Here is a 72089-nt window from a genome sequence, read left to right as displayed (position 1 = left end):
AAAAATTATTTTTGATATCAGCACATCAAAACGATTTGAAAATATAAAAAAAATTTATTTTAAACAAAAATTTATTTTAAAATTTTTTAGAACGTGGTTTATACCGCGTTCCCAAATACACCCTTAATATATAGATTTAAGCTCATGGACGTGCCGGAGTGGTTATCAAGTGTGACCAGAAACCACGTGGGTTCTGCCCGCGCAAGTTCAAATATCTATAGTTACAAGATGTAATTGATATAGACAACATTTAACTTTTTTTAATAAAAAAAATCCTTAGAGAAAATTTTTTTTTTTATCAATAAAAAAATTGGGTATTTTCATCAACCCCACCTTGGTCAAGGCCTCAAATGGAATCAAATTCTAAATTCAGTTATAATGTTAAAGTGTAAATCGCATTAGATTCAATATTTTTAAGGCAACATTCTCTCACTCACAACCACACAATTCACGACACTATAGCAGAATAGTATTGTGTCCAAATTGTCTTTTAGTATTGTGTCCAAATTGTTCTTTAGTCTTTGTATCTTGATTTTTCATTTTCTTTTAAATAATTTTCAAGAATTTATAGTTTTCTATACTAATCCTCAAACTTTATTTTCTTTATTTTTTTAGCCTTTTAGTTTTAAGAGATAAAAGATAAGTTCGTTGAAAATTTGAGAAGAGAGAGAAAGAAAAGGTCCTACCACTAAAAAAAACAAATCTTGATGTCAATAAATTCTCATAAAGATGAGAGTTCAATGGTAGTTAGGGATGAACAAAAAACCTGAAAAATTAATTAAACTGAGGAAAAAAAAATAATCGAGAAAAAAAAAATGAGAAAAAAATTAAATTAACTGATTAGAAAACCTAAAAAAAAATTGGTTCGGTTTCGGTTTTAAATGTCTAAAATGGATTGAACCGAACCGAATTGGTTCAACCATCACTTTGAAAAGATAAAAGAGACTATAAATAATCTAACATTAACCTAAACCAACATACCCTCCCCTTTCTTTCGGCCTCTCATCTCTCCAAGTCCATCCCTACATCTTATCTTCTCCATCACACTCTCTTCTCTCTCCCGCAACAAATTCATGAACTCCGTCATTCACTTCAATCAAACTACATCCAAACTCTTTGTCCATCGGCTTCTATTTTAAAGAGAGCCTTTGCTCAATTCTTCTTCAAAATGATTGCGGGCAACAGAAACATTTGACAAAAGTACACAACTTGAGCTCTCATTTAAATCTAACTCATTCACGCGTTTCGCTGCTCATTTTGTCATCTCAATGTTTTCGTACTCTCTGTAAAAAGAGAGTAAAAACCCTCATATAATGGCATATGGGTTTACTGGCATGCTTCTTATTAGCTCTTCTACCTCTTCAAGGAGTCCTGTTTTACCAAGCACATCAACCATGCAGATTTGTTTTCCTTCCCGTCTTGATTCATCTCCAGCTTCTATTTTTCTTGATACCTTGTGGGGTATTTTTGGGGTTTTTGCCTTTTATATTATGTTGTAATTTGCAACTCTGGTTTTGCTTGTATTTTAAATAGAATTCAATCATGTCTTGATCATATAATTTGGAACAAGTTCCTGAATAATAGAAACTGGTTTTACTTCTTGGTTTTATCAGTTTTTCAACAACAGAAACCAAACTGAACCGAACCAAAACCAATCAGTTTAAACAGGTTTCGGTTTTAAATTTTAAAAAATAATAATTTCGGTTTGGTTAATTTTTTCATGTGAAAACCAAACCGAAAATAATCACATCTAGAGTCTTTTTAATTTAGCTTGTTCTTCAATTGATTTTGAGGTGTTTTATACTTATAAATAGGTTAATTTGCGTTTAAATAATGTTTTTCTGGTCGAAACAGATTGAAAATTAAGCGGGGCAAAAAAACTTCGAGCTCAATTTTTCGATGGCTGAAAAATTCTTGAAGTAGACGATGTGTCTTATTCTTTTATGGTGAGCGAACGATACTTCGTTCGCTTAGTATAAAAAAATTGCTAAAGGAGTTGGCTTAGATAAGCTAGGATAGGCACGTGCATACATGGGCTTTCCTCTTTAGAGCCCAGCTGTGGAAGCCTGGCCTTGAGGCCTATAATTATTTTTTTAATTTAATAAATACTTTTTAAATTAGTAATTACAATGCTATTTAAACAATTATTTGATTAGTCCATACTTTTTAAATGAGGCTAGAGCTTTCTATGTGATATTAATAATAGCTTTTTTTAATAATTATATATAAGCCTAACATATAATAAATTGTAAGCAAATTGCACATGGATATGAGAATAATTAAGTATTTTTTTATTTTGTTATATATTTTTAATGAATAATTACTCTTTTATTTTTTTCATATTGCCACATAAAAATTATAATCATATTTTTTTTCTTAAAAATTCCCTTTTAGTTGAATATAAGTTTTTGTTTAAATTAGGAACAAGCTACAAATTAAATTAAAATATTTTTCTCTTCCGAAGAAAATAAATTAATAAGAAAATGGATTTTTTACTTTCAAAAACAAATTTTCTCACTCCTTAATTTAAATTACTGATATTCTTGCAAATAGTTTTTTAATTAACTTAGATTCTTGTTTAAAAAAATGATGTTATTAATATAAAAGGTATTTTTTGAAATAAAAAGATGCAGATATAGAGAATGAAGGCTTTGATTTAAGAAATAAATTTTCTATGTTATAATTTAAATCCTCTAAACTCTTTTAAATATTTATTTTAATTATTATATAATTAAATTAATTAAAAATAGCTTTAAAATTACCGTGCGTGGAAGTAAAATCTAGATAGTAAGTAACTATTTTGACACTCTTTTAATCAACTCATTCAACCAAATAAACTTGATGATGATCGAGGAGAGATATCATAATTAAATAATTAACGCTAAGTATGGAGTTCATATACAGAGCGTTTAGGTTCATGAGGCATTCACATAAAAGTACTTATTCTGAGTGCCATATCAACATTTTGGGAGAAATAAAAACAAACAGGGCCTTAATTTTACATGCTTTTGTTATGTTATTCCTCTGTTTTTTATTAAGCTGTGTTTTATTATTTATTTTTAAATATGCTATCCAAACCAAAATAACAAAAAATTAATGCTGGATGGTTTTTATATAATTTGCTAAGATTCAAGTTTTTATATCTGTAAATTATATATATATATATATATATATATATATATATTCTCACTAATTATTTATATCATTTTATTACCAACATCAATTTTAATTTTAACCAAATATTTTTAATGTATTTTTTATTAAATAATAACTTTAACTATTATTTTAACCAAATAAATATATTTATACACTGAGCTTCTATCCTCTATATATTGCAGATTTTGTATTATGGTTAAAATATTTTGTTGTAGCTGGGTCTGTAGACTCTGTACTCACTCGCAGGCCGCAGCCACTCACTGACCACATATATATACAGCAGTGACCACAATGTGTCTGCCAAGGAGGAAGGAAGGCTAGCTTTTTTATAGCTTGCTTTTTATCTATCTTTTTCACGTTTTTCAAAGCAGACCCTAAAAGTTGCTTGACTCCCATAAACAGTAATGCAGAGATGCCCTCCTTGTGTTTCAGCACATAAAAGATGTAACCTATGTTTAGAAGAGAAATCTCTCACCTATCTTCTAGCATAAACATTAAAGAGAAGTGAGAGAGAGAGAGAGAGAGATATGCTACTTGCTAGGGTTTTGAGCCTCATTGAGAAGTCATTTTAGCAGGTTATACGTACAGAAGTGTAATATTTATCTTCATACAATATTGAAGTGCAACAAATCAAATATAAAACAAGATTTGTAATTAAATGTTTTCTATGTGACAATTGTAAACATTAATTGTAGAAATCGTTAGAAGTTAAGCAGATCAAAATATACACAGATCATGGTCTGTCCCACCTTATTACATAGCTAGAACAAGCCAGCACAGTGTGACAACTGCATAATTGTATGATAGTATTGTAATGACCAAATGCCTCGAAATGCAAAATAGATCATAAGCAATTCGTTTGTGGCTATGTTTCTCAATTCTTGATAAGGAACAAGATAGATCATAAGCAAAAGTCATGAAAAACAATGTCGAGATCATAAAAGCAGAGAAATAATGTTAAAAGCACTGACACTGATCAGAGATAGATTAAATAAAGCATGAGTATGTACTGCACTGTTTTCGCATTGCTATTAATTAATTAGTTTAAGAACAAAAGGGAAATTATAAGAAGCTGTGTTTAGGTTCAGGCAATCACACATATATCAAGAAAAGACATCAAAACCAAAACTAGACATGTTTCTTGGTTCTAACATGAAAGCTTCAGAGACAAATCAATAGAATTAGAAGCATCAGATGCACTGTAATCAGAATAAGTTGTGACACAAGAAGCTTCACCAGTACCCACTGCAACTGAAGCTTCTGCAGTAGGAAATTCCATATCCTTGAAACAGGTGCTTTTACCATTTTTTCCAGGGAAAAGTTCATATTCCATGATAACTTTACTACCCATTGCGTTATTACCCTTCCTGTGTGCTTCCATCGCCTCTACACCCTACAAAATCCACATGAATTACCGACCAATCAAGACTCAAACAAATTAAAACACAATTATTAGATATAGTATTTATAAGAAGCATGGTTCCAAAATATTATACATACCACTTGAAAGAAAGATGGAGATTTACCTCGTTGTTGTTGTGGTTGTGATATTTGGCATAGAAAGCACTCGTTGCAGCTCTGGCACTGAATCCTCCCATCTGTCCATAGAAAGTAAAATAGTAAAAATTTAAGATTTTAATCACAATGAGTTTAAAAGGATTGAAATTCCAGACTGCTAAAATATCTTGTTAGCCTATAATTTATTTCCTTCTTATATAATTCCTCAAGAAACGAACAGGGAAAAAAAAGGCAAGCGTGCATATAGCATCAAGAAAATGAAGAACCCTAGAAAACACAAACCTTAAAGCAAAGATCACAACGAGTAGGCTCATATTGCTTCTGCTGCTGCATTACTTTTGGGATTGAAGAGAGCTCTTTCGAAGCCTCAAGCAGTACTGCAGCAGCAGGAGCTGGAGCTGGAGCCCCAGCCTGATGAACCGGAGCTGATCCAACCATGTACGGGTTAACCAAAACCTGGCACCCAAACCCACCATTATTATTTGCATTAAACTCATCAACCCTCTTAACCACCACACCTCCCTGGTGATCCCAACCCAAGAACCCATTAAAAACAACACCATTATTTCTCATTGGCACACCATGGTTAACTGTAGTACCATACTGCGCCATTTGATTATCATCATTATTATTATTAAACGGGTCAAAAACGTGCAGCTGCTTGGTGGGTTGGAGATTGAGAGACCCAATTTGCTTAGTCTCAGTAATTGCCTTCCATCTTTCTTGAATCCTTAGATTCTCAAGTTGAGCTACTCCCATACCTCTTCGAGGTTGTTTCTTGCGAGTTTGACATTTGTTGGCAGCAGGCTTTCTGGTCCGAGTAGTAGTAGTAGTTCTTGTGGGTTCAGCTGGTTCGGTACTTATGGCCAGGGTGGACTCTTGTTTTCTATCATCGCTAGGCATGAGAAAAAGTGAAAGTGAAGTAGCCATTGAGGGGTTTTTTTGTTCGAGAAAGATCAAAGAAAAATGAGTTTGAAGGGGAGTTATGAAAGAATGGTGGGTCTTAAAAGAGAAAAGGTAACTGATGATAATATATAGAGAGAAAAGGCACTGCTACATTGGAAGCTTAGACCTATATATAAAAGAAGAATTAGATGGTTTTATAAAGAGTGGTGAGAGCTAGGCAGCTAGCTAGATAGCTTCTTGTGGAGATTATGAACAGAGGATTTGGGGTTTGAGATTGAAAAGGAATGTTGGATACGAGTTTTGTTGTGTTCTTACGAGAAGAGAGAGTGAGAGAGGGAGAGGACAGAAGTAGCAGTGTGAACTGTGAAGCAGAGTGAAATGCCAAAAGGACATGGCCATGTCTATGCAATTGTATGGATGTTTGTTGGGTTTGTCATTTGTCTTGTCTGTGGGGTGATTTCTTTGATAGCTAAATTATTATTTTTTTTTACTTTATTTACACCTTTTCTAGTCTATAATATGGACAGAATAAATAATCATATGGAAGGAGATCATTGCTCAAACTGATCCAACACAAGCCACCCAAGTCGATCCATAGTCCCTGGAGCTAGTCAAGCATGGGTGTGGAAAATGAAAATAGCTTTCCCTTTGCTTTTCCTTGGAACTCTCTGCTTTAACTTTTACCTTCTCCACACCAATAGTTGATTTAGGGTTTTGATTAACCTGCAGGGTGTTGCCATGTGACACTGCAAATTAAGGAATTTTAATTAAAAATCAACAAGCATCATGGATTTCAAAGATAAGATGCAAGAGCGGTGAGTGTGCATGTATGATAGAAAGAGAAACTCGAGGAAAAATGAAAGCATATTTTCCTTCTTTCTTCTTGGATTTTAGCTCCATCGTAGTTTGATAATCAACCTGAAAAATCCTCACTCTTTCATCACTGTGTAAACACAGAAGGAGATGCGTGGAGTGGAAAAGGCAGATAAAAGAGCTCTCCGAATCATACACATGGTCCCACGAACACGTATCAAGATCTGAGAAAACTTAGCCGATTGCATCAGGCATGGTCGGAGCTAAAAGGTATTGTCCTGTAGAGAAGATGTTAAGAGGAGCAAAACAGGTGGACGCAGCCCTATGTCAGTTTTGTCAAAAATAGCAAAAAATCATTACTGTCATTAATTTAAATCTCTTATAAAAAGAACAAAAAACATTGCTTTTGTAAAAAAGAATTAAAAATATACATACCAGTTCGCTGTGTTTCTTCCACATTTAATTCTTGCCTGCTATACTTCAATGGCTATGATCTTCTGATCATGGTGTAGCTAGCTAGGGTTCGGACTCACCAGGTGATGGTGGTGTGACCTTCAACAATTCTAATTGGTCCACCCGATCAAGAACATTAAAAGAGCAGTCTTTGGGCAATCATGCAGAGTATATGTATATGTGTATGTATATGTATATGCATGTGTCAACCCATGTCCAAAAACATTATCCAATTATATGATGACATGTGTCAACCCATGTCTAAAAATATAATTTTAATTATATATTCAGTTTACAAAAATATTGGTAATTTCTAACAGAATAAAAATTTCATCGGCAATATAACACGTTGGTACATTCTGACTGAATTGCTAATAGAAAGTTTTAGCCAGCAAATTTAAAAGAGCTATAATCAACAGTTTGCCCCCCTCCACTATCGTTTCTTCTTTTCCTTATTCTTTCAGCCAAAAACATAGTAGCCCAACCTGCCCCCATCCTCACAAATTCAACTCGTCAACGTTCATCTATATCTACCAGTAATCTTAGCATCTCTCTCTTTTGGTTTGATTTTTTTATGAAGTTTCACTACATTAAATAAGTAAATTTGTCCCTTTTTTTTTAACCCATTAATGGTTTAAATTGATTTATTGAAATTTTTATATAGTATTTGTAGTTTGCTTTATATTTAAATATTTTCAACTTTTTTCTAGATAATTTTACTGTATAATGTATAATTTTTATATTAGGGTTTGTTTGATATTTAGAGGAAATTGAATTTCTTTATCTTGCGACGAAATTGAATTTGATATTATAATTTAGGTGTGTTATAATTGAAGAAGTGATGAGTAATTTAATGAGTATCAATTATATTTTGTCAATTTTATTATTAAGTTGAAAATTAAAAAAAAATTGAGAAAATTAATTTTTAATAGAATTGATAATAATTAAAGAGTATTAATTTGAGTTGAATAATTAGTTTGAATTGAATAGATAATGAATAATTAGTTGGGTACAAATTATTTATTGTTAATTTGATTTTTTTAGTTCATATTTTGACGTTACATTGTATTTGTGTAGAAATGATAATTGATTATTTGATTGTGAATTTGTTTGTAATAGAAATTTAAATTTTTAATTGATAGTTACATTATTAATAAATGTTGTCATCAATATTCTATATAAGTCTATAAGTAATTCATGGCCGTTTTTGAATATATATATAAAGGGTTGTATAGGCAAAATTATCTAATTCAAGAGGTTGAGAGTTTTATAAATTTTATATTTTCTAATTTAAAAAAAAAACAAAACAAAATTAAATGTCTATGTGTGAAGTATATATAAAAAAAGTTCCATCATAAAGATGTTATAATGAGGAATCTATTTAAAAAAGGTTCGTCAAGCATATAATTATGTGTTATTTATCTACAATGAATTAAGAATTTTTTATCTAGTAAGTCATATTTTTCATTGTATAGTTTTAAATCATTTTCTCTTATATTCTCATGTAGACTCAATTTAGTAATTTGATTTATAGACAACATCATCAATTATTGTTATTTTAAAATTCAAATACCACTAAAGCTTAATATTTTCAATTACAAGATGAAAAATTTACCATATGATTTAAAACACATGTAAGTATTTAATGGAAAAACTGGAAAATAAATTAATGTCCTAATTATTGTTTTGATTTTTTTCTTTATTTTCTTTACATGGTGTCATATAGTGTGAATTACTTCTTTATGAAGAAACATTTGTTGAAGTTAAACACTTTTTTTTCCAATATCCTATTTTCAATTATAAATTTCATAGGTTAGTGAATTATCTAATTGTTAATAATAGTTAAAAAAAAAACAACGTATATTTTGTGTGTGTTTATATATATCCATTTAATTACCACATTTTCTTTCCTACCAAATTCATGAAGAAATGTTTGAGAGCATTTAAGAAAATCCATTAAGATCCAAATCAAAATCATTATTATATATGAAAAATATAAAATTTTATTCTAACTAGATTACCTAGCTTGCTAGATGAGAATATATCACTACTACTATTACTATTATTATAATTATCAAAATCGGTTTAAAATTTCATTCAATTAGTTAATTTGTTGAGTTAATTTAAATCAACTCAAAATAATATTTTTATTATTTTTTTAAATAAAATGAACTTGTTTTGGATAAAAAATAAAAAAATATATCTTTGAAATTAACCAAGCTAAATCTAATTCTAGTTTGACCAAATCAATTTAGTTAGTTAAATTTGATTAAATTAATCTTCAAGTTTACTCAAAATAAAATTATTTTAAAATACTAAAAATTTATTAATTTAAATAAAAATAAAAATATTTTAATTTTTTTAAATTACTTTTAAAACATAAAAATAAACATTACCGTAGCTTTTAGCTCGTAAAGAGAAGTTGATGGTGAGTATTCTTTCAAGATTACTAGCAAAACATCTCCTACAATGCAGGTGCATGTCAATATCGTGGAACTCCCTTATGGTCATTCGTTCCGAGTATTACAAGCGCTTATCTTTCACTGTATCCAACAACAACCAATGGAATTCGACGAGAAACGGATCGAACTAATAGTATACCGAGTCTTAATGTCATTAATTGTCTCTTGTAATGGAATCATATGTCTATCTTTTATAACTCATTGGTTAATTTCGTCAATCATTAATCCGAAAAACATGTTTTGTGTTAAATAATTTGTTTTAGTTTTAATTCATTAATTTAATTATCTTGAATAGTTCATAAATAAATGAAAAATCCTAACAAAATGTTAAATGAAATAAAAAAAAAATTGGTTTCATAATAGTATCAAATTTAATATTTATATGATCTAGCACCATGAGTGAAGATAGTAAAAATCACGTTACATAATTCTAAGGGGTGTAACTCAATGGTCAGACCTTAAATTTGTTCCCTAGAAGTTATCAGTTCGAGTTTCACAAACTTCAGAGTCACTGGAGGCTTACATGATCGTTAACTTTATGGCCCGTGAGATTAGTCAAGCTACATGCAAGCTAACTCAAACATCCACGTTAAAAAAATAAAAAACCACGTTACATTCATGTTTCATTTTCAAACATTATATTCATACTCAAACTCAAGACTATGTGTCATCTTTATCATATAAATATTTAGTTATCATTTAAATGATTATTTCTCTTTAGTTTTTTTTATAAGAAAAAAAATTGATTATGCATAATAGGCTCCAATATTTTGCAAGTGTGAAGCGATTGAGTAGCTAGCTTTACTATTCTTTTAGTTTTTTAATTAGAAGAAAAACAACACAATCTACACAAATTAAACAAGTTTGAGAAAAAAAGGATATTGAGGATTTAATATTTGGAACGAACAAAGTAAAGATTTTTAGATTTATTGGGTTTTCTTTACTAATATTATTTAAGCAATGACGTAATTTGGAGAGATAAGTTTCTCACTAAGCATTAAGGAAGGATGGCACTTTCGATATCAGATAACTCATTTACTATGTATTGCTCTCCCGGGCAAGAGTTTTGAGATATTACAGGGTATAGGGTTGGCAATGGTTATAAGAAAGAATAGGATTATCATCCTTTTCTCCAACATATTTTCAAAAAATAAAATAAATAAGAAAAATAAAAATTAGAAAGTGAAATGAGAATTGAAGAATAAAGACCAAAATAAATATAAACAAATGTCAAATAAAAAGAGAAAAGATAAAAAGATAATGGATAGAAAGATGTGGAAAATATAAGCACAACATGAGCTACAAATAGATCAAACATATATATAGAGAAATTCGAATGAGAGTTGCCTTATAGAACCTGAAGAATGATAACATGCAAGACATTATTCTTCATCTAGGCTCTATCAAAAAACAACTTTGTCTATCTTATAACGAAGTGAATGCCTTGAAAAGAAGAACTTTTTTAGGTGAAAGCCACCCAAGATGGTTTGAAGGGTGAGCTCCTTGCTGCTAGGGAAGAAGCTTAGAGTTCTAGTGTGCAGTTGAAGGCTATAAGAAACTATTCTGAGGAGTTTTATAAGTTTTTTTTTGAAGGATTTATAGCCTTGATTAAGACGATTGAGAATAAAATTTCTTGTTATGTCCAATTTGTACCTTTTCAATCCATAAAGAGAAATGTAAATAGATTTTAGTGTTGTTTTCTATTCATGTGCCTGACTTTATAGATGAATTCTTTATTAGTGTTGCTCAATGTAAAGAATATTTTGCTGAGAAGCCTGGCTTGTATATCTAAGCCGTAGCTTCCCAATCTCCCCTTAGCAATATTGTAATCAATCTTGGACCTTGATGTTTATCATTTTATAATATATTTTATATTTTATAAAATTATTCATTTCCGTGTGGTAAGTGAGAAACATTTGGTTTGCAAAAGAACAAAAACTTGGATAATTAAAGAATAATATACACCACGAGCACGACATTAATTATGTTTTGAAGAACAAATTCAACTCTTAAGTTGAGATTAACATTAACATTCATATAACTTGAATGAAGGTATGCATCTTGGGACTTCAAAAATCCAAACCGCATGACCGAACCAACAAGCTAAAGGTTGATAGGGCTCTGGTGAAGATCAAAATGCAATCCGAAATTGAAAAATGAATGTGATAGGGTGTACGGAACGCCGCCCTAACAAGTCAGAAGAACCAACCATATTTAGCCATGTAACCATGTGGGCTCTGCTCCTTCTCTATTTATGGAGTGGAACCTTGTGCTCCCTCCACACTTTGAGGCCATCAAGCCCATGATATCACATGGACATGAATATGTATCATATCATCAAGACCATCAAATTCATTTTGAAGGAAGAAGAATCGTGGAAGATCGCTCGGCTTGTGGTCCCCTTCCAGGTGGAAAGTGGGCCCCACATTTCTGGTACTTTGTACGTACGTAGCTAGCTAGCTAGGTATGCTGCAAAGGTAGAGAAAGTTAGCGTTGTACTAAGGAAATACTGCTGGTTAGACGGCTAGGATAAGGACTGAGAGAGATAGAGAGAGAGAGAGCTGGGATGTGTGAGGGGACACGTGTAATGGATTTGGGATTAGCTGGGTTTGGGCAGACATGGTGGATTCTTGGGTTCTGAGAAGCAGATTGTTCCCTGCATGGAATGATTAGGGATTTGGGCATTATATGTAGGTGTACGTATAAAATAATGAATCATATGTCTATATACAACCTCTGCGTGTATATATACACACATGTAGGAAGGGTGGCGGCTTAGGGTTTTGTTTTCATTATTTTTTTATATTTTTAAATTATTTTGATGGGTTAGTATTAAAAAATATTTTTTAATAAAAAAATCATTTAAAAAATAATCTTTACTATATCCTCAAAGTAACCATATAAAACTTATTATATACTTTATATAATTAATATGTCTAATATGTTTGCTGATTTTTATGGTCTGGGGTGAGAAAGATGTTGAAGATTTTGATTAGACCATGTTCAAATAAGGCACAAATTTGGAGAGCAAGATCGTCATCCTCCATGAGTAGTTTTGACAATTGGTATAAGAATTTCCCTATCACCACAAATAATATTCTTCACTTTTCATGTGTCTCTCTTTTATAATTTACTTCCTATATTTGTATCTCGGAGGCTCGAACCTTTAGGGCAGCTAGCATCACAATATCGGGACCAGGCCTCTCAAAACGTAGGGAAAATTTGCTTTGCAGTCACCATAGCCAGCACTTAATGTTGAGCACTTATGGTATCATATTCTTGATTTTTTCCTGTATAGGAACCATACTAATTCAAGATTCATCCAAATTGAATTGCATAGTTAATTACCTTGACCATGACCATGACGTGGAAATTAACACTTTCAAGAAAGTGTAGATCATCATGCCCGAAATCACTCTCTTAACTGTAGATAAGATTCGGCAAGAAAACCAGGCAGATTCAGAGAAGAAAACCAAACAAGAACCCCAAAAGAAGAGAACTTAAATTGAATTGTACTGAGAGATTACGTGACAGTACACTAATTTAAAACAAGTTGTTCCTAGTAATGATTCAAAATTTGAGTGTAAATTAATCCTAGTTTCAAGGAGACAGCAGGAGGTTAAGAAATCTCTTATGGGTTCTGTGCTTCCATGCCATAATTGTATGTCTTAAAGAGATTTATGTTGGCATTGGCTGCTCGAGGAGAGCATTGTTGTTTCCTAGAGATTGTTACAAGGAAACCTGAAGTTAGAGTAACTGTTAGTTTCGGCTTTATGCAAGTTGTGAAAGATCTAACCATTTCAGGACAAAATGGCCCCAAAAGATCCCTTCCCCTCTTCACATTTTCTATACCCTAAACGAAGTACTGAACAAGGACCACAAGGACTGATGTAATTATTTAGATCTCAATCTGAACTGGGATTTCCTTTCACTTTCCTCTGTGAGTTTCCCCTCCCATTATGACCATTTTGCCCTCGCTCATCTGCCCCACAAAGACCCTTTTGTCCCAAGAGATGAACAGGATCAGTATGAGGTCAGCTCAGGTCAGGGCTGTCCTGACAGTATATGGTTACATGGTACACTGCATGTCTTGCAACATTTGAGATTACAGGGGAGGGACAAAAATAAGTGATTTTTTTTCAAAAAAAAATAGCAAAATAATTTAAAAGTTGTCGCATAATAATATCATTTGAATTTTATTTTTAAATATTATATTTTTATCTTATTGTGTTTTAAAAACATAATTTTTATTAAATATTATTATTTTTAAAAACAATGAGATAGTTATCACTCTTTAGAAACATAACATTTAAATATGTTGCATTTTAGAAGAAGCAACACCTCATTAAATTTAAATGGTTTTTTAAATTAATTAAATGAATATCACGATTCAGAATCATAATATCTAATTAATGTCGCTAATCAAAAACACAATATTATTATTCTAAATAGTAAAATTAATATCTAAAAATATATTATTTCATTAAAAAAAAAACTATTAATTCACATTTTCTTTTCATATAGTATGCTAACTGCACAATTTGTCCGAAATAAGTGGGCAAAGCATACAAATGTTAGGGAGGTGAAATCTGGTCCGTCCAAGGAGGACAAATCTGAGCATCAGATACTGGGTGTTCTCTAGCATTTAGGTTCATCTGTTAGTTGTGTTGGTACTGCCCAAAAAAAAAAGGACAGAGACATAAAAGCAACATATGAATTGAAAGAGGTCTGGACTCTGGTGGTGGTGTAGAACAAATTAAGGACCTTACAGCTTTATATTTCAAATTTTCAATCTATCTCAAAAACTTAAGAGGCAAGGCACTTCCACAGCAAAAATGCATTCCTTCGAGATTTTAAGCTTCAACGATCATGCAGAATTAACTTAAAAGTTAGTATAATAGCACTCATGATGAGAGAATCTTGAATGTTTTTCATTTAAGTGCTTAGTAAATGGGTTTGTCTGGAGAAAATCATTAAAGAAAAGAAAAGGAATAACTTTTTTGTTTTTCATGAATAGCTGGAGACATTTTTTCTTTCTTTTTTTTCTGGGTTTTTTACCCTTTATTCATGTTATGTAGAGAATTTGTTTCTGGGTTTTTTACCCTTTAAGTGCACTGTATAATATGCCTGGGAAGAACTCTTCCTGCCTGAATGATTTAGATGATCAGCACTGAAAGGATAGGGTTCTCCTCATGAAACATTGTATAGATGCACATATGGAAAAACTAGATCATAAGGCTAAGGCTTGGGTTCTTAGGCTTTGCTGCAAACAGTCATTCTGCCCAATTAATTTATCATTGACGACACAATTCTGAAGAAAATAAATCCTTTATATGAAACGGTATTTATGATTTTTTTTTTTGTTAAAAAAGAGAGTTAAATGTTGAGAAATTTGACATTTCCTGGACATCACATTCCCTCAAAGGTAGAGAATGTGATTCCCGTATAAAATGAGATGAATCTAACATTCCATAGTGAATATTTTTTTTACTTGATTGCCTCTCTTTATTGTTTTAAACGGATTAACATACCCTTGTTTTTATCAATAATATATTTTAATGATTTTATTATATTAGCATAACTATTAACAATTAATAAGTTTTATATATATATATATATATAAAAAGTTAAATTTTTTAACCTAATATTAAAAGATAAAATTAAAAAAAAATCAAATTAAAAAAAAATAATCCGAGTTAACCCGGGTGATCTCGTCAAACTTATAACATTAATTATGAGATTAAGATATTCTTATAAAAAACAAATCAAACAAACATCGATTTAAAAAAAATCAAAAGAAAAAAAACTAGTGAAAAAAAATATTATTGTAATAAATAGTTTTTTAACATTTTTACAAGATATACAGAAATAATATTTTTATAAGAAAAACTAGTAAGATATTTTGTGTAGCACTCCCTTTTCAGCATGTAAAATAAGCATTGCGTAACCAAAATAATATTTATTTATTTTTTATTTTTCATTTAGCATTTTGCTTGGAGTTGTTATTGGGAGGTATTTGGGAGCACGGTTCAGCCGTGCTTTTCAAAACTTTTGAATTTTTTTTTGAATTAATTTTTTTATATATTTTTAAATTATTTTAATATATTTTTTAAATAAAAAACACTTTGAATACAAACACTAACCATTATCCCAAACACCATAACACAACACCAATTTCAGAACCCAGGCCCAAAAAACCCTGGCCCATTATTTATAGGGCTCTATTACATATATTGAGCCTGAAAACCAAACAGGGCAAGAATAGCAGAAATCTAAGCTATCCTTGCCCTTTCACCAGGCTATTTCATTGGCTTGAAAGGTCAAGTTAAATGAAAGAATTGAATTCTTGAAAGGTGACCTATTGCATTATAGATATGAATTTGAAAGAACTATATGTCATATATTTGAAAATAAAAATGGATACACAAATTTAAATTTGATCCACTTGCATATGCTGCACTCATAGGAAAGTCTAAATGATGCACACAACATCCATTTTCCAGATCCAGACGCATTTCTACATCAACTTCCGCCTCTTGCAATGCAATCCTTATCCGCTGCATTTACAGTGTTCAGGAAATGTGTAAAAATCAGTAATTGAAGGAAAATATTAATCAGACAACAGGCATGCCCACGCCGAGTCCAGCGTCCAATCATCAAAGGTAAAGAAAAGGCGAAATCCCTTGGTAGATTTTAGCAACAGGCCTCGTGGAAATCAGATTCTGGATCACGAGCTCTGGTGAATCCATAAACATGGATCACTGGCAAGGCAAATTCTCTATCCTTGGGTTTATCCTTGAATACCCCTGAATGCATCTGTTAATGGAGGGGGAAAAACATTGTCAGGAAGAATCGAGTGCACTGTAGACTACTGTAGAAGAGTCTTTTTCTTTATGCACTGATCCTGAGAAAAGAAAGGGGAGGGGAAGAAATGGTTGTTGGTGCCACGTAGGGAGTCCAACGCCGACACACCGTTTACAGAGAACTCGATGAGATGATTTTGGCGATGTCGAAGAAGACCACCATTGGATCACGAAGGAAGCCACACTTGCCGCCTCAATTTAATGGCCTCCTCACACGATGCACGTGTCAAATATATATTTTTTATTCATTTTTTTAAAAAAAATTTTTGTCCCTAATTCTTTTATGCCATTTCAATTTAGTCATAGATTTAAGGCTTTTTTTATTTGGTACCTATTTTTTTAACAACTCTTTGATTTAATCCCAAAATTCATCCTTTTTAATTCTTTTATGCCATTTCACTTTAGTAACATATTGAAGACTTTTTTCTTTTAATTTAGTCCTTAATTTCTTAATACCTCTTCAATTCAATCTCAAATTTCATCCAACTTGTCACTAATTAAAAAAAAAAAAAGGATGAGAAAAGAAAGAGATATGTTGTCCAAATGGATTACCTAATTGGGATCACGTCGATAGAATGGAATATTTTTTTAAAATTTTGTTTCTAATTCATTTATGAACTTTTGATGTGGTCCCAGATTTAATCCAACCCAGGACCAATTAAGACTGAGATATAAAATATAGGGTGAGAAAAGATACAGACATATTGCCCAACTAGGTTATCTCATTGTGATTGTGTTCATGACCCAAGTCAATTATGACTCCATCAAGGCCAAACCAAGGAAACAATAAGGAAGGGGAAAAGAAGGCACAAATTGTCCAACTAGATTAACTTATTGTGGCTGCGTCTATTATTTGGGTTTTAAATTTCACGAGTTAGCCCGAATCAATACAATATGTCGTTGTCTTTTCATTTCACTCCCTATTTATTTATGATTTAATCCTCAAGTAGTCTGTTGTTTCATATTTAAGTCTAATAAGGTTAGATAGAGGTTATAATAATGGTGGCGTGAAATCCCTTATTAACCATATTATTATTTGAACAGTGTCGTTGTCTTTTCATTTCACTCCCTATTTATTTATGATTTAATCATCGGGTAGTATGTTATTTCATATTTAAGCCTAATAAGGTTAGATAAAGGTTATAATAATGGTGGCGTGAAATCCCTTGTTGACCATATTATTATTTGAACATGGTGACTAATTCACTCTTGATTTGCTAGGTCGAACCTTTCTCTGCATTTATTAATGCATATAATGGTCAATTAATTTGATTTAATGCACTAGTCAATTTTTTATTTTTTTATTCTCATTTCAAATATTTCATTGCATAATGAGAAAATAACAATGCTTATATTTTTTTAATATAATAATTAATTTTTGATCGACCTGCAATGAAGCAAAAGCCCTAGACATAGTATCTGCTAAATTTTATGAACATTGTTTAAAGTGTAGATTACTATTTTTTTAAAAAATCAATAAACATTGATAGTGTTTCTATTTTTCTCATAAATTTATTTTGATAAATTTATTTTTAATATAAATAATAATAATAATAATAAATTTATTTTATTGAAATATATTATATTTGAGTGAAGTTAAAACTATTTCATTAAACACTCCAAATGTCTTTTGCCATAAATAAGATAATTACAAATTTTATTACATAAATAATAGTTAAGTGTTTGTTATTTTTCCTTTTCTTCAATCCAATGGTTAGATATGCTTCAAGTTATTATAACTACAAATGTAATAACAACTCATTGTGCTAAATATATCGTCTGTTAGGACTGGAAAAGGGAAAGTGAAATATTGATTCACTCGTGACTTTAGGCACCGTTTGTTTTTATTTCTCAACTTGTATTTTGGATTAAAAAAAAAGTTTGAAAAGCATCATTTTTATGATTTTCAACGTATTTTTGAATTGTGTCATCATTTTTATAACTTGCTTTGTAAACAGTACTTTAGGCTTTATTTATACCCATTTGTTTCATGAAAAATTATTTTCTAAAAATTATTTTTTAAATTTTTTTGTGTTAGTTTGTTATTAAAAAAGTTAGTCAACGAAAAATACTTTCCGGTCAAAGAAAAATTTAGTTTGGTTTTCAAGAAAGTTTTTTTTTTTTACGGAAAACACTTTCTAAAAGTTATAAAAAATTTAGACATGTTATGTTATTTGCTGATTATATCAAATTTGATCCTCAAACTTTTGATTGTTATATATTCTATTTTGAATTTTTTTTCTTCAATCTTAGAATTTGATTTAATTTGATTTTTATATCAACTTTGATCCTTATTTTTATGATTGTTATTTACTTTTTTCTTATCACTTTCTTAATTAAAATTTTTTATCTATCGGATTTGATCCTTATTCTTTTGATTGTTATTTGTTTTATTTGAAATAATTTTGTGAAATAGTAATTATTTTTTTTATAATTTCATCATCTTTCAACTTTTTTATTTGTTAGATTTGATCTCCATTATTTTGATTGTTATTTATTTTGTTTGAGATAATTTCTGAAATTAGATTATTGTTTTTCAATTTCATGCTCATTTAATGTTTTAATCTGTAAGATTTGTTCCTCATTATTTTAATAAACTTGAAAAAAATATTAATAAGTTATTTTCCAACTCATTTTCCATAACATAGCAATTACTGAAAAATATTTTCCAACTTATTTTTCATGATACTATCAAACATTAGAAAATAATTTACTTTCCAGGAATCTATTTTTCAAGGAAACCACTTTTCAAAAGAAAACTATTTTCCAACAAACAAACGGAGCCTTAGTATAAGAGGTCCCGTCTCATTAAAAGCATTTTTTAGTTGCTTTTTCAGTGCAACCTCATTAATAACTTCGGCTTTTAGATGTAACACTAATACTTCATTTGTTTTTATGTTTTAAAAATAATTTTTTTTATTTTAAATAATATTTTATGTTTTCGGATCGTTTTGATATGTTATTATTAAAAATATTTTTTTAAAAATAAAAAAAAATTATTTAATGCATTTCTCAGCAAAAAAACACTTTGAAAAGTTACTGTTATTACACTCTCAAACACCCCCTAAGCCATTTAACCGGTGTTATGTCATGGTTTTATTTTAAAAAAAAATATCAGGCATGTAGGATGTTTCAACGTATTTTTTAACTTAAAAAATTTAAAGTGTAAATTCAAAAGCCATTACAAACATTTAACTAAATAAATCGATAATCATTTATGTAAATAAATGAAAAAAATATTGACAATAACCAAAAGAAAAATTAAAAAAAATTAAGAGATGAATACATATCAAGATATTTAATCACACAAAACGAGATATTCGCTCAATTATGTTCACTAAACTTGTTTACTTCAATTAATAAAAGATAAATCGACATCATAAAAAACTCATGACCTAAAAGATAAATACAAATGAAAATGATCACATAAACCCACATCTTATAAAAAAAATATATAAGGAAGAACAAATCAACAATGTTATTTAAAAATAAAAATTTTTATTTTGAAAAATAAACTTCGTTTGTATAGATCAACAGAAAATTTATAAATAAATTAGAATAATATCTTGAAAAGTCAAACACAAACAAAAAAATATATAAAATAACCTTATATTAAAAAATAGCATTCAAAACCCGTGACCTAGATCATAAGATCATGACAAACTCATAAAAAATAAATTGAAGATAATCACCATGCCAATATTTTTTTTAAAAAAAAACAATTGCAGAATAATAAGATCGAATGAAACTGAATCTATAACAAATCAAATGTCCAAAACATGAATCCATGAAAAAAAAAGCATATAAAAAAAAGCAATTAGAGGGAAATAAAAATTTGATTTGACTTTCGCTCGACAGCAAGTCATAACTTGAGTACAAAGGCTATTTTGATATGTTTTTTTACATAAAAAATTATAAGTATAAATCAAAAGGTTTATCCAAATATCTAATAATAATCTAAGCAAATAACTAAAAAAAATCGTAGACAATGACTAAAAGAAAAGGTAGAAAAATTAAGAGATAGATATAGATCAAGATAATTTACTTGTTTGTGTCCACTGAACTTATTTATTAAAATCAATCAAAGATAATAAAAATAAAAAAAATATAAAATTGAGTTAATAACATAAAAGGAAAAAATATGCATGGCCGAACATATTCGAAATATTATTTCAAAATAACAATATATTTTACAAAATAAAATAAAAAATCTGGAAAAATTAATTAGAAAAAACAAAACTTTTTAAAATAAAAAACTTCATTAAAAAAAAGATTTGCAAAACTCCAGTAGAAACATTAGCTAGACAAAATGAATTTTTTTCAATGTAAGATTTTGAATTCATAACCTTTTATCTTTTTTATATAAAAAATATGTTAGTGATGTCTAATTTAATGTAACCAACTAATCATGGTGTCCTTGCATCGCAGGTATTGAAAGGCTAAAGGAACTTCTCCTTATTAATTATTCAAAAAGCTAATCTCTTTAGTGGTGATGGGTGTATGGTGCTTGGTGTAGTTTGATTTAATATTATTTTTTGTTTCCTTATAATGCTGATCATGAAAAATACCATATTAGCTTTTTAATTTATTTTTTCTTTTAATTCAGTCCCTCTTCTCTTATTTCTTCAATCGATTTCATCTCTGATTATTTGATTTTTTAAATTTATTTTTAAATTTGATCCTTATTCTTTTAATTGCTATTTGTTTTGTTTTGAATCATTTCCTTGATTGATTTGTTTTTTTTTTCAATTTCACCCCTATACATTTATTTTCTTTGAATTTTTATATTAAATTTGATCCTTATTCTTTTAATTACTACTATTTTTAATCATTTTGCTAATGGATTTTTTTTTTACAATTCCATCCTTAAAAAATTTATTTTATTTTATTTTTCCCTGGATATTTAATTTCATTTAATTTTTATGCCGAACTTAGTCCTAATTCTTTTAATTATTATTTTTTTGCATTGTTTTTTTCATTGATTTTTTTCTCTCAATTTCATCCCTTAATATTTGTTTGATTAAGAATCTTGCTTCTTTGTTTTTTTAGGTTTGCCTGTAATTGGGTCACCTCAGTCTCATGACCGAAGTCATAGATTGGAAGGATTAGCCCGAGTTGACGTCCGTCTTTTTTTAAAGTTTTTTTTAATATTTTTTTTTATTTTCTATTTATAGGGTCATCTCAATTTCATATTTTAGGTCATGTGTTTGATTTGTTGACCCGAGTTGGTTGTTACGTTCGCTCAAGGTTTTTTTGTTATCTTTTTTTTTGCTTTGATAAATTTTTAAAATTTATATTTTTAAATCAGTTTATAATAAACTTCATGATAAGACTCGGATTCAGGGTTTTATAGGTTGCGAGCTTTTAAGATTTGACCATGTTTAAGATATTTGTCCGAGTTTACTTGGTTTTTACAGATATTTTTAATTTCACCCCTTATATTTTTTTAATATTTAAATTTTGATCCTTATATTTTTAATTAATATTTATTTTATTTGGTATTACTTTTTATCTTTTCATTAAATTGCATCTCCTTGGGTTTTTTCTATCAAGTTTTATCCTCATTCTTTTTGTTGCTTTTGCTGAGTTTTTTATTAATATTTTTCTACCTATCTCATCTTTTGAAATTTCACGGGATGCAATATTTAGAGATTAGACTAGGTTTAAGAGGTTTATTGGGTTTGCCCTGTTTTTTTTCTTTCTAAATAATCTATTATATTACAAATAATTTTCAATTTCACTCCCTTATCATTTTTAAATCTTTCAAGTTTGGTCCTAATTCTTTTAATTATATATTTTTTTTGTTTGGGGTAATTGTTTTTTCATATTTCATCCTCATTGGGTTTTTTCTTATCAGATTTTAACCCCATTTTTTTATTCCTTTTTTTTTCAAGTTTTTTAATTAATAGTTTTTTCTACAATTTCATCATTCAAAATTAAAATTGAATAACATTTAAATATCTTGATTGAATTCGAATTCATAATTTAACAAGTTTTCAATTTTTTAGATTAGACTAAATTTAGAAAGCGCGTCTAAGTTTGCTTGGTTCTTTTTTTTTTTAAGCAGATATTTTCTATTTTTTTTAAGTTTAACTTTTTTGTTGTTTTGATAATCCGAATAGATTCAATTTTTTTTCATTATTTTTTCATTAATTTTTTTTATATTATTTAAATTATCACTTTAAACAATACCTTTAAACTTGGTTTTTTTAACCATTCACCTTTTTAACTTCAAAAAAATTTTATTCACCCGCAATAAAATACTGCCAACATATCCATTAAACTCGATATACCAAGCAAGTGGATTAATCTACCCATTTGGGAAAAATCATCCGAGCATATTGTTTTTTAAAAAGTTGCGATATTTACTGACATCATCATAATGCGGTATCAGATCATTAACTTGGTGGCATTAATTAATCTTTGACTTCGAATTTGGATTGTTCTATCAGATTAGCAGTGAGGTGCCAAGTAGTGCAATGTGTTAGGTAATGAGAAGTGTGGCATGCTTGTAGATCTTTAAGATTGGTAATGAGAAAAATCTTGAACTTTTTTACTCAAGATATCGATCATCCCATGATGCTAGCCGAAGGAGACAAACAAAAGAAAGTGTGCTGAATCGTTGCCATGAACAATGCATACGTATATATATAGAAGATAACCATGGAAAGTTATCAAACTCTACATGTAATCTTAGAAACATGAATGCATTTTCAGTTATAAGAGGAAATTACAAAATCACGAGACCCCCCATAGCTAGCATTCTCAAGGCCAGCTTCATGTCATCAAAATCTTTTTTAAAAAAATAACCTGAATATTCTCTATGCAAACACAAGGCAGCAATATGAAACCTCAAAAATTATTTAAATCCGATTCTAGCTCTATTAATTTCTGCTTGTCAAATTAAAGGGTTAAAGAACATGATTACGGCTCCTTTCCAGTAACCCCTCCATAATAATCATCTTCTTGTACTCTTTTGAATCAATCCCTTCATAATCAAGTATCTTTTGCGATAAGTTATTAATCCTGGCTTTCGAACAACGAGGCACCAAGAAAAGCCATGTTGAGGTGCATAATATAGCACATACCTTGCCCCATAAGACCAAAACCATGAGACTTACAAGAACCAAACACAGACCGATAGTAGAAGTATGCCCTTTTCCATTCCCTTGCATATTGTCCTGCTTGGGTTTAAATTCGGATGAATTTGATCGAAATGACCGGCTTGTATCAGATAATGACCTTGAATTTAAAGAAAGCGATGAAGAACTCGAGGACCATAAAGAAGAATGTGAAGAGCCAGTCATGTTGCTGTTGGAGATATTTATTCCATCATCTTTCTTGGCCAATTCTTTATTCTTGGAATCTACTGAGTTTTTTTCTGGGTTTGATTCTTTCTCAACCTTTTCTGACTGTTTCAACTTTTGCAAAAGTTTCCTTTTCTTATTCTTCTTGGCCTGTCGAAGAAATCAATAAAGTACCCAGAAATCAGTATCGTGAGACACATGGAAGCAAACAGTGGAGAATTATCTCAAGATAACATGTAGTAGATCTTTTGTCATTAAGTTACACAGTTATATTGGGAAACTGTTTGATTGAAATAAAAAATTGAATTGTTGGACTTTTCATTGATCAATCGTGTAGTTTAGACCCAACAGCAGGTCAAAAGAATAGAGCATCGATTCTAAGACCACGTAGCAGAAAAGCAAACAGATTTAGTCCAGAGAAATTCAATATAAATATTATCCATCAATAGTTTCATCATTACAATTATGATAAAAAAAAAAAAAACTTGTATGGATCAAATCGGGCGGCCAAAACCAGAGAGATAGTAATGCTATAAAAAGCAAGAGTCGGGAAGACCGAACGTACAATAATATTCAAAATTCAAAGAATAACTTTCAATGGAAAAAACAGGACCAGAACTTGAACTTCTGAATATGGTAACGAAAATAAGCCTAAAAAAAAGAAGCAAAACCAAACAATTCGAAACATCAAACAACAAATAACACACACCAATTACCGAATAACGAATAAGACTCTGTGTGAAATTAAAGATAACGAATCAAACATCATCGTTAAAAACAGGGGAAAAGCTATAACAAAAGTCAAAGTCATTGGAAGAAGATACTTACCAGTGATGTCTCGAACAAAATTGCCTTCAATAAGCGAGAAATATTCTTCTTGTGTCCTCTCTTTTCCGGGTAAGCAGTTGATTCCTTGCTTGACGATGGTAGGTTGGTGGGAAATATCTGAGGGAAAACTTCTCCGTCTTTGATCTCCAACTTGACACACTTAAGAACTGGATCTCCTCCGCCATAGTGGCCCCCGCCCTCTTCAAGGCCTTGTCGCTCTAGACCGTCCATAACCACTGGTCTAAAACACAACAAGAACTTGTTTTTGTTCTTGTTTTTCCTGTTTTGGTCAGTGCTGCTGTTGGTTTTTTTGGTCTTGGTCGACTGCATGGGGGTGTTATTAGATAAAAGATTGCGGTGTTGTTAGTTGCAGATTTTTTATGTGTGCATGCGGGAATTTAGGTGGTATTTGTGGGGAGAGAAAACTGTGGAGAAAATCCGAGAAAACGAGGGAAAGTGTGCGTCTTTTGTTAAGAAGAAGGTGGCGTTTGGGTAGTTTACCGAGGGCCGTTAGTCTCGCGCTTTGTATGCTCCGTTTAGATTACGACAAATACTACAAGGAAGTATAAAATTTAGGGAAATTGCTCAAAAAGGAAGGGACTTTTTGGTGTTATATATCCACGTAGGATTCAACTATTTATAGCCGATCACTCGTGCTCCTCGGATGCCTCGTCAATCCATACAAGTTAGATGTGTTGTTTGAAGTTGTGTTTAAAATAGAATTTTTTAAAATTTTATTTTTTTTATTAAAAATTAATATTTTTTATGTTTTTAAATGATTTTGATGTGTTAATATCAAAAATAATATTTAAAAATTAATAAAAATATTTTTCTAAATAAAAAATATTTTGAAAAACAATTTATGAAAAAACCATTAAATTGAGATTAACCATAATTGATTGCAATAATGCAAATAATTTTATTTATTTTTTCACTGAATTGGCTTGTATTCACAGCCATTTTCAAGAGCTTTCCAATTACCAAACCACTACCAATTAGATCTAGTTAATTAGAAAGAGAGGACAAAAAAACAAAATAAATTGAAGAGAATTTTCATTTGACAATGAGAACCAATCACGTATCATTGCTTTGAGCAGAACCTTTTATTATTATTATTATTATTATAAAAAAAAATTATAAACTGTTTAAAAATGTGATAACAGTTATTTTTTAAAATGTTTTTTTCTCAGAAATATATTAAAATAATATATTTTTTTATTTTTTAAAAATTATTTTTAATATCAGTGCATCAAAATAATTTAAAAACATTAAAAATATAATAATTTAAGGTAAAAAATAAAAAAAATTAATTAATTTTTTAAAAAATTATTTTAAAAAAACAAAAATAAATAGAGCCTCAAACACGGGAGAAAGATTTGTACATTCCCATTGACGCCTGCAGAACATGTTGAGTACAGAGTGTTGAATCAGCGTTCGATAATCTGGTCTTGTGTTTTAATGACAAGAGTAGACTTGGACCTGGCATTCGATTAGTCTGAAACCATGACTTTAGACTGGCGATAAGAGGGGAGGAATGACCCTTCAAAAACTCTCTAGCAACGCGCATCACACATGGGAAAGGAATATATTATTATATCATATTAATGCTATAATTGTAAATCTTTTAGGTGACAAAATTATAATTTTTAAGTTTTTTTAGAAAATAAGTTTTTTTTATACTTGATATTTTATTATTTTATACTTGACTTGACCTGTTTATCATTTTATTTTATTTTATCTTCATTTTTTATAATATTTTTTTAGTTTTTTTCTTCTTTACACTTTTTTTTTATAAAAAATATTTTTTTATATACTTTAAATATTTATCTCTCTAGTCTATTTATACAATATTTTTGTTTTTATTCTTATTATTTTGTAATATGTTTTTATTTTTTTATACTTTTTTTAAGTTATTATACAAAGATTAAAAAAATAGTGTTTCACTGTAAAAATTACAACATTGTTTTATTTTTTTATTTTTTTATTTTAACTTGAGACCTTATATGTTTTTATTGGCACAAAAGTTATTCGACCTGCAGCGAAGCAAGTTAAATAAACATATTAATATGTATTTATTGACATAAATAGTTCTCGATATATTTAATTAAATGCATATATATGTTTTTTTATTTATTACTAATTTTTTTTAAAATGTATTTAAACTTGCATATTTATTTCTTATTTATAAAAAATTATCCAAAAATAACTAGTTGTTTTCCAAAACATAAAAGAGAAATTAAAAAGAAAAATCGAAAATATGTGCCATGGGCATTCCAATCTAGTGCCTCCTATTGCTGTATCGTAAATATTATTTAGTATGTCCTTTTTCTCTTTTGGAGAAAGTATTGGGAATGTCCCTGATTTTAGGGAAGAAATAGGGTATTTTAGAATTCTAACAAAATTTGATAAAAGTTTTGTAAAAATAACATAAATTAAAAAAGTATTAGAAGAATAACAAAAAGCTATTAAGAATAATCATTGTTTTAAAAATTATATTTGTTTATTTAATTAACATGTATTAAAAATCAACCCAAAATTTTATAAAGATCTCATGATCAAAAAATAAGATTCAATATACAAAAGTCAAGGAATGAATCATTAGAGACACACTAGAACTTCATTTTTTATAGATGCAATACCGTTATAAATATATCAATGAGACGATTCTAACCACATCTTGAAAGATCACCAAACATAGTTGTAATTTGTTAGAGATTTTGTTTGAGATTAATTTAAAATTAATTGTTAATTCAGAGCTAATTATGATTTTATTTGATGTTTTTCCAAGGTATCTATAAAATCATCTTTTAGCAACTAAATCTTTATAAGATGTTGGGTTGAATTTTGTTTAGGGTAATTAATTTGCGAAAGAAACATGTCTTGAAACATGACTAAATTATATACAAAAACTTATTTCAAAATATAACTGTTATTTCAAACAGTGATTTGATATAAAAATATTTTTGTTCTAATTATGTTATGTTTCAAATATTTTTTTAATTTGTATTATTTTTCCAAAACTTTTGTAGCGAACTACTTATTTTTCAAAAACAATCCAGAAAAGGAGTGGAAACCATAAATAATCCAGTTTGTAAAAAGAGAAGAAAAAAACAGTGCAACTTTCTATGTTATGGTTTTTTTTTTCTCGTGGAAGGGCTACACCGTGGGCAAGGGAACACTTTTTTTTGTTTGCTTTACTTTCTTGGTTTTACTGTGAATAGTTTTCTTATCACCTGTTTTATTCAATAATAGTTTTTCCAGTTTTTCTATGAATTGATTATTTGTTAATAAAAAATATATATATAATCCGTACATATTTACTTTAAAAACTTCTTTTAAAAAACTTAATGATAAATGTTATGAGCTACAATAATGGTAAATAATATATTAGTTTGGGCTCTGCAGCGGCTTAATATTAATTTTAAAAAAAAATATCAAAAAATGTTAAGAGTATAAAAAATATTTCAAACGTATTGGGTCTGATGTCATGACAGACCCAAGCGCCTTGGGTCTGGTATTTGTGGCATGCCCAAGCTTTTTGAATTTGGTAGCCATGCTTAATTATTTTTTCTTATAATTTTTTTTTTTTTATATAAAATAAAACATTTAAATTATCCTTAAAGTGTAATAAACAGAAATCTTAATTAATTTTTTATAAATTGTTTTTTATTTTTTATAAAACAAATTTAACTACCCTTTAAGTATCCTAAAAAAATGCTAATTAATTTTTTTAATATTTTTTTTATTTTTTATAAAAAAATACATTTAAACTACTCTTAAAATATCCTAAACATACGTGTTAATTAATGTTTTCTATAAAAGTTTTTTTGTTATTTCATAAAAAAACATTTAAACTATCCTTAAAGTATTCTAAACAGAAATCTTAATTAATTTGTTTTATATACTTTTTTATTTTTTATAAAAAAAACATTTAAACTACTCTTGAAGTATCATAAACATAAATGCTAATTAATTTTTTATTAAAAAAATACATTTAAACTATCATTGAAATATCCTAAACAGAAATCCTAATTAATTGTTTTTATAAATTGTTTTTTTTATATAAAAAAATATATTTAAACTATCCTTAAAGTATTCTAAAAAAATTCCTAAATAATTATTTTAATTTTTTTTTTATAGGCTCTTAGGTTTGGTGGTCATACCAGACCCAACCGACTTGGATCTGGCCGTCTTGCTAGATCCAACTGGCAACCAAATTGTTTAGAATTATTTATAAATGAATACATTTGAATATTTACTAGATTAACCTTTTGTTTTATCAAATAATAATTGATTTATTTAATTTTTGAAACACATAATATAATTTATAATTGCTCTTAATTAAAAATTAGGGATATAATTGAATTATATGATACATGATTATAAATTAATAATAAATAAATTAGTTTTTGTTTTGTGAAAAAAATTGAAGCAGACACTACTATGATGCTCTAAATAACAGCTAAGAAAGACTTTGATACTATCAGTTTTTATTTAAAATAATAAAAATAATATAAGACAGTAGCAAAAAAAAAATAATCTATAAGAAAATTAATAAAGTGTTCAATTTATTCTGATGAGTTTTGAAGTAGAATAATTATTTTCAAATTTTAATGTTTATATTTTTTGTTGACTTTTTAAAACTTTTTAGAATTTTGGTTGTTGAAATAAAATATAAGGATGGTACTATATTATTTAGTTGTCAAATAACTTATTTATATAATTTAGAGTTTTACATGGTGCATAAAGTAAAAATAAAAGTAACTTGTATTTTATGTTGCATTTTATAAAATAGTCAATTTTTATGAATCAAGAATTTTCTTTTCAAAATTTTTACTAATATTGGTCTTTTTACTAATCAGATGATAGGTTAATTTACTTACTGTTATATTATATATTATATTAAGGATGCAAGACCTAAGTGTCTGAGTTTGACATCACACATGATTACCAGATCCAAGCAATCAACAAACAAAAAGATAACAATATTGCATTTTAGTTGTCAAGAGAGAGAAAATAAGAAAAAAACTTATACAATTGATCACCAGCGGCAATCCAACAACGATATGTTTACACGCGCCGCTCCATGTGAAAGTGGGCACGAATGCGCATTTAGTTATATGTCTAATGGGCAGATTTGACCACCTGGAAGTGTCTCACACGCCTCCATAAGGACGCGGACGCCGTCCACTTGTTGGGGTGTGTAGAACACGCTCCAACAGCTTTTTGATTAAAAATACAAAATACAATGTGAAAAATACTAAAATGCCCTCATAGTCCTCTTAATTATACAAAATACCCATGTAAAAAATATCAAAATACCCTCAAAGACAAAGTTTTTTTTTTTTGTCTTTTATTAGGCTAAAATTTTTATTTGTTTATACTTGGAAATAGAAAAAAAAAACTTGATTGCCCTTATGAAAAAAAGCTAAATAAACATTTATCCGCTCACAAAAAGATGAGAAATTAAAAGTGAAACTACTATTACAATTCACAATGAAATGTCTCTCGATCTAAAATAATTTCCTCGTACCATTTAGCTTTTATTATAATATAACATGAACAGGTAAAACAAGTGGTTTCAATAAAATTCATTTATCTTAAATTCTTTATAGCTAGAAAAGATAAAATAAATTAAAAAATTAATAAACTTTGAAAACCCAATATTACTCCCTTTTCACACACTCACAGTATCTTTGCTCAAAAAACTTCCCTCGAATTTTCCAAATTCCCTTCAAAATGTTGAAAAGTCTCTTTCAATTAGTTTCCCTAACATAACCTGTCATTAAATTTTAGCAAAGACTTCAAGGACTCAAATTCTCTATTTAAATAAAATTCATTTTTTTCAAATTTTTTTTAAGAAATAGAGAAAAGGAAAAGCAAAGTAGAGTATATAGAAAAATTGACGAGAATTTTTTTAAAATAAAACAATATGAATTGAATTTAATCAGCATTAGATAAGGGGCTAATTAGTTAGTTTTGAAATCAGAGACCTGTTTAAACCATTAAAAAAACATAACACTGGTAATTGGAAGTATTTTTATCTTTTTACAGGTTCTCATTAGTCTATACCAAATTGATTGGGCTAAAAATCTTTTTCCTTTTAGAATTCCTAATAAACTTCTAAAACACCATTGAAATAAACAAAAATTAAAACTAGAATCAAATGGCACTTGCATATTTTCACAATGATTTTTATGTAATTATCATGTCAAATAAGGGTAAATTTGGTCTTTCACTGAGCATAAAAAATAATTAAAAAAAGTATAGTGAAACGACCAAATTACTTTTTTAAAAGCTAAAAAATTAAAACTAATCTTGAAGGGTTTTTTTTGTCTTTTTCTAAAGGCTTTTTGGTTATTATGTGGTAAGCTAAAGGACAATTTGATCTTTTAACAAATAAAAATAATTAAATAATAAAAAGTTGTTGGTGTGTGCAGCAGCATCGCATAGCTGCCAAAAATGCCTTCGCACCATGGCGTTTGAAGCATCTTTGTGTCTTTTTTCTTATGGGGCAACACGTGTCAGTGTTGAGTGGCTAGTTTGTTGCTGGTGATGTTTTTCTTTTCTCTCTCCTTCTCCTAAAATGATAGCTTAGTCCTCTTTGTTACTGATATTTCAAATCAAGTCCTTTCTTTTGATTTTTAATTTTTGTTCTTGACCTTTTTATAAAAGTTTTATTTGTTTTCAATTTTGTCTATCAATTCCAATTTGACATATAATGGTTTTTTCAAGTTGGTCCTTATTCTTTTGATTTTTAATTTTTTTCTTGGTCCTTTTGTAAATTTTTTATTAGTTTTCAATTTTATCCTACAATCCAAATATATGGTACTATATTTTCTAATTTGGTCCTTATTGCTCTCATTTCTAATTTTTCTCTTAGCTCTTTTGTAAAAGTTTAATTTATTTTTAATTTCATCATTCAATTTTATGGTATTTTGTTTTATCAATCTGATCCTCATTCTTTTTCCCATTTTGTTAAAGTGATTTGTCTTTTCAATTTTACCATTCAATAAAAAAATTGATTTGATTTTTTATGTCAATTTTGATCCTCATTCTTTTGATTTTTTTGGTCTTTTTTTCTAAATTGATTTTCCTTTTCAATTTCACCCTTCAATCCAATATAATTTTTTTTTGTATTTCAATTTTGATCATCATTTTTTATTTGCTAATTTGTTAATCCTTTTGTATAATTGAAATTATTTTTTAGGAATTGAGTTTCATGATTTTTTAGATATGGTGTTGTGGGTCTAATAACCCGGGTCATGAGTTTGAAAAGTTACACGAGTTGACTTTTTTTAAAATAAAAAAAGTGCTTCATAATTATCTTTATTTTTTCTATCAAGTTATTCTAATCACATGATCTAGACTGTAGATTGGACAAGATATTCTAGGTTGACTCGACTGTGATTATCAAAATTATAAATTTGTTATGCTAACTCAAATTTACAAGGGCTGGTTTTTTTTATATCCTTTTCACCCCATTTTGTTCTTTCGTATTTAATGGGTTGTAAATTGAGATGCATTGTTTGTCTCATTTTTTTAAAAATATTTTTTCCCTAGATTATTTTAATCACTTTTATTTTTAAATTTTATCCATTTTTTGTTATTTGTTATTTTTTTAATTAAAATAAAATTAATTCATTTAACCCAGTACATCTATGACTAGTTTAATTTAGTCACTCGAGCCATGAAATTTCTGTATTGAAAAAACACACTCCCACTGCCTAAACATTATTTTGTATATCAAAAAATAGTTTGGCTTCACAATGAAGCACTGACACTCTCTAACTGGATAATTTCGGCTAAAAAAAAAATCTATTTTTGTCGCACATTTTCATCCCACTTCTTAAATAAGTAAAAGAAACTACTAACCATCTAGGTGGTGGTCCAGTGGTAAGAGCTTAGGACTAAGAGGTTTGCTCCCTCTGTGGTCTCAGGTTTGAGCCCTATAGTTGCTCATATGATGGCCACTAGAGGCTTACATGGTCGTTAACTTCGGGATTCGTGGAATTAGTCAAGATGCGCGCAAGCTGGCCTGGACATCCACATTAAACAAAAAAAAAAATTAAAAGAAACTACTTAAAGTTTGTTTTTTTCTCCCTTCTTTATGTGGCCGTAAAGCGCTTGATTGAGCGGCTTGGAAAGGATAAAATGGAGGGAAAAAAAGCTGAGGGTGTTGAAGATTTAAGGTGATTGGAATTTTCTATTTATGGAAACTGAAGAGGAAGGAAAATGGAAAGAGATTAAAAATTAGAATATATTAATGTTAATTAATAATAATATAATATAATATAATAAACTCCTCAAATGATTAAAAAAATCATAATAGAGTACTATTGGGCCAAAAATAACGGACGCCAAGTTGTTAAAGTCCAATCGAAGTATCCAAATTCAAATTCAGTCACGGGTCCCACAGTGTGCTCTCTTACACAATTGTGCTCTCTTCTTCTCTCTCTCCTTTTCGCTCCTGATATTTCCATGTATACATAAAAAAGCCCTCTCTCAATAAAATCTCTTCAAAAAATAAAATAAAAAAACGTTTCGAGTCGATAAACCCTATGGACCTGCTCCGATCAAATCTCTCACGGGTTCGGATCCCCGAACCAACTAATCGCATCTACAAGCAGGAGTGCTGCGTCTCTTTCGAAACTCCGGTATTCTTTTCTTTCTTTCTTTCCGTTTGGTTTCCAAGAAAGTTCAATTTTTATTGAAAGAGGAAAATAAATTCGAATATTTTTTTGTAAAATAATCTAAATAACCACAACTCTACTTCATGTAGATGATAACTCTCTAAGTTCTAATAGTTGCTTGCTGTGACATTGTTCTGGTTTGCTAAATGTATTTCTGTTTGGTTCACGATAAAGTGAAAGGAAAAAGAAATAAAATCAAATATAGGAATTATACATTTTTTTTTAATTTTCGCGCCACCTGTTTTGGTTTCTTATTAAGTGAATGAATACAAATTTTGTTTTTATGATTTCTCCTTTTGAAAAAGCATGGAAGTGAGGAAAATACTAGCCAGACTTATTTTTTTTTTAATTTAATATTTTATGTTCTTTCATTTTGATGCAATTGCAGTTATTATATATATATATATATATATATATATATATATATATATATATATATATATCTTATGCTGCTGGCATTTTCTTTGATGAATTCCAGAGGTCTGAAGGCGGGTTGTTTGTCGACATGACTACGTTTCTTGCTTTTGGGAAAGATTATGTGGGTTGGAATTATGAGAAGACTGGAAACCCGGTTTATTTACACATAAAGCAAACAAGGAAGGTGGTCCCTGAAGATAGGCCTTTGAAGAAACCAACTCTTTTGGCTATAGGTACTCAAATATTTATCATGGTCTGCGCATATAATTCAATTGATTTCATGATTGTTTAATGGTTATGATTAATATTGGGGTGTTCTTAAAGAAGATTGTAGGATTCATTATTGAGAATTGGTTATGAGTTGGTTTGAGTTGCAATCATGCTTCTGCATGGATGTGTTGTATTGGTTAAAGAGTGATTTTGTAAGACATGTATTTATATTGAAATGAAACTTACAGTCTAATATTTAAGCTTCTGGGTCTGATTTGGTGCCGCTTGGGTATAGATGTTTTTGTTTCAAATCCCCTTTAGCTTATAAGAGGAATTGGCCTGAAAAAGAATTTCAAGCATTGAAAGTACATCTCTGCTTGCCATCAGATGGCTCCCCACCCTCTTCTCTCAAATATATAGATTTTCCCAATGAATCTTTTGGAAACCGAGAAAAGCACCCTAACCAGATTCATTTTAAAGTCAACATAGATATGCTGAAGTTGATGTTTTGGATTCTTCAAAACTACAATTTCCCACTGTGGTATAACTTCTACACTGTGAACTTCTAGTCTTAGATACGAACTGACATGGACTTTGAAGTTTTGTATGCCTCATTCAGTTCTTGCATGTGAGCCACTTGTTTTTAGGTATCCCTAATGCTTTACCTGTTATCATATGAAAGCCTAATAATTCTTTACAAAGTTACGATTTTTTCTTTTAATTATTGGCTAGCTGAGAACAATACTTAAGTGATTTTTTGTATTTGCAGGTGTTGAAGGGGGATTTGACAACAATGAACCTGAACATGAAGAAAATCACAATATAGTGATATTACCTGATTATGTTACTTTACCATTCCCTTCAGTGGAGTTGCCAGAGAAGGTGCATTGTTGTCACTATATCTTTGTTTTAGTTTTTAATCTTAATAATATCTTACCATCCAGAGGAAGCCTTACTGTGACAAAAACCATTTTTCTAATACTGCAGGTGAGGTTGGCAGTTGATGCTATCATAATGGCTGAAGGTGCTGAGAGGAAAGAGCAACTTGCTGCCTGGATAGCTGCTGATAAGAAGCAAGTTAGTGCATATGCAATGAGTTTACCACAGATTGACAATGGTGTTGTTATTCCACCATCCAGGTGGAAATGTGCGAAGTGTGACAAAAAAGATAATTTGTGGCTAAATCTTACTGATGGAATGATTCTTTGTGGGCGAAAAAATTGGGATGGAACTGGAGGCAACAACCATGCCATTGAACATTACAAGGAGACAAGCTACCCTCTTGCTGTGAAGCTTGGGACAATTACTGCTGATCTCGAAGCAGCAGGTAATGCCAACTTGCATTGTGAAGGAGTTGGAATGATTTTCTTTACTTAATTATGTGCTTGAGTGTATATAAGTCCTGTCAAAATCATGCTTCTTTTGAATGACGTGTACAAAGTCAAATTTCTTTTTGTTCATTTCTTGCATTGGTCAAGCAGTTATATTAGCACTATTGTTTAAGCTATCTTGTTGTTAAACAATGGATAAGTGTACTGGAATGGGATTTTTGGTTAAAATTTAGTATAAACCATCAACAAATGACAAGGCCAAACAAAATTGCAGTTTGGCATTAGGTATCCAAAAGGGGAAGCAGTTAGATGCTGGGTAGAAAGCGTAGCTATCTGCATAAATATCTGTGCATGCTTATTGGCTTCATGGCTGTTCTTTAACTGAGTGTCATGAGTGGCTTGAGGTTGGTGAGGACAAATCATGGCATGTATTGGACAATATGAATTGGATTAATGGTCGTGCACCATTTTAGTGGAGAATAAATCTTTATAAGATATCTATTAAGCAGCACTGAAGGGTGCTGCTTCTTTACAAGACAACAAAACTACATCCTAGATAAAGTGACTATCCTTCTAAAAGGCAGCTCTGTATGCTTGAAATTAAATGTCCTAATTCAATTATATCGTGAAGAGGATAAATAATTTACTAGCTCTGCAGTTTACCTATGCATGTAAAAGATTTTTCTGGAAGTTAAATGTCTAAACCCAGTTATCCTGTGAAGAGGATAAGGATTTATGCCCATAAACCTTCCACCACAATTTGTTGTCTTGAATAGCTCTTAGTTGATCTTATGCAGATGGTACACTGTGGCTTATTAACAAAATGCAATTGCAATCTGTGGAAAGCTAGAAATCATATCTTAGCAAAGTGGACTATTAAAGAAGGAGAAAGTGGGGAGTTTACTTTTTGTGATGATATGCACTAATTATGTACACACATGTTCAGAGAAATTATTTGCCTCCATGAAAAGTTGCTAGGTATTCCTTAGACATCTTCGATCTGCTTCGCTTTGTTGCAGTTATGTTTCTAATAAAACTGGAAAGAAGTAAAATGACATGTAGAAAATTAGCTTCCAAGCTACTAAATATGAATAGTTCTGTTTTTTATTTTTATTTTTTATTTTTTATTGAGTAACAAATGAAACTGCTGAAGGATAGAATTAATACTTGTTATTATTGCATGGCTATTAATTCTGGAAAATGAATTCATGCTATAATGGTGCTAAACGGTTGCTTAAAAGGAAGACTTCCTACTTTAGCATCGAAGGAAACACATAAAACTCCTAAAGTAAGATAGAAAATACACAAAATGTGCAAGTGCCGGTGGAGACATGGCTAGGAAAACTTGAAACTCTGCTTGCTTTTCATAGTTAATTCTGCTCATTTGGATGCACTGTCTTGTTAATTTGAAGAAAAGAGAAACCAAACTGTCTTTGGTTTAATATTTTATGCATGCCAGATTCTTTTCAACTATTCTTTGAGGATTTGTTTTATGGAACCTGAGAACTAACCATGGGTACACATTGTGGCAGCTCAGATGTTTTCTCTTATCCAGAGGACGATAGTGTTGTGGACCCACTTTTAGCACAACATCTGGCATTTTTTGGCATTGATTTTTCAGCCTTACAAAAGGTTAGTTATCTCTACTAAAATGTATATCTAGTCTAGTAACATGGGGTCTGTCATCTGCTGTTTACTGTACACTTATAAGTCATACAGCAGACATGTAGGTTGAACTTTTTTTATTTGTCATAGAAAACAAGATAATTTGCATGCTATTCCTTTTATCCTTGTATGGCGATGGCTGAAATGGAATTACTTTTTACATTAACCTTGACTTCGAAGCATAAGGAAATTTATGCCTATATTATTCTGTGTGTATGATTATAAATGGGAAGTTCTAATTATTCCTATCTGGTAGAGTTTTTGAAAACAGTGAATAAGAAAAATAACAGTGTGAGATGTCCATCTATATGCATTTGCAGCCTACTAACAAGGTCAGTGTAAAAGATTTTATACCATAATGATATGTTTTGGCAATATCATGTCTTAGTTACTAATATTTCACACATACAGCTGTAGGTTTGAAACTATCAATGAAGTTTTGAGGATTTGAGTTTTTGGACATTTGACACCATGTGTCTCATCACATAATGATTCACCCTTATGGTTTGACCCAGTACCAGTATCGACTTCTTGTTTTCAGACTGAAATGACAACTGCTGAGAGGGAACTTGACCAGAACACCAACTATGATTGGAACCGAATTCAAGAAAGTGGACAGGATGTGGAACCCATTTTTGGACCAGGTTATACAGGACTTGTGAATCTTGGAAACAGGTAACATTTGGTCTTTGTAAAGTGCTGTTGTGAACCATGCATATGTTTGACATTCTTGTTTCCTAACTTTTTTTCTGGCAGCTGCTACATGGCCGCAACGATGCAAGTTGTGTTTTCAACTCGGTCCTTCAATTCACGGTTAGTTTACATCAAATATGGGTAAAAATGCAGAAACTCTTTGATAGACATGTTTCCGTGTATATAAATGTCTTTGGGCAATATGCAATGAAATGCTTATGTTTTCATGTGTTTGGTACACAAATATCAGACATTCATTTGTAGTTCAAACATTTTACTTGTTTGCTCATATATTTGGTGTAATTATGTCTTCAGATTCTACATTAACCAAAGCTTGAAAATGGCATTTGAGATGGCTCCTGCTGATCCAACTGTAGACTTGAATATGCAGCTGTGAGTATCTTGCACATTTAAAATACCATGAAAATCGCTCACTTCATATATTTTCTTTTCTTTTATGTTTTTAACTGCATTTCCTGCTATTCATCTCTGATGTTTATTCTAAGCCTAAAGTTTATGTGGCAGTACAAAGCTGGCACATGGTATGCTTTCTGGAAAGTACTCGGTTCCAGCACTGGAGGTATAGCAAATGGGTCAATATCATGTGCTTGATACAATTGCCTTCTTTTTATGATTGATTTTTGTTTTTCTTATTTGTTGTCCAGAATGATGATAAAGCTAATGCCGTTACCTCAACAAGCAATGTAAGTTTTCTAACTTTTTGTCCATTTATTAGTCCTGGGTTTTGTTTATGGAGATTCTTAAATCGCATTATGAGATGAATAATCTGTTATGATTCTTTATTAGAATTTTAAGTTATTGAATATCTTAGATATAGTGACCAAATTCTTATTCAATTTCAAATGCAAATCTCAGCTTATTATGCAATGTATTGTCAAGTTATTACTGTTTTTAAAACACAGATTATAGCTCAATGAGTATGATATTTTTGTACCTTTCATGCCTCATTTTCTTGTTGATACATGTCTTTGTTGTTTTTCTTATTTGACTTTAACCCTCTTATATTTTCTCTCCTTTTCTTTTCTTTTATCCATCTTCAAATATTAGAAACAGGAAGGTATACCCCCTCGTATGTTCAAAGCAGTTATTGCTGCCAGCCATCCTGAGTTTTCTTCTATGAGGCAACAGGTATATGAATCAATGGAAACTACAATTTTCTTCTATTCATGAAATTTCTGAAGTGTTCTGTCCAAGCTATTTGAAAACTATCCAACTTGAGTTATGAGATTATGAATGAAATTTTCGTTCTTGTGGTTGACAAAAATAAGAATAAAGAAGACTCAAGTTATCGTATAACTGAGTTTATGAATGTATGTATCTATTTAACGTCAAGAATTTTCTCAGTTGCAAGAGGATAAAATTTCTTGCTTGTTTATTTCACATATTTTTTTTGAAGGGGTTGGGGTGGGTGGGGATTCTTGTCATCCCTGCATACATCTTTGCAATTGTTGTTTGATCCTGAAGTGTAGGAAGACGTCTTGAATTACTGAGTTTTTATGTTCAGGACAGAAGAAAGGATGTATATATACTTGCTTGAAAAATGCACTCAACCTACATGAAAACTCCATAGCATAAAAAGGCTTGTAAAAAATTCTAGGAGAGAGGAAGTCAGTTTGGTGGAACTTAGGTAGTTAAATATTTAGAATCACGCAGAATGGTACATATACTTGTAATAATTGACTTAGCTGCAATATAAAGACATCAGTTGGGCGGGGAGCATAACACACAACTGTTACTGTTCATGAAACTGATTCCATAAAATATCATGTCAACATACGTGTAGGATGCATTGGAATTCTTCCTACACTTTCTTGACCAAGTTGAGCGTGTTAATGGTGGGAAACCTGCATTGGATCCTTCAAGAAGCTTCAAGTTTGGAATTGAAGAACGTATCTCGTGTCCATCTGGAAAAGTTGGGTTCAATAGAAGGCTTGACTATATTCTTTCTTTGAATATTCCACTACATGAAGCTACTAATAAAGGTGTTCTTCCTTCTTTGTTCTTTCTTCTTTTGCTGAACCATATACATGGAGTTACATGCTAACGGTTTTCAAATTTTGGAATTCAGAAGAACTGGAAGCCTTCGGCAAATTGAAAGCAGAAAAGACTTCTGAAGGAAAGGATTTGTAAGTACAAATGTTTAGTAATCCTGTTTATACCCTAAAACTTGGCTTAGAATAGCCAGTTGTTTCAGGTCCAGTGATGAAATTGTACGTCCAAGGGTTCCCCTAGAAGCATGCCTAGCTAATTTTTCAGCCCCAGAGGAGATACAAGATTATTATAGCACTGCCTTGAAGGCTAAGACAACAGCACTGAAGTATGTTTTATGATATTTCCCTGGTTTTATGATGTCATAAGAGTGTTCAGAGGCACACTGATGCAAAGTTAGTGTTTTTTACCTTCGTGGTTATGTGCTGCAGGACTGCTGGTCTAACTTCATTCCCCGATTATTTGGTGTTGCACATGCGGAAATTTGTTTTGGAGGAAGGCTGGGTGCCCAAAAAGCTTGGTAAATTTTATAGGTGCTTCGTCACTTTTCATAACATCAATGGTCTCTTAATACAGATGTATAATTCTTGTTGATTGTTTTTATCCATTCAGATGTCTACATAGATGTTCCTGATATCATAGACATTAGCTACATGCGAAGCAAAGGCCTTCAACCAGGGGAGGAGTTGTTACCAGATGATGGTATGTAACATGTTTTGAAATTTCCAATTTCTTCATTTGATTGCTTGTATGGAAAACTAGATTTTTTTTAGCTTTGTAGGTTATGTATCAGCGTGTTAATCCTGTCAAGTTACCCTACACATTAAGCCATGAGTGCCAATGCTGTAGCTGGTCTGGTCTTGACACACAAGTCACCTGTGCAAATTGTTTTCATACTCTCAAATTGGGGAGACGGTGTGGGAGAGGTGGGCAGGCTGAACATTATGTGTAACCTAGAACTTCCACCAAGTTATTAGGTGCACTTCCACTGGCTAACATTACACAATGACTCATCATTGAATCCTCTCCAGAAAAATCTTTTGATTGATTGTTCATAATAGATTGCATGTTAGTTGGGCTTTAGTGAAACTGAAATGAGTCGACTTCTAACATTTCTTCCATGATAAAAAAAGCCACCGACAATTCAATTGAAGGTGTGAGAAATAAATTGTAGAATTGTTGCTTAGTGTTGATGCTGTGTTTCTGATGTGCAAGCAAGCTATGCTCTTGGGATGCCACCCCCCCCCCCCCCCCCACCATTTAGTGGTGGTATATGGTCATACCTTTCTCATTTTTCTTTTTGTGAAGAGATTTAGAGCTGCTTTAGTTAATTTTTCTTTTCATACTGCATAGTCCCTGAGGCAGAGGTGGAATCAAATATGCCTTTGGCCAACGAGGATATTGTTTCCCAGCTTGTCTCCATGGGTTTCAACTATCTTCATTGCCAGAAAGCTGCTATAAATTCATCAAATGCTGGAGTAGAAGAGGCTATGAATTGGTTACTTTCTCACATGGATGACCCAGGTATATAAAATGCTGTTAACTTGGTGAAATGTTTCATGTCAGGAAACTCACTTCCCATTGAGATTCAGCTTCTGCAGATGTGATGTGGGAGGTAGAATGTTGTGTTGGTAATTGATATGGTTACATTCCTTCTTTCAGATATAGATGCTCCTGTTTCCCAGGGCGCACATGGTAATGAAGTCGTGGATCAATTGAAAGTTGATACTTTACTCTCATTTGGTTTTCAAGAAGAAATTGCTCGGAAGGCACTGAAGGCTTCGGTAAAAATATTACTGTTTGTTTTTTGGCATAGGATTGCATTTGGCCAATGTTGCTGTATAAAATATTGCAAAAAAGTTCAACAATTTCATAATTTTTTTTTCTAAACTCTCCAGGGTGGTGACATTGAAAAGGCCACTGATTGGATATTCAACAATCCTGATGCTTCTGTTTCATCTGACATGGACACTTCCACATCTAGCTCTAAACCTACTCCAGATGATACTGAGCTGCCTGATGGCGGAGGGAGTGAGTTTTTAAACCCTTGTTTTCATTATATTGATTGTAAACATATGATACTCAAATGTTTTACAATCTTACGTGGCTGCCTTCACTTCAAATTGTGTTGCATATGTATATTTGTATTGAGTTTTTCCGTTGTCATAATCTGTTCTTGAGCTTTTATTTCTAAATATTCTGAAATCATGAAAACAATATAGGATCCTTTCATCTTGGTAGCATATTTGAGTTCAGTAGTTGGATATTCGAATTATACAGTTGGTTTTGTTGTGCCTCAATGCAGAATACAAACTTTTTGGGATAGTGAGCCACATGGGAACCTCCACCCACTGTGGACACTACGTTGCTCACATACTGAAAGATGGCAGATGGGCAATCTTCAATGACAGCAAGGTTGCAGTCTCCGTAAACCTCCCCAAGGACATGGGATATTTGTACTTCTTTGAGAGGCTTGACAGCTGAAATGTGTGAGAGCTTTGGGATTGGATGGGAGATGTTCAATGGAGAAAGAAACGAGATTTCAGTCTTTTGGATAACTGACAATTACCTATCCATGAAGTTCTTGGCCTTCCATTTTGTGGCTTCACGGAGTAAGTATTTTCCTCTTGGCCAGAACAAATTTCATATGTACTTGACTTTAATTTTTAGACATTGTTGATCCTCTTCTTTTCGAAATAATATATGAAAAAAAAACCAAATCATTGACATATTAGGCTAGTTTAGTCTCAGAATCTGTACATGGACCCATGAGTTAATCTGTCGTCTATTTCATCTCCCTCCCTTATCAGCCGGTTACCATTTTTTTTTTTTGTTTAATCTCCATATTTTGAGATTGAGACTATTAATTGATAAAAGTTATCTATTAGAGAATTCTTGAGACAAGATTATGAATCTTCAGCTGGATGATGATGTGAAATTGTTAGAGATGTCAAGAAGGTTAAAGTTAAATTTTAGTAGCTGTTCAGAAAATATAGTAATACGTCGAAAAAAGATCTCCATAATTTTTTAATTTAAGTTTTTCAATGTTTTTTAAATTAAAAAAAGTTGTATATTTTTTTTATATATACAAGTATTTTTTTTAGCAAAGGAAGAGAAGATTATTTATTTTTATATTTAGCTAGTGTATAACTTTAATTTTCATAATAATTTTTAATTTAAATGAAATAAAATTTAATGTTTTAGAATTAGACTATTAGAAGTACAAAATAACAAGATAATTATTACAAATTATGTTTTTGATTTCAAGTGGAAAATAGTTGTAACTAGATTGGTGGCTTGTGTTGTGCCGTAGGCTTGATCAAAGTTACAAAAATAAAATGTAAAAATCTGACTCTGGTTCAATAAACATGTTTTTTTTAATAATATAATTAAAAAAAATAATTCAATGCAAAAAAAAAAAAGAATGTTGAAATGCCGTTAGTGTTTTAAAAAGCACGAAAAATTTGACGCGACTAAATTAAATAAACATGGTTTTTTTAATAATATGATTAAGAAAAATAAACAATAATAGTGAATAAATTGAACTACAAAAAAATAATAATCAACTCAAAAAATAAATGCTTGATAATATTATAAAAAAATATCCTCTTAATATTTGATAACAAAACAAAAATAAAATGAGAATGTGATAATTAAATAGAAAGTAAAATAAAAAAAATGATCTAAATTTTAATTATCAGCAAATCAAATGTAAAAGGATGAAATTGTAAAAAAATTAAATTAAAAAAAAAACTATCTAAGTCCACTCGGGTTAACCTATCAAATACATGACCTGCTCAAGAGATTGAGATAACACGTAGAAAGAAAATTGAATAAAACAACGAAACTCAAATCTTAGACAACTCAATGTTGAATGGTAAAAAAAAAAAAAAAAATCCAATCTAAAAAAGGTAATGAAAAAAAAAAAAAGACACAAGTCCATCTAGGTTAACCTGCTAACATGATTTTGAAATAACTCCACCATAAAAGAAAGGAAAAAAAATCATGGAAGCCTAATTTCAAGCCAACCTAATATTGAAGAATAAAATTGAAAAAAAATTATCAATTTTAAAAAAGAACTTGAAAAAAAACTAAAGTCAACTCGAGCTAATTTTCAACACTCGTGACTCGAGTTATGAGGTCGAGACTAACTCCATAAAAGGCAAACTCGAAAAAATCACGACACCAAATCCTCAATCAACAAAATATCAACGAATAAAATAAAAAAAAATCAATAAAAAAGAATAAAAAAACAAAACAAATAACAATAAAGAGAATGGAAACCAAATTCGACATAAAAAAATAACAAGGGATGAAATTGAAAAATAAAAATAAAAAATAGCAATAAGAAGAATAAAGATCAAATTTGATATAAAATCAAATGCCACAGGATGAAACTGAAAAAAAAATTAATAAAAAAAAATTCAAAATAAAATAAATAACAATCAAAATAATGAAAATTAAATTTGATACAACAAAACAATGATAGGATACCTTTTAAATTTTGTAAGCCAACATGATTCTTGAGGAAATGAGAGAGTAAAGAGGGAGGAGAAGGAAAAAGCTTGCCTAGCCCAGCCACTGTGCCACAATCAACACGCATCACACCACCGAGATATATAAGTATGGGGTGACAATTCCAATACCATCGTGTTAGTCATCGTTTGGCTATTGGGAGATGCCCCACAAGCTTATGAAGATTGGTACAGCCGCGTCAGCTTGTTTACCGTAGTTCCCATACTTATTTTAGTTTCAATTTTGACACTTTAACACTTAATTATTTCTTGTTTACCCTAGTTCCCATGCTTAATTTAGTTTCAAATTAGCCAAGATTTTTTTTATTTTGCAAAATTAAGTATCAACTAAGTAATAAAACTTTCCCTCGATATTGTAAGATACTCATATCAAGGCAACTATAACAAACTACCAAATCAAATTCTAAATAAAGCCAATACAAAGGGATCAAATTGAAAAAAAGAAGTTGAGGGATCGAAATAAAAAAAATGTTCATGAAATTCCTTACTGACCATTAGTTTTTGCCTTTTCTTCTTCCTCCTTTTTTTTTTTTTTTTAATATTGATGTATATCTTATTTGTTTTGGTGGAAAAATTCATTTTCATTTTTCTGATTTTTTATTGAAAAAAGAACTAAAAAAGAAAAAAAAGTTTTATGCTACGAAATACATTCTCAACTAGAGTTTAAATATGGATATTGATACATGTAGAATTCAATTCAATTATAAAAGCTTTTTCGATTAATTCAATGTTCCCCACACTTATGTATTGAAAATCTTAATGCAGTTGGTTAAAACAAAAGGTGCGTATTGAAAACTAAATATGACCGCAGTTTCAAATTGGCACTTAATTCACTGGGCACTATCCGTCTTTAATGGTTATTAAGAACAATATACATTTTTCTTGGTCAATATTTTAAATTGCTAATATAAATGACTATGGAAACTGTTATAAACTCAAATGTGTGATTTTTTTTTAATTTTTTTGTACTTGAGTGTTACTATTATTTCTCCTATTTGGGTGTGTACGAGTTTTATTTTTTATTTTTTAACAATCATCAAATATATGTTATGGTTGTTAAATTGACACATAGTTTGCTAATAAGTATATCAAATATAGATGAATATCTCACCTTTTCTTTTCTATTTAAGTATACGTACGTACTTTTGATTTTTTATTTGAGTGTATTTTTAAAAATGTATCAATTGAGTCCTTCATTGCATTTTTTTGGGTGGCACATACTTAACCAGGTAAAAAAAATTAAAAATTAAAATAATAATGATAATATTTTCTTCAAATCAAAAGGAAAAAAAAAGAATAAAAGGTTACTTGTCCAATTAAAAATTGAAAAATCGAGCTGCAAACTCGATGTAAATTTGTTTAGGTTGGGTTGAAAAAGGGTGTTCTTTTTTTTTTTTTAGTTTAACGTGGGTGTCCAGGCCAGCTTGCGCGCACCTCGACTAATCCCACGGGCCCTGAAGTTAACGACCATGTAAGCCTCCAGTGACCATAATATGAGCAACCACAGGGCTCGAACCTGAGACCACAGAGGGAGCAAACCTCTTGGTTCCAAGCTCTTATCACTGGATCACCACCTAGATGGTTAAAAGGGTGCCCTTTTACTGCATGCATGTGTAGAGATTTATTACGTTACCAGTGAGAAAAAAGAATGGAGAATCAAAGAGGGGGGAAAGAAGAGGAAGGGAGATGTTTTGGATTTTGCCTCGAACAATGAAAACGTCACCGTAATTGGAAGAAAATCTTTTATTCAAAAAAAGCCTATCAAAGTATCTTTATAACATACGCACACACATAAAAAGCTTGGTACCATTAATTTCTTTTTTCTTTAAGAAAAACCATATTACACATATTTGTAGTTGCAGCAAGAAAACATATTCTTGATTAAAATAGTTGTCGAGACAATAATTTTTGTAATGTAATTAACATAATATAAAAATTACAAACATGGTATTGAATATAAAAACTTGTATAATAATTGTCGTCAAAATCAATAAAAATATTTTTGTAAGGGGATTTTGGTGGTAGTAATCATCATCAGCTCATCCAAGCTACTGGGGATATCAAATCTCAAACGATATCGACATGTCACTGCCGTAAAAATCCCTCTCTTCTTCAATGCTACCATTGACACAAGTTGTGGACGAAAAATGGAAGAGGATTCTGGCAACTAGACTTGGTGGGTTACGAGAAATTTACTCCAAAATCGGCTTCACTAGACGGGGTTTCATTTAGAAATTGAGTGCTTGTGTTTTTTCAAAGCTTTAATTAGGCACCGAGTTGTCAAAAAGAAGGAGAAATTCTTACGAGCATTTTGCCAGATTACGCAATTTTAAAATAATATTATAATCTAATATATACTTAATTGAATTGATAATTAATTTACAAGTTATCTGATACATGCTTGAAGGCTGAAATATTAGCATCAGGGACAACATTCACCGCCGTTCAATGTCAAGGTTAGTATTGATTATCTTCAACTCCATGGTGTATGATAATTTAAGGTTATATTTGGCATAATTCTTGAAAATTCATTTTAATTGTTTTTTAAACTTTTGAGTCAGAGAAGAATTATAAATATATGTTATTAGAAATGATTTTTTTATTTAAATTAGAGTTTTGTTATAAAACTGATTTAAGATCTTAATTTAGTCAAAAGTTAAGATTTTTAACTTATAACTTATGAATTATAACATGTACTACATTCTTTCTTTAAGGATATTGTTTTAAGTCATTTTTTATCAAATATATTCCTAACCTCAAATTATTTTAACTTATTTTTATTATAAAAAACAATTTTTAAATTAGTCTAAGATGACTTTGTACATAATACTCAAGCAGCCTTTAATTTCTCCTCGTACCAACCTTAGCAAAAGGACTTCAAAGATCTTAGATGAGTTAATGTGAGAGTCGTTCTAGGGGAAAATGAAAATTAGTTCACTATTTGTTTATGAAAAAACGAAATCTGATTTGTTTATAAACTTAGTTGCAAGATTTGATTTTAGTCAAGCAATTCTTGTATTTAAATCTTTTTGAGGGTATTTATTTGAATTCGAAATGAAATTCAATTCATAAAAAATGTGCAGAAGTAAATAATATTCCAAAAAATATCTATATTTTAACAAATATATATTTTTCAATAAATATTTAATAAACAATTAATAAGAGATAATTAAGTTTATTTATATCTTTTTAAAATGTCTATATTTTTGTCATTTTAAATAGATATAAGAGTCCTTGTAGCAAAAAAAGAAGAAGATTTGTATAACAAAAATAATCTCTAGAGCAGAATAGTTAAAGATTATTAATTCAATTTATTTCCACAAGTATTTCAAATAGTGTAATTAAATTAAATTATATGATTTAGTATTTTATTTTTAATATAAAAATTGTAATATGTTATAATTGAATTCAAATTTATTTATAAATTAAATTAAATTAAATTCAATATATAAGCTGTTAGTTTTCAACATACAGTAATTGTAGCTTAGTTAAATCCATATGTGTTTAATCGTATAGACTATAGACTATGGAAAAAAGTATGTTAACATAAATAATTGAGGAATCATTTGATTAGACATCATCAATCAGGACCACAACATTACCAAGAATTCTCAATTCGTTAACAATTCTCCTCAATCCTCTTTCTCAATCGTTCCCCACCCAGTGGACAATGCTAGACATATTTGCCAAGGGAAGAAACATGCCAATATATATATATATTAAGATTTGTTATAAACTTTAGAAATGAATTATAAACCTTTTGATTTATTCTAACTCATTCATGTATTATTCAGCTGGATATCCCAACCGATACCTAAGTTTTATTTTTTTTTTAAATTATGTGCTTGTTGTTATGTTTTTTGATTTACTTGATAGTATTCTTGAATATAACACTTGTATGAAGAAATTATATATAGTTTGACTGAGAAATATACATGTTTAATAACAATAAACATATCCAAATACAATAAGAAATCCAAGCATCAGAAAAGGGAATCTAGTTCTGGAAAGATAGAACATCAATCAACATGTAACATTCCATCCTTTGTCTAAATGAGCCTACTGGCATCCAAGCTGTTGGGCATGTCGAACACCAACATATTGCTGCAGTAACTATCCTTCTCATCTTCAGTGCTGACATTGACATAAGTCGTTGATGAAGAACGCAAGGGAGTTGTACTAGATGAAGGTGTAGACAGAAGCGAGCCGAAACTCAAACTTTGTAGTGTCTCAAAGGAAATATCGTTGGTGATGGGTTTATTATTAGAATCATGATACACGTAGTTTGACATGAGACTTTCACAAATATCGGGAGTACTCTCTCCGTTAGCGTGCCACGAACTTCGTAGAGAATTTTGACAACTAAAGTTGGTGGGGTTGCAAGAAAGTTGTTCCAAATTGGCTGCACTAATCTGGGTTTCATACAGAAATTGAGCACTTAGTGTATTTGTACAAGCTTGGATTTGGTTTTGGAGCTCGTTTGGTTGGAAGCATTGAAATTGGTTTTGAACATGGTTGTTTCCAACTTGGCTATCTTGAACAAGTTTTGGACTGACATCTTGGCTAATATAGTTGCCTTGGCATGACAAGTAAGGAGTGGCTAGATTCAAGAGATCTGGGCTCAAAATGGGTCCAATGCCAAGCGAACTTGAAATATTAAGCTGAGATGAGTTGTGGACAGTCGAGTTGAGAACCGAGTAGAGTTGAAGAAGATCTAGGTGTGGCTTATGAGTCACAGGATCGATTCCCATCCTCAGTAGCCGTTTCCTTATGTGGGTGTTCCAATAATTCTTGATTTCGTTATCAGTTCGTCCAGGCAAGCGAGTAGCAATTGCAGACCACCTAACAGTGTGAACAGAAGAAAAATTTAGTCACCGAGGAAATAGTGCAGAAAATGTATGGTTAATTAACTCGGTGACAAGTCCGAGAGAAATAAAACAATCACTACAAAAAGGCACAGAATATTTTATTGCCTAGCATGTAAAAATCTTCTGACTACCAAATAGATAATGTCTATTAGTCAATTAAAGAAAAAAAAAAAAAGTTAGGCAGAGGATAGAAAAAACAAATGTACTCACTTATTTCCCAAAACACTATGCAGCTGAATTATTGTCTCTTCTTCTTCAAATGAGAGCTTTCCTCTCTTGATGTCGGGCCTCAAGTAATTAGTCCATCGAAGACGACAACTCTTTCCACATCTTTTGAGTCCTACAATTGAAATTCACATCACAAAAGCATTAGTCAAGTTATTATAAAAGGCAGAGTGATGGTGAAAAAAAAAAGGATAGTTCCAAGCTCTAACATCACTCAACCACAAGTTTTGTACAAGCCACAAAAATGGAGAATTAGCTTGAATACCTGCATTTTTTGGTAGGAGTCGCCATCTTCCATGCCCATGTTTCTGAATGTAGCTAATCAATTTTTTATCTTCCTCTTCTGTCCATGGACCTTTCTTTAGTCCATTTTTCTCACAACAAGGAGATTTTCCCATAATATTATTTGAAGGGCTAATCTTATTTGTTACCTAGTGAGAGAGAGGAGGGTGAGAAGGAGAGGTAAGGCAAGTTCACTCCATTTGAGAAACGTGGCCGTAAGCTTATATAGGGTAGAGAATTCAAGCAAGAGAAGCAAAGGAGCTAGGAAGTCAATGCGATTTGATACCGTCTTTCTACATCACATTATATACGTGTCTTATTGTAACCCAAATAATAATAATAATAATAATAATAATGTACGTGTCTTGTTATGAAGAAAAATCACAATAACAAACAAAAAAGGTTAATTGTAATTAGTAAAATGAGACCAAACAAGGACAATCCAAAAGCTATGATAAGAAAATAATTACGGGTCGTTGCTAGATCCATTAACGTGGCTAGTATTTAAAATCATTTGGTGTTTATCCAAATCAACTTGTAAATTTGACACATAAGAAATTAAGAAAAATTGCCAGCATTATTCACAAAAAGAGAGAAGCTAATGATGCCATGATGATTTGCTATTGTAAATGTGAGTGGAATTGTTTTTTTAAATTTTTTTTGTTTGAAAATATATTAAAATAATATTATTTTAAATTATTTTATTTTTAACTGCCATGTATCAAAATGATAAAAAAACATAAAAAATAATTTAAAACTAAAAAAAATTAATTTTTTTAAAAATATGATTGATTCGTAATGCCAAACACTATCTAACTTAGCAAGAAGAGAACCATGATACGAATTTCATTTAAGTGTTTATTTTTTTTAAGTTGTTACCGGTTACTTGTGTTCACTTTTTTAAATTATAATGAAAATTCTAATTACCTTTCACCAAAAAAATAAAATAAAAATTAATAAAACTATTAATTCAGATGTATAGTTTTAAAGCTAATAATCCTTCAACTAGAAAGAAAAAAAAAAGGAAATAACTTTTTAATTTTTTTTTATAAAAATTAATCATTTTCTCCTTGTATTTCAAGCTTGGTCTATTTACATTAAAATTGAAAAAATATTTGTTAATTAGCCTCTCAGTCAATTTAAAAGGAAATAAATTACATTTAGTATTTTTTTTTAAAAAAAACACTTCCTCCTTTATGCATCGATATTGTTCATAAGTAGGTGACCACTACTTTAACTATTAAATCATAATAAGTAATCTGCAGAGGTATATCTCAACTAGTCATGTTCTAAATTTATTCTCTAAATGTCATTAGTTCGAGTTTTACAAACCTCAGGCCACTAGAAACTTACATGATCATTAATTTCAGGTTCCATGAGATTAGTCGAGGTACGTGCAAGTTGACTCAGACATCCACATTAATAAAAAAAAATAAAAACACAACAGGTAACATAAACAAAATTGCCAGTAAGCTTTAGTTCAACAAATATTAATGTCCTTCCTTCTCTTAGTAAATTTAAAATTAGAATATTTCCTTTGTAAAATAATTTTTTTAAAATCCTTTAATCAAAACATTACAATTTTTTTTTATATTAAAAAAGGATTTGTTTTAAACTTTAAACGTGTTTCTACAAAATGAATTTAATCTTTTTTACGGGAGAAGTTATTGATTGGAACTAATTGATCAATATTTTGACAATTTTAATATTATTTTTATAAAAAATAGTTCAAACTCGAAAATGTTTAAAAGGAAGATGCTAATATCAATTAAATTACAACTCAATCGACAATTTTGATGTTAATTGATGGAATGTAAATTACAAGATTGTCATGGGGAAATCTCGATGATCTAATATCTTTTTTTTATTTTAACTTTTAAATGTTAATTTTATTGTTTTTTTAGTATATGTATTTTGTTAGTGTATGTACATGTTTATTGTTATTTCTCAAACAAACTTGTAGTATGAATGTATAATTTTGTACTTGTTATGGTTTGTTTTAGATTTTGTAAAATTGTATTTGTTTGTAAATTGTTGAAACTTTCTTGAATTACCGAATTACATGTATTGTTGTGAAATAATTAATAACTTGTTTAACAAGTCAGTTTTAATTTTTATCAATGCTATTGCGGAGTTATAATTTCCGTAAATTTATATGTATAAATTTGTATGGACGTTGATAATTGATAATGAATATTTATGAGAAGTTGTAATTAGCTTGTTAGAAAATCTCGAGGTAAACCAATACTTTTGCAAATTTATTTACCTAACATAGTTAAGTAATACATGTTGTCATCGTAATTTTATAGAGGTTTGATAGAAGTCATAGATGATCGTTCATGAATGTATCGAGATTCACCCTAAGGATTTCGGAGGATGGATTATTGTAATGAGGTTTAGGGTTTTATTAATTTCGCAACATCTATTCCTAAAAATTTTACTGGAGGCAGTATTAGGTGTCCATGCAGGAAGTGTGAAAATAAAAAGTATCTGCATCCAGATGTCGTAATGATGCATCTTCTACACAAAGGGTTTATGAAGAATTACGTGTGTTGGTTTGCACATGGAGAAGTATTTGTTCGTAATAAGAGCATGGGAGAAAGGTGGTTGGGTCAACTTCTAGTGCTAGCAACGTGCATGGAGTTGTAAATGACAACAATAATCCTTACAGGAATATGGTTATGGATGCAATGAGAATGAATCAAGGTAATGTCAGTCAATGTCCAATCGTAGAAGAAGAACCTAATGCAGATGCAACTAGGTTTTTTGATATGTTGAAAGATTCTAACGAACCATTATGAGATGACTGCAAGAACTACAATAAATTATTGGCCGTAGCACAAGTGTTTACCATCAAGTCAGATCACGAGTTGAGTGAGGCCGGGTATGACAAAATTATCGAATGGACGAGAAGCATTTTACCTGAAGGGAACAGGTTGAAAGAGAACTTCTATGTTGCAAAGTCCATGATGAAACCCCTCGGTTTAGGATACCAGAAAATTGACATGTGCCCTAACTTCTGCATGTTATACTACTTTGAAAATGCTGAGCTAACCGAGTGTATGACATGTGTGCATTCTTGTTACAAACCCAGAATTGGCAGGGAAAGACTCTCATGACATATAAAAAACTTAGATACTTCCCAATCACACCTAGACTGTAGAGGTTATTCATGTCACCAAGGACTGCTGAGCACATGACATGATGTTGTTGATGGAGTGATGGTGCATCCTTCTGACAGCGAAGCATGGAAACACTTTAACAGTGTGCATCCTCACTTTTCAGCTGAATCAAGAAACGTGCGTCTTGGGTTGTGTACAGACAAATTCAACCCATTAGGGTCATTTGTTGCTCCTTATTCTTGTTGGCTAATCATACTCACGTTTATAACTTGCCACCGGGGATGTGTATGAGATCGGAGTTCATGTTTTTATCTACTGTCATACCCGGTCTAAGTAGCCCGGGCTAGAATATAGATGTTTGTCTTCGACCGTTGATTGATGAGTTGACGCAGTTGTGGTTCTCCGAAGCTTTGACTTATGATATATCGAGAAAACAAAATTTTGTTATAAGGACGACTTTGTTATGGACTATCAATGATTTTCCAGCTTATGAAATGGTTTCTGGTTGGAGCATGCATGAAAAACTAGCTTATCCATACTGCATGGAAAACAACAAGGCATTCACGCTAACAAACGGAGGTATAACTTTTTTTTTTATTGTCACTGTCGTTTCTTGCCATCGAATCATAAATACAAAAAGAATACAAATGATTTCTTTGTTGGCAGAGTTGAAAATAATGTTGCACCCCCGCATCTTTCTGGTGAAGAATTGGATGATGTTGTATTAAAGTACGGTGACATTGTGTTTGGTCTCCAATTAGGTAAGCAGAAGTTTCCTGGTTTTGGTTTGACTCACAATTGGGTAAAGCGAAGTATCTTTTAGGAGCTTCGTTATTGGAAGACCAATCTCCTCTGCGATAATCTTGATGTCATGCACATAGAAAAGAACATGTTTGAGAATATTTTCAACACTGTCATGGATATGAGGGGGAAGACAAAGGACAACATCAAGGCTAGATTGGATATAGCTTTATTCTGTAACCGTAAAAATATGGAGTTGGTTTGTGATGGGTCACGGGTCGTAAAACCAAGAGTAAGCTTCGTGTTAGAGAAAAATACACAACTACTAGTCTACAAATGGCTTAAGAGTCTGCGTTTTCCTGATGGACATGCCTCGAACATATCAAGGTTGGTTAATGCGAAGGAATGTAGATTGTATGGAATAAAGAGTCATGACTGCCATGTGTTTATGCAAACACTCATTCCATTAGCTTATCGTAATTTGTTGCCAAAAGGGATATGAGATGCACAAGGGGTGAGCCCAAAAATAAAAAAACCTATTAAATCAAAAAAACAAAAAACAATAACTGAAAAAACTGAACTATAAATAAAAACCGATTAGAATATTTTTAAATTTTTTTGGTTTGGTTCGGTTTAATAAGCCTTAAACTGAAAAAACCGAATCGAATTGGTTTAGTTAAAACAAAATACTATAAAAGCACTTTCTAATTTTTAACCCTAGCATTAGCAGTACCCGTCTTCTCCTTACTCCGCATCTAGTAGTCGTCCTTACCCCTAAGCCCACACAAGCCGCCGCCCCAGCCTTCATAAGCCACAACTCTCAAATCTCAATCTCTTACACTCTCAGCCTGATAAAAATTGATTTCCCCATCTCTATACAAAACTTCATGGCCAGATCTAGTTGTCTAACAAAATCAAATTAATTAATCTTCATCTCCTAACTCTTGCAGATTGGTAAACCTTTAACAAGGCTTCAATCTTCATCTTCAAATCTAACAAACCAACCACCTCCCTCTCCCACACGGACATGACACACACCAGTCACCACACCTAACCTCCAGATCTAGCAAACTAGTCACCTCCCTTATGTCTGTTGTTGGTCTCATAATTTGCTTCTTTTTGGAGACATCAATTTTATTTCTCTAGTGCTCTCCTTCTTGCTTTTGATATTTCTTTCTTTTTCTCTACTAGATTGTTAATATTATTATTTTTGTTCTTGTTAACAAGTTTACCTTTTTCTAATTCAATTTGATCAATTCATCAAAATTTCTTAGGCTTTTTTAAGCTTCTCTATATATTCTCTTCAGGCCTCTCTTTAATTAGTTCCTCAAGAGTAAGTATTCTTCTTCTTCTTCCTTATTATGTTTTTAAATTTAAGAGTATTTTGTTAAAGCTAGAAACTTTGCTTGGTTGCTTGGAAACTGTTAAGAATTAATGAGAGAGGCAAAGTATGAATTCTGGGTTTCATTGTTTTCTTATGTTCTTTTGTTGGTCAGGTGAAGCAAAAAGTAGAAGGGTTAAAGCACGATATTCAAAGGTTAGAACTTTTTTGCCTTTCCTTTAATGGAAGCCAAAAAGGTCCTTAAGAAATTGTTTTGATTATGAGAAAAAAGAGGTATTTTTTAGTGATCAATTTGCTAGCAATCATAGACAATATAAAGTTTGTGAATTTGGTATAAAGTCAGCTTCTGACCTTGAAGAAGAATAATCTGTTTTCATTTTCCCCCTTTTTTTCTTATTATAATCTGGTATAGCTGTTGAACTTTGATAGGGATGTAACTCTTTGAAAAAGACATTTGTTGTATTGGAGTCAAATATGAAAAAACACTGTCTAATCTGTATAGTGTAAACATATTTATAATTTATCATTCTCATATAAATTATGGTTGTTTACATGTCTTTTTTTAGGTTTTGATGTCAATGGTATTAAGGAATCAAAATGCAATGTTCTTGATATGTTTTTCGATTGAGATGATGTATGCAATGAAAATTTATATTTTTTGCATGAAATGTTTTATAATAAGGTTATTTGTTGTTTTTTCTAAGCCCTTTTGAAGGCAATGCTTTGTAATTTAAATTTTAACTTAGTGTGTGTGTGTTATTTAAACTTTGATGTAGGAGTTTTACTCCAAAAACAATATTAGGAAGGCTTGCAGAATATTGAATACAATATTAGCACTAATAATGTAATATAAATGAATATTCGGTGTAAAAATAAATAAATATATTCTAGAATCTTGTAATAAAATTATACAATATTAACATCAATTACAAGCCCATCAGAAAGCCCGTTCGGTTTTGGTTTTTTTTTTATAAAAATTTCGGTTTGGTTAATTTTGTAGGTAAAAACCAAACCGAACTGAAAATGATCACCCCTAGGATGCACTCACGGAGATCAGTCATGTTTTTAGAGATATATGCTCCAGCAAGTTGAATGTTGATCATATTGAGAGGCTTGAAACAAATATCGTCGAGACACTATGTAAACTTGAATGATATTCCTTCCATTATTTTTTGACTCAATGGAGCACCTTCCCATACATCTACCGATCGAGCAAAAGTTGGAGAACCGGTCCAGTATAGATGGATGTACCCATTCAAATAGTTAGATATTACAGTTGTAATGTAATTCATATATAAAAGTATTTTCTTTGTTTTTCTTAATTGAAAATATTTGATTAATTCAATGCAAGTACTTGTTCAATCTCAAGAAAAAGGTTAAGAACAAGGTGCATGTTGAGGTTTCGATATGTGAGGCCTATATTGTTGAGGAGATCTCAACATTTATCTCGTACTATTTCGAACCTCATTTGAAAACGAGAATCAATCATATTCCACGGCATGATGATGGCGGTGAAGTGCCTTCTAGTGAGAACTTGTCAATATTCTCCAATCCTATACGACCACACCTAAAAATGCTGTAAGGGGAAGATATTTGTCAGAAATAGAGTTCAGACAAGCACATAATTATGTTCTATTTAATTGTGATGAGCTGAGACCTTTTATTCAGTAAGTATATGTACTACTAATTAAACTTTGTTAATAATGTACTATTTATATATTGTAATATCATAAACTCATATACTTTGGATATATTGTAATATCATAAACTCATATACTTTGGAACAACCTTGCAGGCAACATCAACAATATTTGCTGTCCAATAACTCACAGCTAACCGAATCCCAAATCTTTCAATTACAAGATGAAAAATTTGCCACGTGGTTCAGAACATATGTAAGTACTATCACAAACTCATTATCTCTTGCAAAGTTACTGTATGTCATTACAAAATTCTCGTTTACTGTTTATTGCTGTACATTACATACAAGGTTTATCAAATGGGAAGGAGTGCAACTAAGTCATTGTCTTCACTAAACCTAGGCCCTGAAAGAAAAGTTAAGTGCTACAATGGGTATTTTGTCAATGGATATGTGTTCTATACTGAAGAATACGGGCATGGAAAAAAGACATACAATAACAATGTTTATGTTAAGGGATCAACTAGTAGTGAGTTAGAAGGTGACTACTATGGTAGATTAGAAGAGGTCATCGAACTGCAATATTATAGTGAGCAGAATAAAGTGTTTTTATTCAAATGTTATTCGTATGACACCACTGACAGAGGAATCAGAGTTGATCCTCACTATGGTCTGGTCGAAATCAACTCAAAAGCTAGACTCCGTAACATAAACAATGTTTTTGTTTTTTCAAAGCAATGTCAACAAGTTTATTACATATACACTCCTTTCTTTAGAAAGGATCGATCAAGAGTTGATTAATTATCCATTTTAAAAATGAAACCCAAGGGTCGTGTCGAGGTTATTCAGGATGAGAACGAAGACACAAGTGTGTGAGATGAAGTCTTTCACGTTAGTGAGTTGGTTGAACCATATTAAGTTACTCCTTCGATTGACTTGGAAGAAAATTCAAATTTTTATGTTTTCGATGATAATCTTGTTGATGTTGACGCATAGGAGTTGAATGTTGTTTTGAGCTCTAGCGGACAAGCAAATATTGATGAAGATGATGATGATATCTATATTGAAGATTACAATGAAGGTGATGACTATTCAATTGACGACGAAGAAGAAGAAAATTCTTACTAACTATCAGAATGAAGCAATGTGTAAAGCATTTTGTTTCATGTAATATATATTATTGATGATATTTTGTAACACAAAATATTTATTTTATAAGTGTCAACTGTTGTTATTGTTTTGTGCGATGGACAGTTTGTAATTTAACCGTTTGCAGGAAGGTAAATATAGGCAATACAAACACAATCTTTCATGCACAGTGCACGATCATCGACTTCCATACCAACGGATTATTGTCCGTCGATAGTTCATAGAGAGTTGCACTGGAAATGCCACTATCACCGACGACCTTACAAATAGATTAAAGTTCGTCGGCATTTCACAAAGAGCTAAACTGGAAATGCCACAATCACCGATGAATTTGCAGACGGATAAAGTCCGTCGGCATTTCACAGAAAGCTGGAAATGCCACAATCACCGACGACTTTGCAAACGGATTACAGTCTGTCGGCATTTCATAGAGAGCTGCACTGGAAATGCCACAATCACTGACGAATTTACAGACGGATACAGTCCGTCGGCATTTCATAGAGAGTGGTGGAAATGCCACAATTACTGACGACTTTGCAGACGAATTATAGTCCGTCGGCAGTTCACAATTACCGACAAATGTACTGACGAATGGTGCGAATTCTAAAGAGCGGGTACTAAATGCATCTCTGACCGTATGCCGTTGCCGATGAAATTACTGATGGACTGTGAAAAATATGGAGGGTAATAAAAAATTCTGGTGCAAAATTCAAAATTTATCGACGATTGTCCGTCGACCGCCCTTTTAGTTCATTTCTTCGTCTCCTTCATTTCACAACTCTCATTTTCGTTTTTTTCCTCTCATTTGCTTCAAATCTCTTGTTTTTTGCTTGTAATCTCTAGTTATATCTTCAACAATTTAAAAAGGTATGTATTTCCTCTACTTCATTTGCTTTAAGATTTTATTTTTTTATTTGTTCTTTGTTTTAACTATTGTTCTTTTTGTTATGTTTTTTGTTTTGGTATATTTTTATAATGTAGATAAAGTCTTACTCTATTATTGCATTATTAAGGTAAGCATTTTTCATTCCTAAAGTCCGTAGTTTTTTTTTTTAATTTGTTCAATATATTTTATTGTTTGTATTGCCATAATAATTGAACACTTTGTTAAATTTTAAATGTTATTGTTGAATTTACATTGTAATTATTAATTGAATATACAGGAATAAATTTAATTATTTTATCTCAATTTTACTCTATTATTGCATGATATGTGTTTAAGTATTTTCATTAATTTTATTTTTTATTGTTGAATTTACCTTGTAATTAGTAATTGAATATATAGGAATAAATTTAATTATTTTATCTCAATTTTACTCTATTATTGCATGATATGTGTTTAACTATTTCCTTTAATTTTAATTGTTATTTGTATAGATGTTAGGTTATATACATGATTTTTGAATGGGGTCAATTGGTTGTGGCTATTGTCAATATTTGCAGGTTTGAAAATTTTGGGTAGTCTCCAGTGTAGGGGAGGTGCTGCCGAATTTTTTTTAACAATCGAATTTAATTATGTAATTATTCATATAAAATTGTGTAGATACGTAGAACGAGATCAACAGCTCGTCGCTCACATAGGGTCGCAACTAGTTCTTCTAGCAGCGAGGATGACATGTGCTTAGGTGCCAATCATGAAGAGACACCTGCGCCGTCTACCGATGCTGCCTCTTCCAGCACGGTTTCATAGAGTAGAGGTGGTTTGCCTTCACAGTAGAATCAATTCACCCGCAAGTACGAGGCACAATGGAAGGATGACCTTTCAATGTAAGTTTGTTTCGGTTTTAGTTTTTTTTAATTATAACATAATTTATAAACAACTAATCAATATTCATTAATTTAATTTATTTTCAGATTCACAAACATTGAGGCCGCCCGAGTAATATCATCGGCGTTTAAATCGTCGATGTAGATTCCATTATTTCAATGGAGTCAAATATCCAGACATCCTGAATGGATACCGAATATCGATGCATGGTTTGACAAATTTGAGGTTGGTGTTAATTTCTAATTTCCAGCTTATTTTTAATAAATTTTTAATATAATTGTAAATAAATTATTATTTTTATTTTAAATAAATTACTTATACACAACACAAATTCGACTGGGACAGCGCGCATGACAATGTTGTGACGAGGGTGTAGGAAAATTACGCGACAACTAGGTAACATAAAAAACAATACGATATTAATTTTAAAAAAATTTAAAATCTAATTTGTCACTATGGAAGTAGGTTGCGTGATTTTTGGTATGAAGCAAAAAAAATGCCAAAAACAATGGGAGAGATAAAGGTCTCCAAGGCTGGAGCGACGTGGTGGTTTGGAGTGATTTCAAACCGCTAAACATCCCGGAAGATATTTGGCCGCAATATATTGAGCATGTGACGTCTGAGTGGTTCACACGACGCTTACAGTCTGGTGCTGGCAACTGAAAATGGCACATTCATGTCTCCCTGACAACGCACACCGGTGGCTCTGTTCCGTTTGCTGCACATGCGAAACGGATGGTAAGATTAATTTAAATGAAATATATCATTAAATAATTTGTTGTTACTTAATTAATTTTTTTTACAGGCTACGTCTCTTGGACGTGAGTCGGGCCCAATGGAGCTGTTTGTAGAGACGCACGTGCGGAGTCAAGACCGCCAAAAGGGGGTGCAACAGTTCATTGACAACCATGCTCAACACTTTGTGGTATGTTCATTCAACCATTTTATTTCGCAAGTTATTATTTTTATTGAATTGAATATGATGATTTCTTTTTTCATTTTCAGGAGACCTATAATAGCCGGTTGAGGGAGAGATATGAGGACGATCGTTCGACCCATCCGAATTTCGATCCAGATTTGTGGATGTAGGTAGGATCGTTTGGTGGACCGGATAAAAATTAGGTGACGGGCTTTACAACACTAGGGCCAAGAACTAGCAGGCGGCCTGTAGTGTCTCAACCATTTGGAGCTCTCAATCAGTATCGAGCACCCAATTTAAAGAGTTTGTGGCCTTGCAGCAATACACAGCTCATCTCACCAAAACATACGAGCAACTATCGGTGAATGGTGAATTATGAACAAAACACGAATCACACAGCTCATCTCACCGAGAAAAACAAGCAACTCTCAGCAAATTATGAACAACTTCGCCAAATGGTCATGAACTTGACATCACAAAATGGTGATACATGTGCGCCCTCTTTTTGGTTGTATGGTTCCAGAAACAACCAGTCTCCTCCTCCTCCTCCTCCTCCTCCAACTCCGCCATTGTACTAATTTGATATTTTTTTGGAAACACATTCAATTTGTAATGAATATTATTTAACTTTATTTTTTTTATTTTTTATGTTTAATAAAATTTTATTTGCATAATTGGTTTTTTTACTATTAATTTATATAATTTTATATTATTTATTCTAAATAATTTTTTAATAAACAAATTTAAAAACACACACCAACAGATTTACAGACGGAATATACCTGTCGACATTTTATAGAGAGCTGGAAATGCCACACACACCGACGAATTTATAAATGGAATATATCCGTCGGTATTTTACAGAGAGCTGGAAATGCCACACACCGACGGATTCACAAGCGGAATATATCCGTCGGCTTTTTATAGAGAGCTGTAAATGCCACACTCATTGATGAATTTACAGACGGATATCGTCCGTCAGCATTTCACAGAGAGTGGTGAAAATGCCACACTCACCGACGACTTTACAGGCGGAACGAGTCCGTCGGCATTTTACCGAGTGCTAAAAAATATTTACTGGATATGCCACTATCACCGACGAAATACATCCGTTGGTATATTTCCAGCGGGAATTGTTTTTTTTTGGCTTGCATTTTCCGTCTGTAAAACCATCGGCAATATTTTTTTTTACCGACGGAGTTAGCGACAGAATGTGGTACTGTCGATGAAAGGGATGTCGACGCTTTTTGTCGGTGATTTAGTCGGTAAAAAAATTACCGACGAATTATATCCGTCGGTAAAACTGTGAAATCTTGTAGTGGATTGCGAGCATCAATTGCACGGGTTGTCAGGTCAGGGAGGTGCGTGAACCACTCAGTTGTGTGTACGAATCCTTCCTCCTCTTTTGGTATGGTTGGTGTCGACTACCTCCACCAGAGATGGGAGATCGAAGGCTGAAAAGTTACTGTTGTTTCCTCCTTCATGTTGTACTAATTTTTCTAGGTTGTTCTACCTTGTTAATGCTAATTTTTTTTTTTGTTGTTGCTGCTATGGGTGGCAAAGGATGGTTGGTGGTCATAGGGTGGTGGTTGTTAATCAGAAGTGGTGGTGGAAATCATAATGGGCAACCTTGAGAGGAAGAAAAATAGAAAACTTGAAGAATTTGGTGGCAGGTTTGAAGAGAGAGAGAGAGAGAGAGAGAGAGAGAGAGAGAGAGAGAGAGAGAGAGAGAGAGAGAGGAGAGAGAGAGAAGCTAGAGAGGAGAGAGAGAGAGAGAGAGAGAGAGAGAGAGAGAGAGAGAGAGAGAGAGAGAGAGAGAGAGAGAGAGCGAGAGAGAGAGAGAGAGAGAGAGAGAGAGAGAGAGAGAGAGAGAGAGAGAGAGAGAGAGAGGAGAGAGCGAGAGAGAGAGAGAGCGAGAGAGAGAGAGAGAGAGAGGAGAGAGAGAGAGATAGAGCGAGAGAGAGATAGAGACGAGCTAGAGAGAGAGAGAGAGAGAGAGAGATAGCTCTCTCTCTATCTCTCTCTCTCTCTCTCTCTCTCTCTCTCTCTCCTAGCTCCTCTATCTCTCTCTATATCTCTCTCTCTCTCTATCTCCTCTCTCTCTCTGTTTTTTTTTTTACAAGTCTTTAGTTGGCTAGGCTTTTTGCAAGAGTCTCTCTTTTTATCTTTACGTGTGTTCTCCTTTTTTTATGTGAATGTCTCATATTTATATTGTTCAGAATACTTTACAAAACAGAAAAAACTAAACTGAAAAAATAATGTTTGGTGATTTGTATTGTTTCCTTCTTGATTATGAATTTCTAATTAATTTAATTTCCTTTTCTTGGTGTGTAGGATCTTTTTCAATAATTTTTCAATTTTGATCGATCATCTTATTTTTTTTTCCTTTTTTGCATATTCTTCCTCTGTTATTTTTCCTAGTCCCTAATCACATTTGACACGTTTTTCTTTCTTGTCTTTAAATTTACCCTCCAAAATTCTTTTTATTCTTGAGAATTCAAAAAACAACAAAAATTAACTAAATTTTATTGAAAACATTTAAAAAAAAATACATGAAAAAACTAGGGGTAAAAAATGAGTAGGGAGGGAAAAATTGGTTTTTACAAATATATATACAAAGATTAAATATGTATTTGGTTAAAATTGTTGTGATATAGATGTTTTGCATGTAAAATAAATAAAAATCAGTCTTTATTAATGATAAGCAAATTATATTAGCTTATACAAAATCAAGATTTAAAATACATTAGTATGTCAAAAAGTAAAAATTATTGGAATAACCAAATATATTATTCATTAATTTATTTTTGAGCAAAAACTACGCGCTATACCAAACAGTTTTTGGTAGCCTTTGAGCATATTTATGATGCGGCAGTGGTTGATAAGATGATAACAGAATGGCTTAAAAATCCACTTCAAGGTGGAGAAATCTGCTTTGGCTCTTTCGATTAGTCTCCCTCAATCAATCTCTCTCGCTGTCTCGGATTCCAAAACAGTAGTCTGAAACAGAAAAAACAAAAACAAGATCGTTATCTTAGGGTTCTATTGGCTGTCACTACCACGCATCTGTTCTGATGTATTGCTTAGCTTAGAGGATTTGACCTTGCTACATAACCAGAACATGTGCATGGCTCCAAGCCGACATGACTCTAGGGATCCATCCGGTTGGCTAGCTCTTTTGAGCCGTCATTTCTTTCGAAACGTGGACGTCTGTCATCAGTCCTCATGCTCACCGTCTTTACAAGAGAGCTTATTAGTTAGTATTGCTAATAACAAGCTAGAGGAAGTCTTAATTTTAACGTTCAACAGAAGAAGATGAAGGTTACACACATAGATTTAGCTAAATAATTAATGTGTTCTTGTTGTTTTTAGTGCAGTGAAACCCGAAACTCGATGATTGTAGTTTCTTTCTTTATATTTTTATTGTATATCCTAAAACTTGGTTAACTTTCATATGAAATATATATTACAGATTGGAAAACCTAGCTAGAATTACAAATCATAAGCTGTATAGGATTAAAGGATGTCTATCATCTGTGACATTCTCTAATGAAATGACGGCAAAACACTTTCTTTCATGTCAGAATCTATTTCTGATTTAGAAATGTTAGAAATATATGCATCAACAAGTAATTTCAAGCCCAAAGTTTTCAAAAAGGTTGGGGGGCTTTCACTTTCTTATCGGTTTTTTTCCTATATTTGTTGATTCACGGTTTTTACTGGAACAATTTCTAAATAATTGACACCCCATGTTTTTATCTTGCAATTAGTGCAGCAGACTCTGCATAAAGTGGAAGAGAGATGATAGGGAGCCACGTTGCAAGTAATATAGTAGAGAGAAAGTGATGCCCGGGTCACCTTCTAAGTTTTATATATTAAAATTTACAATTTTTAACAAAGATAAAAGAAAGTATAGAAAGCAGAACAAACCTTCTGCAGTTCCTCGCTCTTCGTAGTTTGTCACTCTTCGCCTCCCTCAATTTTATTTTGCTATGGTTTTCACATGGAGAACATGCAAAATCACAGAGGAAAAGCTCTCTGCAATTTCTTCTTTTTCCGACTTCAAGACAGACCCATTTTTAATTTCATTTTTGTTTTCTTTTCTTTTTTTAAATCCATTTATACTTCTATAGATCTATTTTAGGTTGTCACATATGTTACACCTGGACATCGCGGCGACCGGATAAAAAAAATCACTCGATTGAAAAAAAGAACAGATATCTGACATCTTATTCTTTTAGGGGAAAATATTTTATTCAAGGAGTCGCCACCTAGTATTATGGTCACTAGGAACCCTAACTGGTCAACAGAGATTCTATGGTACGAGACTGGTTACGCAAAAGGGAAGATGCTATCACCCCCTAAGCGTCCTACCTGAGGCAGACTGCATTGCTGGTTTTGTCTAAAATTGCTAAGAATTTGTTCTCCTTTTTCACTTTTTTTATTCTTCCTTTCATGTTCCTGACTCTTGCGTCAGTGAACAATTCCTACGAATATTTCCAACTCTGGCGTTGGTAAATATCGCACAAATCCAAAAAATACGATACTCCTGACTCTGGCGTCAGTGAATATTTTCGCAAAAAAAAAATGAATTTGAAGAAGAAATTTTCTATTTCATTTTTTCTTGTTTATCATTTATTATTATTTGCCCTTTTTAGATGGAAATAAAAAAACATTGCACGACAGATTTGCATTTAACAATAACAGGCCACATATTGAGCACATAACTTAAAAAAAAAATACAAAACACAAAGAAAAAAAAATAAATCAAAGTGCGAGGGGCCCATAAATAAATCAACAAAGATCCCCAAATATTTTTGGAATTTTTTGATATCGAAAAGGGGCTCGTTTGGCCAAATATCAAACTAAAATGGACATAAAAATTATGGCAAATACATAAGGGTGTGTTTTGCCAAACACACCTTTCATAAACATAATTTGGGCCGGCTGGGCCTAAAGCCCAGATCCGGCCCACTAATTACCTTCACACTGTTTTCTTGCAACAATTACACAGAAACAAAGAGAAGAAGACTTTACCTGGTGAAGCCGAAGGCGAAGATAACGGTGCAGGCACCGACTGGAGAATGCTCTCCTCCTCCTCTTTTCAATCTCTCCTCCCTCTGTTCTTGTTTTTTTTTTTTGGTTCTTTCTTGTAATGGCCTCCTCTAGGGTTTTTTGTGTTTGTCCCCCTCTAGGGTTTTTTTTTATCTTCTCTCTTTCTCCTTTTTTTGCATACACCGAGGTCTGTATTTATAGTGCCAGAGTCCCTTCGCGTGTGAGAAGCAAAGTTTCAATCAAACTCATTTTTTTTTTTAAGTTTGAATTTGATTAAGAATCAAATTTGAAAGCGGATAACTATCATTATCTTGAAGACATGGATTATCTTGAAGATAAGGATAGAATGACAAAAGTACATTGTAGTCCCTAGTTTTCATGCAAGTTGACAAATCACACTTTTCATCGAAATAAATCTATGATCTTTTAATTTTACATTTTAAACCCTGTAAAATTAAATTAAAAAGTCAATGGGCCAAAATTGGGTTACAACAACATACATCATAATGAGATACCTGTATGTAATGTACAATCTGTCAGTATTTTTATCGGTGTAAAACAATGTCTGATGCCAATTTATATTTATATTCCCTATCTATTTATCCTGTAAATAATTAAATTCATAGTTGTACACACAACCCAATAACACCAATTCGCATCACAATAATAAAATAAATATTTCATTGTTATTCAATAATAAATTAACATCATTGTCATTACATTGAAATGAATTTCATCAATAAATATTACATTATAGTTTATGGCATCACTCATTCGTGTTGTGCAAATTAATCAGAATTATCTTCTTCTTTGTCAATTGACTCGTCCTCATCTCCATTGCAATCTTCTACATTGATTTCATCGTTATCATCTTCAATGACATGTGTATGTATGCTGGAGCTCAAAACATCATTCAATTCCTCAGTGTCAACATTACACAAAAATATTCTTAATTGAATTTTCTTATGTCATTAGATGAAGCAACTCGATATGGATCAACTAACTCACAAAGTTGAAAGACATCATCTCCCATAGTTAATTCATCGTTGCCATCTTAAACAACCTTGACACGACCCTTGGATTTGGTTTTCACTATGGATAACCAATCAACTCTTGAACGATCCTTTCTAAAGGAAGGAATATATGTGTAATAAACTTACTAGCATTGCTTGGCGAAAACAAAGACATCATCAACGTTGCGGAGTCTAGCATTTGAATTAATTTCAACTAAATCATGATGAGGATCTACTCTGATTCCTCTGTTAGTGGTGTCATACCAATAATATTTGAATAAAAATACTATATTCTGCTCACTATGATATTGCAATTCAACAACCTTTTCAGACTTCCCATAGTTGTCAACTTCAAACTCATTAGAAGTCGATCCCGACCCTTAACATAATCTCCATTGTTATATGTCTCTCTACTCTGCCCATATTTTCAGTATGAAACACGTGTCCATTGACGAAATACCCGTTGTAGCACTTCACCTTTCTTTCAGGACCCAAACTTAGTAAAAATAAAGTAACACTAACATTCCCTCCTAATTGATAAACTTGTTACTTGAAGTACAACCATGAACAATTAACAAGAAATGTAAAATGAAATGAAGTATCCCAGAAGATAAGAATAATTAAACAATACTTACATGTATTCTAAACCACTTGGAAAATTGTTCATCTTATAATTGAAAGATTTAGGATTTAATCAGTTGTGAGTTTTGAGATAGTAACTATTGACGATGTTGCCTATAAGGAATTCAACAATGTATTAGTTTATGATATTATAATAGATAAATTATTCAAAAATAATGTTATGTTAAGTAGTATACTTACTGAATAAAAGGTCTCAATTCATCGCAATTAAATAACATATAATTATATGCTTGTCTTAATTTTATTTCTGACAAATATTTTTCCCTCACAACTTTTTTTAGTACGGGTCATCTAGGATGGTATAATATTGACAAGTTTCCACACAAAGGTACTTCTCCATCATCATCATTCTTTGAAACACAGTTGATTCTTGTTCTCAATTGAGGCTTAAAATAGTACATGATAAATATTGAGATCTCTTCAACAATATAAGCCTCGCATATCGAAGCCTCAACATGCGCTTTGTTTTTTACTTTTCTCTTAAGATTGAACAAGTACATGTATGAAAATAAAAGATTTTTAAATTTTTTTGCAAAGAAAGACAATAAAATTTTAATTACAATACATGTGTAAACCCTAACCTCTCGAATGGATACATGCATCTATATTGGACAAGACCTTCAACTTTTACCTCAAATGGTAAATGTATGGGTAGATGCTCTATCCAGTCAGAAAAAAAATGAAGGGTATATCATCTCAAGTTTGCATGTTGTATGGATGATATTTGTTTCAATCTTCTCCATGTGTTGTGTTTGTAACTTGTTAGAGGATGTATCTCTGAAGAAGTGACTGATCTCTATGAGTGCATCTCATATCCCCTTTGGAAATAAATCTTAGTAAGCTAATGAAATGAGTGTTTGCATAAACAAGTGGAAGTCTTGACTCTTCATTCTACATAATCTGTTATCCTCTAAACTCACCAACCTTGATATGTTCGAGGCATGTACATCAAGAAAACACAGACTTTTAAGTCATTGGTAGACAAGTAACTGTGCATTCTTGTTTAAGATAAAATCGACTCTGGGCTTGCGACCTGTGACCCAACATAAACCAACTCCATATTTTTACAGTGACAAAACAAAGCTATATTCATTTTAGCCTTGATTTTTCACCGGTGTTAACACCAGCACTTTTCGTACCATTCTTTTCTTTTTAATCGAGGGTTTACATTTGCCTTCCCCTTCACATCTATAACTGTGTTGAAAATATTCTCAAACACATTCTTTTCTATATGCATGACATCAAAATTATGGCGGAGCAGATTGGTCTTCCAATAAAAGAGCTTCCAGAAAATACCTCGTTTTACCCAATTGTGGGTCAAACCAAAACTAGAAAACTTTTGCTTATCGGATTGAAAACCAAACATAATATCACCGTACTCCAACACGATGTCATACAATTCTTCACCCGAAAGAAGTGGCGGTTTAACATCACTTTCAACTCTGTCAACAAATAAGTCCTTTCTGTTTTTTCTAAATTTGTGATTCGTTGGCAAGAACCGCATGTGACAATAAAAAAGAGATGCTTTACCGTCGTTTGTTAGCGTGGATACCTTGTTATTTTCCATATAGTATGGACATACTAGTTTTCCATGTGTGCTCCAATAAGAAACCATTCCATAAGCTGAAAAATCATTATTAGTCCATAACAAAACTGCCTTCGTCAAAAAATTATGTTTCCTCGATACATTATAAGTCAAAGCCCTGGATGATCACAACTGCTTTAACTCATCAATCAACGGTCGAAGATAAACATCTATATTCCGATCCAGACTATTCGTCGGGTATGACCATAAATAAAAACGTAAACTCCGACCTTATACACATTCCTTATGGCAAGTTGTAAACCGTGAGTATCACCGTCTAACAAGAATAAAGAGCAGCAAATAACCCGAATGGATTGAATTTGTATATACATAACCCAAGACAAGTATTCCTTGTCTTCACTGAAAACTAAAGATACACATTGCTAAAGTGTTTCCAAGCTTTACCATTAGATGAGTGCATCATCACTCCATCCACCGTATCATATGATTGGTGCCATGTCATTTGCTCAGTAGTTTTTGATGACATGAATAACTTCTGCAATCTAGGTGTGATAAAGAAGTATCTAAGTTTTGTATGTGCGAAAAAAATCTTTCCCCTACCAGTTCTTGGTTATAACAAAAATGCCCACATGTTTTGCATTCGGTCAAGTTTATATTATTTTGTTGTCGTTCCCACATGTTCTGCACTCAGTCAACTCTATATTATTTTGTTGTCCTTCCCTTGCAAGTCTAGGTGAATTTTAGTTGTTATTGAAATATTTTATTATTATTTTGTTGAATTTTAGTTATTTTTTTTTTCAATTTTGTTGTTCAATTTTAATTAAATGTCTAGGATTAATTTTAATTATTATTTTGATTTTAATTAAATTACATACGGTATTTCTATCAGTTATATGGCAAACTTTCCAATAGAAATACCGACGGAATGAAGGGAGTAATTATTTTTTTACGCGCTTTGTCTGTCTATAAATCCATCGGTAAATTTATTACCAATGATAGTTTTTTCAACGAACTAGTTTTGTCCATGAGCCTGTTGGTAAAATACATACCGATGGACTATGAGTTTAAATACCAACAAAACTTTTCATCAGTAAAATTGTTAAATTTGTTAGTAAGTTATGTAGAGGAGGTAGGTTTTTTTTTTCTTTGATGAGATTTGGGGAAAAAGATAAAAAGGTGACTATTTTTGCAAAAAACAAAATTCACTATTTTTTTTTTTTGCTCTGTACTTTTCCCTTCAAAAGCTTCTATTTAAGGTTGTGTTTGTTTTCCAGAAAGTGGTTTCTGGAAAACCACTTTCCAAAATTTCTTGTGTTTGTTTGCTATTAGGAAAGTTGGTCAACGGAAAACACTTTGCAGTCAAAGAAAAATTTAGCTTGGTTTTCAGGAAAGTGTTTTCCATTTATTTTGGGCGGAAAACACTTTCCGGAAGTTGTGAAAAATTTAGAAATGTCATATTATTTGTTGATTATATCAAATTTGGTCCTCAAACTTTTGATTGCTATATAAATTTTGTTCTGAATATTTGTTTTTTAATTTCATCCCTTAGAATTTATTTTTTATATTAATTTTGGTTCTTATTTTATAATTGTTATTTGCTTTTCCCTTATCATTTTTAATTGAAATTTTTTATCTATCAAATTTGGTCCTCATTCTTTTGATTGTTGCTTATTTTATTTGAAATAATTTATGAAATGTTAATTATTATTATTTTAATTTCTCTATCTTTCAATTTTTTTTATTTTTTAGATTTGATCTCTATTATTTTGATTATTATTTATTTTATTTGAGATAATTTATGAAATTATATTTTTTTCAATTTCATTCTCATTCAACTTTTAATTTGTAAGATTTGTTCCTCATTATTTTAATAAACTTGAAAAAAATAAAACATTAATAAGTTATTTTCCAGCTCATTTTCCATGACATAACCAAACACTAGAAATTGTTTTCCAACTTATTTTTCATTACACTACCAAACATCAAAAAATAATTCACTTTCCCAATTCATTTTTCTGGAATTCACTTTCCAAAATGAAACTACTTTCTAGCAAACAAACGGAGCCTAAACCTTTTTCTTTGTTTTCTCGTTTTCTTTCTGTTTGCGTGTTTATGTTCTCTCTAGTTTTTCTTGTGATTTTTCTTCTCTTTGGGTATCTAATAGCTCTCCTGTGAATCTTTTTTTGTGTTTTTATCCTTTTATCTATTTATATCTCACTCTCTATTTACCTTTTTATCTCAAGTTCCTTCTTCATTTCTATCTTCTTTCCTCCTTATTTCTATATTCTATAATTATTTCGGAGAGAGATTCACTCTGTTAGAGAATAATATAAATCATATCTTGGGACCTCACCTAACAGTTTAAGCTATTGAGTTAAGATGGTTCTTTGACATGGTATCAGAGCCTTGATGACCAAGTGGTCTCGAGTTCGAATCTCACCATCCCCATTTATTTGATAAAAAAAAATTAAGCACAAGGTAATGTGGGTCTGTGCAAGTTTCAAGCCCAAAGGACTTTCACTTGAGGGGATGTGTTAGAGAATAATATAAATCATATCTTGGGACCTCACCTAGTAGTTTAAGCTATTGGGTTAAGATGGTTCTTTGACACTCTTTTATTTATTTTGGTCCGCTTGTTGTTTCACTCTTTATTTTTATTTTATTTTTATTTTTTTTTCAAAATATGTTAGGAAATGAGGGTAAAAATGTGATATTACATAGGTTAACCTTTTTTTTTTACCAAAAAAAAAAAGGTTTGAGCATGAGATTTTAAAAATAAACACAAATATTATTTGAGCTGGAACTTATTTAGTAATATAGATTAGTTAAATAAGTGAGTTTAGATGGAAATGAATTCATTTGTCATTAAAAATAACAAAGCCGTCTTTGCCTTTTTGGTGATGCTGGACTGCATTCAAGAATAAAGATTCGGAGAAAGTGTTTATCAGAGAGATTTTCTCTTCATAAACAACTCATATATAGTTATATTTACAAGTTCGAACTCCTTAAAAGTTTTAATTGACTATATATTATATCTTTAATATAATATTAACATATATAATAACATATCTTCAATATTAATATGTAAATCCCATCTCACTTATAATTAAAAAAAAAACTAATATTGAAGAAACTCTTAGAAGATAAATTATTAAAAACTAAAAATAATTTAATTCTATTTTTCAATTTTTTTTATCAAAGATAAGAAATTCCATTAATAAACCAGTACTAATACATAATGAGCTTTATAGCCTTAAATAATACATTAAAAAAAAAAAAAAAACTGGAGCAAAACAATTATATGGCATAAGAGATGAAAGATGAACAGATTAATTAATCTTAAATCTACTGACAATAATTAGAGTAACTCTATAACCTAGAGAAAAGACACGCACATTGATCTACGATCTAGTAACAATCAGTGCATGGTTCTACTTCCTCGTAGACATTTCTTTCTATTTGTTAAGCATAGTCGTCCATCAAATCATCTTCTATTTATCTAAATCCATGGAATAATGAGTCTCCACTGACAACTTCACATGAGTAAGAAATAATAATAATAAAAAAAAAAAACTGTAACTCTAGAAAAAGATCCAGAAAGGTAAAAATAAAGGCATCAAGCCTCAATCTTAAAAATATGCTACCACAATGCTATTGTCAGCGACGATATATAGCAAAGGAAAATCTCAAAAAAAAACTCTTAAAACCTTAGAGAGAATTATCTTCTCGTTTATCAACCACATATATAAAACCTAAAATAATATATGATGTTGGTCCAAATTCACTACATTATAATATATGATACAAAAAACACATTTTCATTTTCTAACCATATTGAAAAACAGATTGATGCAGGATTTTTCGTAATTATTATTGTTAAAACAGATATCTACAGCTGAAAACATGTGAACGCACTTA

At 31.1% G+C, this 72089-nt stretch overlaps 4 protein-coding genes and 1 long non-coding RNA gene across 6 annotated transcripts; 1 reads left to right on the top strand and 4 right to left on the bottom strand.

Moving 5' to 3' along the window:
* Positions 1–4143: 4143 nt before the first annotated feature.
* LOC112327023 (uncharacterized) lies at positions 4144–5937 on the bottom strand. Its single transcript, XM_024598186.2, has 3 exons — positions 4957–5937; positions 4683–4754; positions 4144–4549 (listed from the first exon to the last, which is right to left on the bottom strand). The coding sequence occupies exons 1-3, from the start codon at positions 5602–5604 to the stop codon at positions 4304–4306; spliced, it is 966 nt and encodes a 321-aa protein (XP_024453954.1). The 5' UTR covers positions 5605–5937; the 3' UTR covers positions 4144–4303.
* Positions 5938–15503: 9566 nt separating this feature from the next.
* On the bottom strand, positions 15504–16362 carry LOC112326760 (uncharacterized). Its single transcript, XR_002980653.2, has 2 exons — positions 16281–16362; positions 15504–16124 (listed from the first exon to the last, which is right to left on the bottom strand). It is a non-coding gene; the product is annotated as an uncharacterized LOC112326760 (long non-coding RNA).
* Positions 16363–22859: 6497 nt separating this feature from the next.
* On the bottom strand, positions 22860–24830 carry LOC18095669 (uncharacterized protein At5g23160). The gene is made up of 2 exons (XM_006370297.3): positions 24307–24830; positions 22860–23628 (listed from the first exon to the last, which is right to left on the bottom strand). The coding sequence occupies exons 1-2, from the start codon at positions 24634–24636 to the stop codon at positions 23083–23085; spliced, it is 876 nt and encodes a 291-aa protein (XP_006370359.1). The 5' UTR covers positions 24637–24830; the 3' UTR covers positions 22860–23082.
* Positions 24831–32749: 7919 nt separating this feature from the next.
* Positions 32750–42134, top strand: LOC18095668 (ubiquitin carboxyl-terminal hydrolase 14). Of its 2 annotated transcripts, none has more exons than XM_024593777.2 (20): positions 32750–32963; positions 33478–33649; positions 34396–34508; positions 34614–34953; positions 36495–36589; positions 37164–37297; positions 37379–37435; positions 37631–37708; positions 37841–37895; positions 37981–38019; positions 38390–38464; positions 39120–39318; positions 39405–39462; positions 39531–39653; positions 39757–39845; positions 39938–40027; positions 40679–40849; positions 40988–41109; positions 41224–41356; positions 41631–42134. In XM_024593777.2, exons 1-20 carry the CDS (start codon positions 32868–32870, stop codon positions 41807–41809), a joined length of 2418 nt encoding a protein of 805 aa, XP_024449545.1. In that variant the 5' UTR covers positions 32750–32867; the 3' UTR covers positions 41810–42134. The 2 variants fall into 2 exon arrangements, with proteins under 2 accessions (XP_024449545.1, XP_006370358.1); XM_006370296.3 differs by having other exon boundaries at positions 38384–38464.
* A 5614-nt stretch (positions 42135–47748) lies between these two features.
* On the bottom strand, positions 47749–49442 carry LOC18095667 (transcription factor MYB41). The gene is made up of 3 exons (XM_006370295.3): positions 49219–49442; positions 48939–49068; positions 47749–48702 (listed from the first exon to the last, which is right to left on the bottom strand). Exons 1-3 carry the CDS (start codon positions 49349–49351, stop codon positions 47910–47912), a joined length of 1056 nt encoding a protein of 351 aa, XP_006370357.1. The 5' UTR covers positions 49352–49442; the 3' UTR covers positions 47749–47909.
* Positions 49443–72089: the final 22647 nt, after the last annotated feature.

This window comes from Populus trichocarpa, chromosome 1, assembly GCF_000002775.5.
Source record: "Populus trichocarpa isolate Nisqually-1 chromosome 1, P.trichocarpa_v4.1, whole genome shotgun sequence".
NCBI lineage: Eukaryota > Viridiplantae > Streptophyta > Magnoliopsida > Malpighiales > Salicaceae > Populus > Populus trichocarpa.
This window is presented reverse-complemented; position numbering and strand designations above follow the sequence as displayed.

Excerpts from the sequence above, each read along its gene's own strand:
- LOC18095669 (XM_006370297.3), bottom strand. The coding sequence starts at position 24,636 with ATGCAGTCGACCAAGACCAAAAAAACCAACAGCAGCACTGACCAAAAC. Across the intron at positions 23,629-24,306 it reads TTTTGTTCGAGACATCACTG|GCCAAGAAGAATAAGAAAAG; the intron begins GTAAGTATCTTC and ends TTTCTTCGACAG.
- LOC18095668 (XM_006370296.3), top strand. The coding sequence starts at position 32,868 with ATGGACCTGCTCCGATCAAATCTCTCACGGGTTCGGATCCCCGAACCA. Across the intron at positions 37,896-37,980 it reads ACTCGGTTCCAGCACTGGAG|AATGATGATAAAGCTAATGC; the intron begins GTATAGCAAATG and ends TTTGTTGTCCAG. Across the intron at positions 41,357-41,630 it reads GCTGCCTGATGGCGGAGGGA|AATACAAACTTTTTGGGATA; the intron begins GTGAGTTTTTAA and ends GCCTCAATGCAG.
- LOC18095667 (XM_006370295.3), bottom strand. The coding sequence starts at position 49,351 with ATGGGAAAATCTCCTTGTTGTGAGAAAAATGGACTAAAGAAAGGTCCA. Across the intron at positions 49,069-49,218 it reads ACTCCTACCAAAAAATGCAG|GACTCAAAAGATGTGGAAAG; the intron begins GTATTCAAGCTA and ends TTTCAATTGTAG. Across the intron at positions 48,703-48,938 it reads CATAGTGTTTTGGGAAATAA|GTGGTCTGCAATTGCTACTC; the intron begins GTGAGTACATTT and ends TCACACTGTTAG.
- LOC112327023 (XM_024598186.2), bottom strand. The coding sequence starts at position 5,604 with ATGGCTACTTCACTTTCACTTTTTCTCATGCCTAGCGATGATAGAAAA. Across the intron at positions 4,755-4,956 it reads GTTGTGATCTTTGCTTTAAG|ATGGGAGGATTCAGTGCCAG; the intron begins GTTTGTGTTTTC and ends TTCTATGGACAG. Across the intron at positions 4,550-4,682 it reads ACAACCACAACAACAACGAG|GGTGTAGAGGCGATGGAAGC; the intron begins GTAAATCTCCAT and ends TGGATTTTGTAG.